At 31.4% G+C, this 72,089-nt stretch overlaps 2 protein-coding genes across 8 annotated transcripts; one reads left to right on the forward strand and one right to left on the reverse strand.

Annotated features, from left to right (window-relative positions):
- Window positions 1-1,726: 1,726 nt before the first annotated feature.
- Window positions 1,727-4,834, reverse strand: LOC117923420 (receptor-like protein EIX2). The gene has a single exon (XM_034841690.1). It carries the CDS (start codon window positions 4,824-4,826, stop codon window positions 1,854-1,856), a length of 2,973 nt encoding a protein of 990 aa, XP_034697581.1. The 5' UTR covers window positions 4,827-4,834; the 3' UTR covers window positions 1,727-1,853.
- Window positions 4,835-28,838: 24,004 nt separating this feature from the next.
- LOC117923422 (myosin-1) lies at window positions 28,839-58,117 on the forward strand. 7 transcript variants are annotated; one of them, XM_034841693.1, is made up of 25 exons: window positions 28,839-29,166; window positions 29,375-29,440; window positions 29,551-30,359; window positions 33,170-33,271; window positions 33,362-33,505; window positions 33,612-33,762; window positions 33,840-33,867; window positions 35,288-35,453; window positions 35,636-35,699; window positions 35,834-35,847; window positions 35,933-36,017; window positions 37,809-37,912; window positions 38,033-38,171; window positions 40,415-40,533; window positions 43,026-43,178; window positions 43,284-43,373; window positions 50,575-50,652; window positions 51,745-51,903; window positions 52,334-52,540; window positions 54,242-54,447; window positions 54,570-54,705; window positions 55,335-55,464; window positions 55,569-55,715; window positions 56,058-56,125; window positions 57,096-58,117. In XM_034841693.1, the coding sequence occupies exons 3-25, from the start codon at window positions 29,916-29,918 to the stop codon at window positions 57,753-57,755; spliced, it is 3,594 nt and encodes a 1,197-aa protein (XP_034697584.1). In that variant the 5' UTR covers window positions 28,839-29,166; window positions 29,375-29,440; window positions 29,551-29,915; the 3' UTR covers window positions 57,756-58,117. The 7 variants fall into 7 exon arrangements, with proteins under 7 accessions (XP_034697584.1, XP_034697587.1, XP_034697585.1 ...); XM_034841696.1 differs by having other exon boundaries at window positions 29,751-30,359; XM_034841694.1 differs by having other exon boundaries at window positions 28,839-29,440; window positions 29,525-30,359.
- Window positions 58,118-72,089: the final 13,972 nt, after the last annotated feature.

Consider the following 72,089-nt stretch of genomic DNA (forward strand, 5'->3'; position numbering starts at 1 on the left):
TTCATGTTGTTGGTACCAAGTAGTTGGGGCTTGAGGTTTTTGAATTGACCCCAATATGAACAATACATGAATCTAATGGCCCATGGCAAAATCATAAGTGATCTTGTATTTGTCTGATCTAATTGTATTCTATGTCTATAAATACCAAAAGCATGAAAAGACATAGAACATTGTAAAGATTGTTTGTTTGCAACTTCAGTGTAGATAGTTATGTTTCAAGACTTGTGATTTTTGTTGTTATTTGATAGGTATATTGGTCATGTTAACAAAAAGGTTTTAATTAGTGAAAGTGTTCAATTGATGATATGTAGGAGATTGGTGGACTCCAGTTAACTTGGGTGTGACATAAAATAGATATGATGAAAACAAATCAATTTTTTTGTCAGTGGGAACCTCTAATGTTCCCATTGACCATTTATGTTACTCCTTTAAAGGGGTTGTAAAAGTCCAACAATGCAATACTTTTATGACTAAAAGTTCTAGATTTTCTTAAATCAAAATCTATTCCATGCTACATACCCAAAGCCGATTGTCAGTTTCTGTATATTTTAATTGCCTTCAATATGAATATAGCCTTATGAAGTGTACTTATTGACTGGTGGAATATCTCCTATACGATTATTCTGCAATTATAATGTGATTATTTGATAATTCAGTGCTTTTAAGAGGAAGCCTCCTATGGCTCTTGTTTCAATTTCCAGGGAAATAATATTATGTTTAACTTTGCAGTTGTTTTCGAAAATGGTAAGTTGAATGAGAATGCAACCATTTCATGACTTTCATTTTGCTTTTGTAGCTACATTTATAGTTGCCCCACCCTACCAATGGTGAGCAACTCCATCATGGCTGAACAGGTATGGAATCTATGTTTTATCCTTCCAATGGCAGTGGCATAAGGTTGGGGAAAATCATCAATTTGCAAATATAGTAAGAAAAATGTACGAAACCCCACACTCTTTGTACCTTCCCAAATATGCACTTCTTTTAATTTAAAAAAAATAATTTAAAAAAAAATTAAAAATTGAACCTCATATGGCTTAGATATTGATTAAATAGGTCATTTACACTTCGGTGATATGAAATTGATGCCCGAAAAAATCGAAACCCATAAATACTAAAAAATTAGTAAGGGTACGAAAAATGTGAGGTCACATTTTCGTACTCTCCTGAATCTTCACGTTTAAAAAAAAAATGGATCTCATATGGCTTGGATAATAATTAAATAGGGTAACTACACTTACGGGGTTGTGAAATTGATATTCAAAAAAATCAAAATCCAAAAATAGTAAAAAATAAAATAAAATTAGCAAGGGTACGAATCCTCACATTCTTTATAACCTCTCAAATCTCCGCTTCTTTGAGTTTTTAAAAGCCTGAACAGAAACAGCAAACCAGCAACATATAAGTAAGATTTCTCTCAAGGAACATAAGATAGAATCAGACATCTTATGTTAGTGAGCTGCAGCTGTGCCCTGTGTGATGCAGGAACACAAAAAGGAACACGGAACTTGGGTGCCCAAACAAGAGCCAAATAAAACCGGAGGCTCCAGCCCCAACAATTCCATCCATTAATTGTATCAAAAAAAGGAATTGTACGTTCTCAAGGATTTGATGTCCCTCAGATCCTGAAATGAATTATAATTTAATGGTGATTGATAAATAAGATAGAATAGGTTTGGCTGATTATTCGTGCTGCTAACACAATATTTAAAAGCAATCAAGATCATAAGAAATAATTCCCAAACATGAATTTATTTGTGTCAATGGCAGGTTTACAATTTCTGAGAAATGATGTTTTCATCTTAAAGAATGTTCCCATATTTTCTTCAGCTGCCACAGTTTATTTCAAACACCTACACCTCTCTTGTCCGACGGGCAACATTCAGTGCCACAGCCAGAAGGAGCCTATCTTTCATTTTCTCGACAAAACGAAAATAAGCATACCGCCATGAATTCTTGATTATCAAAGTGCCACAAACTCCCCAGAATCCTATGATGAATCCCAGTCCCATGCTAACAAAGAACCATGGCAATTCAGAGTCATCTCCCTCTTCATCATCTTTGTCTTCTCCTTTCCCGGTTGGAATTGTTCCATTGTTGTCATGGCACTCTGTCGTTAGAGGAAATCCACAAAGTGCGAGGTTGCCCTGGTAAATAGACGAATCAAAGGTTTGAAACTGGTTGCCTGTTGGGATTTTCCCAGACAAGTTATTGTGTGCCAGATTCAGGTGAGCCAAAAAGGTCATGGAAACCATGGTCATTGGAATTCGACCAGAAAGTTTGTTTCTTGATAGGTCTAGAGTCTCCAACCACTGCAAGTTTCCAATATTTTCTGGTATAGTTCCCCCCAAATTATTGCTGGACAAATTCAAGGTTCCCAGTTTCAGAAGGCTTGTTAGTTCTATAGGAATCTCTCCTGATAAGCTATTATTGGACAGATCCAGACTATTCACAAGGTAGAGAATGTCATAGTATTCCAGTGCTCTTCCTTTTGCAACAAGTTTCAAGCTTCCCTCATACCGTGCTAGATCATCATCCGAAAGTTCAGATTTGAAGCCACTCAAGTTCCCAAAACAAGGAGGAATGAATCCTGACACATTGTTGTGTGAGAGGTCCAGTATGTGAAGCGCGGAAAGGGCACATATTTCTGAAGGAATTTTACCGCTGAAGAAGTTGGACCGCAAGGCTAAAATCAATAGGGATGACATGCTTTCTCCTATCCAGGATGGAATGTTTCCAGAAAATTTGTTATCACCAAGATCAAGGCTTTCCAAGGCACTGCAGTTTTGCAGCTGGGAAGGAAGTTCACCAGAGAGATTGTTATCGGATAGCACCAAGAATCTGAGTGCCGTGAGGGAACCCAGTGATCTTGGTATTGTACCTGAGAGGCTGTTGTTTGACATATCTACAATATACAGGGAAGGCATCTTGTTCCAGAACTGAGGAATTTCTCCAGATAAATTATTATTAGAGATAACCAAGGTGATCAAAGCCTGTAGATTACCTATGGACAAAGGAATGCTACCATTCAGAGAGTTCCGAGAGATATCTAAATCTGTCAAAATGGGCATTACTTGACCGAAGTTCTGAGGAATCGGTCCAGAAAATAAATTATCCCTCAGATACAGTGTGCTTACATTAGACGACCACAGTGGGAGAGGACCATCAAAGAGGTTTGAACTCAAATCAACATTGGCTAAGTAGCTGAACACTAATGAGTTTGGAACTCTGCCACTTAATTGATTATAAGCAATGTCGAGTTCACGGAGCTGCAAATCCAACTTCCATAACCAATCCGGTATAGTGCCTGAAATTCTAGCATTATTAAGCACTACAGTGGTCAACTCATTTTGACTTCTGAGCCAGGTAGGAAATTTGGGACCCAATTTACAAGATCTAAGGTTGATGTATGTGAGTTTGAAAGGAGGAGCCCAGTCAGAGGAGATGTTGAAAACCAAAGAAACATTTGGAGAACTTCTAGTAATCGACAGCTGCTTTAAGCTTGAGAGGTTGGCAAAATGAGCTTCTGTTATGACACCTTCCCATGAGTTCCCATTGAGCTCTAGCACGACCAGTGATGAGAGTTGTCCAAGGCTGTCTGGGATGATCCCACCCATTTGATTCTGCGAGAGGTACAATTCCTGTAAAGAGGATAACCTCCCAATGGATTCTGGAATTGAACCGCTGAATGAATTAGACCGTAATTGAAGGTATCTTAAATTCTTAAGATGCCCCAATGAATCTGGCAGGTTTCCAGTCAGTTCATTGAATCCCAAATCCAGATTCTCTAAGGTGCTGTAAGAGCATGCAGATAAGCCATCGAGGAACTCAGTTATCTCACCAGAAAGTTTGTTAACAGAAAGAATCAATGTCCGCAAATAGCACAAATTTCCCAGTGTTCTCGGAAACTCTCCTTCAATGTTCGAATTCTGGGACAAATCAAGTAGCTGGAGAGAAGTGAAGTTTTGGAATGCATCTGGGAGTCCACCTTGGAGGTTGTTGGAGTTGAGATCAAGGTACACAAGGCTACTGAGATTAAATAACCAGTGAGGAATGGTGGAGTCAAACTCATTGTTTGAGAGATCAAGAATGGAAAGAGAAGTAAAATTGAGAAATGGAAGAGAAAGAGAAAGGTTGGAAAGTTGACAGTTGGGCATGTGCAACTCCAGAAGAGAAGGTAAAGTATTAATGGTCTCAAGCCAGTAGGCTGCAGCCTCGCTGAGATCAATACCTCCCAAGTTAAGGTACTTCAAAGAAGAAAGGCCTGACAGCCATTCCAGGCCATTCTTGTTTGGTTCGATAGAGTATGTGTTCAGATCAAGGTAGCGCAAGTTTGAGAGGTTTGCAATATTTGGAGGGATCATACCACCAAAGGATGCTCCAGAAAGATTGAGATATCTCAACTTCCCAAGTGATCCAATGAATTTAGGAATTTCCATTCCCCCAAAATTATTCATGCTGAGGTCTAGATAATTCAGATATTTCAAACTGAGCAAAGAATGATTGATCTCACCACCCAACTCGCTAGCTGTTCCATCGCCCTCCAAACTGTTTGGGAATGGGTTGCCAAGTTTGAGCTTGATGACGCGTCCAGTCCTGTTATTGCAGCTAACTCCTCTCCATTTACAACAATCTTCTCCGACCCAAGATGACAGCCGACCGGAAGGATCTGCGAGGCCTTGTTTGAACTTGAGAAGTGCTTCCTTCTCAACTTCTAGGCAATCCATGTTCTGATTGGCATCACATGAGCTGAGTTTAATTGTTCCTTGGGACAAAAACCCAGATAGTAGGACGAGGGAAAGAAATTGAGTAATGATATTGCACATGATTATGTTATGATCAAAGTGTATGTAAGAGGAAAAGTTTCTCTTCTATGCAACAGAATGCTGAATTAATCTACTTATAGAACAAATTAGGTGCCTGAGGGGAAGATTTAGTTGGTTGATGTGGTTAGGACATTTGACCCCCACATGGTGGGTGCGAGCAGTCAATATGGAAATGCTTTGCCCTTTTTGAGACGCTAGAATGTGAACATCTTTATAGGTTACGATGTGAACATTAGAAACTCTACGAGGAAGTGTCGACATTCAATACCTTGTTCCAAAAAGAGGAAGAAGTTTCTGATATCCTCACCAGCTCCTAACTTGAGAACTCTATTCCCATTTGACATTATCCTGATTCCTGACTGCTATAGCCTAAATTCGCTATCAGTGATAATGTTAGCTTCTTTATACACATTTATGACTTATGATCTTGTCAAATAACAAACTACGACAGCCCGACTCCTGGTGGGGGTTGTTAGCAGCCACAATAGAAAAATTGAACGGGGTAGGGAATTTCAGCTGTTCAGCCTTCCTGTCCTTAATGAAAATGTCTTGTCTTCTTTGTTTTGCAGTGTGCCCTCTTTGACACGCTAAAGTCTGAACATATTCTTTAATAGGTCCAGATGTGGACGTGAAAACTCTACTAGAATATGTAACAATGTCATGTTCTAAGAGGAAGAAAATTTCAGACTTTAGGCATCTGGAGCTGCCGGCCTTGGTTTCGGTTGCTAAAGTCTTGCTCCTATTTTGGTTTAGAAAAAGACGCATAAGTTTAATAATTCAAATGAAATTAAATATGTGAAGAAAAAAACATCCTTTCATATCTTCATTTGCTATTCTAAACTATTGACTTGTTTTACTCTATATTCCCCTTTAACACAATTCTTACAATTATAGCCAAAATTTGCTATAGAATAAGAGGAAATGTGTTTGTTTATCAAAATGCTTACCTATCATCTTGTTGAAAGATTTATTAATGTCATAAATATTTTGCATGCCATTAGAATTATTTATTCAAGACCCTGTATTTTCATTAGTAGGAACATTTCTGAATCACTTTCAATCTTCATCTGCCTTATATCGCCTCCTCTTGGCGGTCAGAGACCATCTCTCAAACCGATACTTCCCTCGAAATCAAACCTAGTATACGTCAAAAAAATAAAATAAAATAAAATAAAAATTACATAGAATGCATAGTGACATTGAAACACATGTTGCATTTGGATGGTACTTGGAAAAATCAAATGGATATTTTCAAATTGATCTATAGACATGAATTTACAAAGTCATGTAGAAAATGAACAATAGACAAATGCACTAGTACCATTAATCATAAAAAAAAAAAAAAAAAAAAAAAAAAGGTAGAGATGAACATGCACAATAACAACAATTAGTGTATAGTTGTTTTGACTACACTGGTCTTGGAGATTGTCTTGTGTTTATGTACCCTATATAGAGCAAAAAAGCATAGGAACCCATAGGAGAAGAGAATAACAAGTTGGAACAAGTGTTCAAGGTGGCTAAGACATAGAAGGCAAAGAGGGTAATTCTAGAGAAATTGGAGAGGAAATACGACAACCCAAATGGGGGAAATGAAGACAATGAAAATGAGGGAGTTTCAACCGTATAATAATAAATACATGATACATGAACAATTTATTAAATTTTTTCTATAAAAAAACTTATATCATCTTCAAATATTAATTTAAAAAAAAAATAAAATAACCATTAAAAAATGACATATTATTGTCAATTGAATACACATTAAAAAAAAATCATGTTTAAAATTTAGATTCAAAAAACAAATTAATTCAAACCAATTTTTTTGTATTTATTTGATTTTAATTTAAATCTTTTTTATTGAATAAATTAAGAATGAAAAATTAAATAACGATAAGTTGTTAAAAGAGAATCATTATCTAAATCAAGTTTTTTTATTTTTAAAAAAAATAATGATAATTTTTTAAAAAGAGAAACATTATATTAATTAAGTTTTTAAAATAAAATCATTGTCTCGATCAAGTTTTTTTTTAAATAATAATAATTTTTGAGAAAAACATTATTTAAATTAATTTATAGGTTGTCAAGAAACATTATCTGAATTAATTACATATAATAATTATAATATAAGCGCATATAATACAAATGATAAGACTATATATTTTTGGGGGAAAAATGTGTTTAACTACTTCATATTTTTATATATAATATAGATTTAATATAGATAAGCAACTCTCATCCATTTAAATTAATAAAGAAATAAAATATAAATATCTAAACTTTTTAACCGATAAACTTTACCAAAGTCACTTTTTTTAATAATAGATAATGTTTTCGTTTTCTTTCTTTCTTTCTTTTTTTCTTTTTTTTTTTTCTTTTTTTTTTTTTTTTTTTTTTTGGTTATCTTTGAATTTTTCTACCTAATACTCCTATTATAAGACATACATTTTTATAATAATTTAATTTTCTTCCAAAAATTTTTTATGGACAGTCAAATGTAAAAGGGAAAAAATTATAATTTTTCTTTAATTTTATTTTCTTATATTTTTTTCTCTTTATTATTAATATTTCAAACTTGAAAACTCTAGCGAAGTAATTTTAAATCTACTAGACAAGATAAGATGATTAAACATACACCATCATTGCAAATTATCCCTTCTTAGAAACTCATTTTCTTTTACCGTGTCATCTATAACTTGTAATATAATCACTAACTAAACTAATCTTGTTTTAAGCTACAATTATATAGTCTAGAGTGCGATCCTTCAGTCATTAAACAGAGCATGGGATGTCAACTTTTTGAAGGTATGTTTTATATATTATGTAACTTAATAATTTAACTATGGTAAAACTTGTTAATTTCTAATCCTTTAGTAGATTTTGTTTATAAATTAAATTGAAAATTTTCTAAATACTCTACATCCTACTATTAGTCCTTTCTTCCAATTGAAATAATGATATATATTTTTAAAAATTGTTTTTTTATTAACTTAATAGCTTTTTTCATATATGTAACTTTTTTGCAAGAGAAAAAAAAAATAATTCAAATCATCGCAAACATAAACAACTAGTTGGAATAACCTTTTGTAGACCCCAAAAATTGTCCAAATTTCATTTTTACATTAATTTTGAGCTCAATTTTATCCTTAAATTTAAATCCCAATTACATATAATATATTTTAGTTTACTTACACCCTTTAATTCTTAATTTTTATTATTATTATTATTATTATTATATCTTATATTTCTTTTTCTTCTTTTTTTCTTTTTCTTTTTTCTTTTTTCTTTTTTCTTCATTTTTTTTTTCCTTTTTTTCTCTCTCCTCTCTCTTCTCCTCCTACCCCCAAGTCATGGAGACACACCCCTCTCCTCTCTTCCTTTTTCTTTTTGCCTTTTTTCTTTTTCCCTTTTCTTTCCCATTTTTTTTTCTCCGTTTTTCCTCCCCAAACTTCCACACAATGCCGAGAACCCATTTTCTCCATTTGTGCTTCTCTTCCACTTTTTTTCCCCACTAAAAACCTTTCCCACAAGCTCTCCACTGCCACACGCTCCCCACCTTCTTTTCCCCATTTTCTCATATTTTCTTCTTTTCCTTTTCTTCTCTCATTCTTCTTCCATTTTCATTCTCTCTCACTACCACTCACCGAAACACCTCACAGAGACACGACCTTCTCTCCCTCCCCTCTTCCCCCATTTTTTTTCCTTCCATTTCTTCTTTGTTTGGCTACTCTTCCTTCCACCGGGAAGACTACCGACGAGTCGTCGTGGGCGAGGCTCTACCGACCAGTGACCCCTTCCCCTTTTCTCCAATTCCTTCACATTCCCATCACACCCATTTTCCATTATTATTATTTTTCTTTACTTTTCTTGATCTGATTCTAATAGTAATTGTTGTGTGTAAGATTTGAATTATTATATTAATATAAAATTTTTGAGTTTTGTTAATCAATATGGAATTTAGGATAATTTGTTGGTGGTAAATTAATATGAAATTTTGAATAATTTATCGTCAATGAATTAATTTGAAATTTGCTAAGTTGGGTTAGATTAGTTGATAATTTATATGATTGTGCTAATTTGGACATGGTATAATATTATGATATATTTTGGATGTGGGTTTGCATATTAAATTAGGTTGATTTTGGTTGTGGATTTAGGTTTGTATATTAAATTAGGATTGAATTATAGGATATTAAGTTTAGGTCTAATGGAATTTATTTTAATTTATCATGTTTGGGGTTTAATTAATTGAGTTTATATTTTAGTTATTAATTTGAAAATTTTGGATTGGGCCCTATGACATGTGAGATATTTTTGTTGAGTTATATTTGCTAATTTGGGTCCATCTTGATTGACAAAATTTGTTATACTAATTTGAAATTTGAATTTGGGTTTGAATATCTATTGTGTATTTTATACATTTATAAATATTTATATTTGGGTTATTTTTGTTTTCACATGGGCCCATTCTGCAATTATGTTGGTTAAGTATGAATTTATGATATATGGAGTATAGAATTTCACGCAAAAAAGTGAAACTCAAAAAACTGTAGGAAGACATTGAGCTTGTTGTAAGCTTATTTTGGTACATATTTGATTTCAAACTTATATTTGGTTTTATTTCTATTGGTTTTTGTAAATATTTGTTTGTGTATATTTACTTGTTATGTACAAAATTGAATATCGAACAAACCGCAAATTTTGTTTAAATAAGATGAATAATTCAATAAATATATTTTAATAAAATAATAATTTTAAAATATTCTTCTTAATAAAAGAAAGTTTTTTATTAATTAAAATTCAGAAAAATGCTTTTAGAAAAATCCCAAAAAATTGTTTTTAATAGAATTTGAAATTTTGTTTTTAATAGTAATTGTCCAAAAATTTCTTTGTTTGATAAAAATTGTCCAAAAATTGTTTTGTAAATAAAGTTGTCCCAAAAATTAATTTTTAATTAAAAATTCTTTTGCAAATAAAGTCATATTTTTTTAATAATTTGTATAAGTCACTTTTCTTAAATGAAAATAAATCAAAATACTATTTTTAATAAAATTGTAAAAATTCGTTCCTTTATGGTAAAAGTAAGTAAAAATAATTTTTACTCCCAAATTAAAATTTTGTAATAAATTCTTTTGATATAAAAAGTGTAAATAACTTGTTTTGAAAATTAAATACAAATGAAATTGAATCAAATCATTAATTGAAAATAAATTAAACTTCTTTTTTTGTAAATACATAAATTGAAATCACTAATTCAAAATTGTTTTTAATAAAATCATTTAAAATTTCTTGAAAACTAATTCTTTAAAATATCTTTTTTTCTAATTAGTCCAATAAATCAATTTGCATAATTTTATTGTCATTTGTTTTATACATTCTTGTAATTTTATTTTGTCATCATCTTTGTGTATATTGTTTCGTTCCTTTAATCTTAGTATTCATAGTTAATTAATTAATTGTCACAATTCTCTTAATTCGTTTAATAGAGACCATACGTATACGGGCTTAGAGGGGTGTTACGACTCACCATCATAGCTTTCCAATAAGTAACTTGACCCCCGAATCTAAATTCGATTTTTGCAGACATATCTTTTCCAAATAAGGAGTCTTTCTTTCTTATTTTGTTTTTCCTTTTAAAACCAAAATAAGTGGCGACTCCAAGTATTTTTCAAAAAATCAAATTTTCACCAAATAAAAAACGAGTATCGTCGTCGAGTGGGAACACACGCAAAAAACGCGGGTCCACACCCTTAATAGTAATTATAATGATAATTGCTCAGAATGTATGCAAGAAAGCAACTAAATTAATTTATTAAAAGAATACACTACAACAATGTTAGAATAGAAAACTTATAAATTATGGCACAATTGTGTTTGTTGTAATTTTACATAAATGGTGACTATAACAACATATTTTGTATGTTCTATCTATTTTTCTACGAGTCCATCCACATCTAATATTATAACATAACCTTACAAAAATAAAAACTTAGGTGGTGTTTGTTTTTTTTACTTAACTCTAAATATTAAAAAGTAAAAAAAAATCAACCTATTATTTTTTCCATTTAAAAAAAACCAAATATTTTGATTTTTTTTTATTCAGTAAAAAATTTATACTAAGTTATGAAAAAGTAGAAAAATAAATGATCTAAGCAAATTACTTTCAACAAAAAGATAAAAAAAACAAACGCCTTCTTGCATATTTTCCCAAATTGAACATTAACACGGAGTGTTTACATATTTCTATTCTTATATTCAATGCATCCAACAAAATTGTGCATTGCCTTTTCCTTTTAACTTAAAAACAGTAATGCAAATTTGATTGAAAAAAATAATCATTGGAATAACATTGTATAATTTTAAGTATCTCAAAAGGGGATAATTTGCTTTGATAGCAATTGATATCAAATTTTATAAAATAATAATTTATTTTTATTTATTTAAGAGTTTTAAAAAAATTTTAAAAATCAAAAATATAAGTTTACCACTAACAAACTAATTTTGTACATGAAAAAAAATAGAAAGAATAAAAATTAGATAAGTATGAATTTTAAATACATTTTATAAAATATTTGCAGGTTTTTTATTTAATTTTATGTCATGTTTATAAAATTAAATTTATTTAAATTCTAATATATAATAATAATAATAATAATAATAATAATAATAATAATAGAATGATTTTTTTTTTTTTTTTTTTGCATAATTTTGCATTTGAGATTTTATTAAATATTTTTTTGGTGATGGGTTTGTGTTTGAGTTGATTTTGAGATGGCATTATGACCTTTTACCACAACCACGTTGTCCAAATATCAAATCCTTTCATCGATTGGATTTCACATAATTGTCTATAGCTCTATTGTGTGAGTGGATAGGCAATGCAAATGAAAAAAACCACGATCTAAATGCTAGGTGTGGCCTCCCTACTTACACAAATGTTATATACAGACTAAATAGGAAGACATGGATTATTTGGTGATGGGTTATCTTGGTTTGATTTGGAGATTTTTTTAAAAAAAAAATATTTGAATTAGGATTTTTATGTTTAATAATGTAGTTACTAATTTACAAATAACTATACAATTATTGAAATTATATATGTTATTTAATTATTGATAAAACTACTTTTTTATTTAATATATCATTTGGGCCTGGTATGATTTGGGCTTTGAATAGATTTGGATTTTCACACCTGGTATGATTTGGGCTTTGACCCATATTTGGATTTTGACAGAGATTGAGATTTAGTTTGAGCTTAATAACATGGGGACGTGGATATTGAAACAAATTGACGATATATTAAATATTGAAGAAGATGCTTCAGACTTGATTTTGAAAAGCTCAGAACTCATTTTTGAAATTTTCTATTTATCCATCTCTTAATTTTTAGGATAATGATTATTATTATTATTATTATTATTATTATGAGAATTATTTCCGACTTCAGGATAGAGAGTGTTGGTGCATGGTCAACAATGTCCTTTCCGACTAGCTTCCTTCAGCTTACCATTTACTCGAAGGAAGCTAACCAAAAAGGAAATCGGTGGCCATGCACCAACAGATGGGTCAAAGAAACAAGGAAAGCTGAGGAAGGCACTTAAAAGCAGTATCGTAGGAAGCCCATGGGATGAGAATGCATGCGAACTGAGGATTATGTCCCACTTTCTATGGTTCATTCCAAGGGCCTATGGTGATCTGGATATGTCTCATCCATGGCCCATGAGCTATTGTCTTTAAGAATCTCCAGCAATACGATAAGGAGAATTTAGAGTATTTATCAAAAGTCAAAACGTTTTTTAAAATATATCTTAAAAAATAGTTTTTAATTATTCACAAGAATAAAATGCTATTTGGGAGTCAAATATGATAAGCAGTTTTGTCCATTTGTTCTCTATCAAGGTACTATGCACTTATATTTATATATAGTAAAAAGGTTTCCAAAGTATCATTTATATCTTCAATTATTACTTAAAATACTTTTAAAAAACAATTGAAATACTTCAATTTTTTTCCAAAAAATAATCCTTTTGTAGAAGAAATTTGAAATGATGAATCAAAAAATTTTATAGAATCATGAAAAAATGAAAGATCCATCAAATCTAGCCATACCATTACATTATATTAACAATTTTAAAAAACTATTAATACTATATCATCTTAGCATGATGGCAATCGGAAAACTATGTCCCCATCATCTAGTGATTCATGGCATCTCTCTTTCAAGAAGGTAATGGGGATTCGACTTTCTCAGGGCGTAGGAAGAAAGGAAGTTGATCATGGATTATCAATAAGCCTAAAATTGATTCTTTTTAGGTCAATGCCTGAGTAATGGGAATAATAAAATGTAAATCTGTTGGCAATTGTTTGCACTAGTTCAAATCCAACTCAACCCAATAATTCGTTAATCCAACAAGAAATGCTATAATTCATTTGTTAGAATTGAGAATCCAAGTTGTAAGTACATGCACATCAGTTGCAATGTGTCCCCATAGTAAGAGGCATAAGAGAACCAATTAATAATAATCACCATGCCCCCTAAGGGACCCACCATGTTGCAGAGTATTAAATAAAACTAGAGCTACATTATCATCACTTCAAGGCATGATCTAGCTTCGAACAACTAATAGGAAACCTAACCTATGGAACTGACAAAAGCGCAATGGCCTAACCCCATATTCCATGGTTTCCCATTGTGAATGCACCGATGTGCATGGTTACACATTAGACAAGACTTATGTTGAATCATGGCATTAGCTATTGGTTAGTCATAATTCACTAAGCTACTATGTTGTATAAGCTTTCAATCTTAAGAGAATATTAAGCTTATGCTAAAAACATCAATGGCTTTAACCTACAAATGAGACCCTAAGGTGGTTATATATTCCCTATGGATTGGGGTCACTGTTAATGGAGGTTGAAAACAATAAATATACCTAAGTTAGGTACCATCTCATGGGTTTGAGACAACATATTCTTTTGGGTGATGTTAAGGACATGTAACCATAAAATCCATGGTCGCAATAATTCCTTAAGTGAAATTTGACATATGACCTTTGTGAGTTAGAGTATGTCAGTTGACACATAATAGGAGAATTTGAGACTCAATGATTATAAAGGTAATCTTGATAAGATTATAACATCTACCTCATTAGATTATAAACACCAATTCATTGAGAGTCTATATGCAATGGATAGTAGGTTACAAACTCAATAATTTTAATCTATTTATATATCATTTTAATATCATAAGATACTAGAGTGAAATTGATTCTCTATAATGGGATATTAAATCAATTTTAGAATTATATTTTAAGGTAGTCAACATTTTTCTATAGATCTCAATGTTCCCTAATTGAGCTCATATTCCATGGTAATACTTTTATTGACCGTTTAGGATTCCTAATTCATATGTGTGCATAAGAACATTTTAGTAAGTACATAAAATTACACAAAAACTTATGAATGATTTTTTTGGATAAGGCTAATCACTTAATTTAAGCCCAATATGACTAGTTAACCAATTAGGACCCAATGGATTAGATTAAGTGACTCAAACCCAATATGGGTCTAAGTCACTTAAGCTTATAAGAAACTCTATATAAACCCCATTAGGGATTTAAGATTAGACACTTCAACCATTCTATCTTCCAGAAGGAGAGAACTTAGCCTCCATTCCCAAGTGAGAATCTCACCCTTCTAAAGTGTCAAGATCAAGGAGAGTGTTATTGGGCAAAAAATTGCAAGGTTTTCAAGATTTGTACAATCCTCTTCTTTGATTGGAACTCATCTAGGAACATTTAGATCAAATGTGTAATTTTAAAGTCCTTAGATCTATAGTTTTGCCTTATCTATCGCTTCTATTACATAGATCTAACATCCCTATAGGATTGGAGATCATGCACCTATGATCCAAGGGTATCCTAACATTTGCTTATCCCACAACTCTCCCCGTAACTTTCATTTCTTATCCCTCGTGTTATGCATTACTTCATTCGCATTTGTTGAAGCTCTCATCATACTTCACAACAATGAAATCTTCTTTTAAGCCTATTTGTCTCCTTCTCTAACGTGGTTGAAACCGACTCTTTGCAACTTGCATCTTTCTCATCTTTAAACTTGAAATTTAACTTAAAATATATCTAAGATCCATGATTGGGGTCTTAGCAACAATTTGAGTTAAGTTAGGTGAGTTGTGCTTTTATATTGCATAATTCATTCTCTAAATATGCCCCTAGAGCACATATTTTGGCTTCAATCAAAACCTCACCAAAACTAAGGTACACACAATAACAAACTAATTAGTCTATCATTATTTGTTTGTCTTCTGTTTTCATCAACTAACTTGACTGTTAAAGAGGAGTTGGTCTAAGTGACTCGACCCTATCCTTTGTTGTCTTTTTATGTTGTGTTGATTAATAGATGGTGCTTAGTCAACATTATTAAGAGGAGGACTAAACAAGGGTATCCAAAGCTATAATGCTTGGTTTGAAGCCTTCAAGATATTGAAACCTTGGCTTAGAATAAACTTGAAGATAGGAGACGTGGTCCAACATTGAGTCAAACCTCTATAAAATCAAAGTTTAAAAATTAGTTGCATTACTATAAAATCATACAAAATTTCATATAAAACAAAGAAAAATGCAAATAATTTTTTTTTATCACAACGTATAGGAATTGATGAAAATAGTTATATTTTTAATGTTGACTTTATTTCATGATCTCAATGTCGGTGTATGCTTTTTTATTGTTTGATATTTTTATACAGTTTTTATATTGTTTTCTTAGAATATGGAGTTTAATATGTGTATTATTAATTGTTTTATTATTTATTCATGTTTCATACAAAATTTTTCATAATTTTTGTGATTTTTTATTTTGACAAAAATTTCCATCGATATCAATATTTACCTAGATGTTTCAGTAAAATCAAACTACTAACATTGCCATCAAATTATAAATTTATCTAGGTAAACCTACAACTTCAAGTTATAAACTTAAAGTTAAAATCACAATTTCATGAAAATTACCAAAAAAAAAAAAAATGTTACTTAAATTTGCAATTTTATATGAAAATTTTTATATTTTTCATCCTTTTTTTATTTCCTGTCCATGCTTGATTTAGATAAGTACCAATGAAAGAAAAAAAATGTCAAAAATTGATTTTTTTTTTTTCATGTTTAATTTTAATATAGAAAATATAAAATAAAATCAAATATGATTATAATTAGTTAAAAAATAATACATATTTAAATTATTTAATCCTAATATAAAAGAGACAAAATAAATAAAAATGAATTTGATATAAAAATAGTTTATAAATTTTATTTTATTTTTTTCTTTCATTTTCTACTTCCTTTTACTTTTTGTACATTTTTTTTGCAATTTTTTTGAAACTAAACATAGGGTTGGTATAGTATTTTGAAAGAAAGCTCTACTAAATTAAAGAAGCATATAGGTAACCAAAACTTCCATGTCACTAAGAAAGTGAGAAATTTGGTGAAGGGCTGCTAATGGAAAGAACCGAGTGGAGAGAGTTATAGCACATGAGAGGAGTAGCCACAAATTTAGTAATAGATTGGGTTCAAGTCCAATAATGTGAGTGAGAAGGAGACCTTACCCATTGAGGAATAGCTTTTACCTAAAGTTGTAATCCCTCACTTTTCGAAAGGTCAAAAGGTCGGAACCCCAGGGGACCTAACCCAGGCTTTTGCCATTTCTAAGTAAAACAGCTAGAGTACTATGGCCCCATTGCCCATGTTGTTTCTCATCAAGGTCTCTTGTTCAAAAGTATTAATAATAATATTAGAAAATCCTAAGTCATTGAATGGGTAACTTGTAATCTCACTTTTGGGTGTATATAACAAAATCTACACCATTGAATAAAGGTTTCGTGTAGCTTCTTTTCAAAGTTTTTGTTCAACAATAATAATAATGAAAAATTTTAAGCTATATATGTTTGGTTTCTAAAAAATACTAGAGAAAATGCGATGAACAAAAAAATAGAAAGGAAAATAAATAAATAAAATTAAAAATTAATAAATTATTTTATATACATTTTAAATTCATTTCACTTATTTTTCCTCTTCAATGAAAAAATTAGTTAATTTAAAATTATATAATTTTTTATTTAATTTTAATTATATTTGATTAATTTTCTTTCCTATTTTCCATGTTGAAAGCAAATATGGGAAAATCATTTTCCTTAATTTTTATTTTTTATTTTTTTAGGCTATGTTTAGCTCCTGAAAATTTTGAGGGAAAATATAAAGGAAAGAAAATAGAGGAAAAAAGTATAAAAAAATAAAATAAAATATAGATTTAAAGTCAATAAATTATTTTTATTTATTACTTCAAACTCATTTACTATTTTAACTCATCGATATAAAAATTAAATAATTTGAAAATGTGTAAGTATTTTACTAGTTTTTATTATATTTTATTTTTATTTTATTTTTCATAGGACAACAAAGCATAAGAAAATCATTTTGCTTAATATTTTTTTTTACTTTTCCTTAATATCTTCCCAGAACCAAACATAACTTTAATATTTTGGGAACCAAACATAGATTGAAAGTGTCAAATGGGTATTTGACAAAATTCCTTAAAAGAGAGGTGCATATAAGTTCACTTTAAAGTGCCCAATTCAAAAAATAAAATAATTTATTATTATTATTTAATATATCAAACGGATATAATATGAAACCTATGATCTTAATTCTTAATTTGTATGATAAAATCTAGATAATTAATTAAAAAAAAGGGAAATCTAGCTGAAAAAGAAGTATATGAAGGTAGAAAAAAGGTAGAACTTTTTATCAATGACACTTTTTATTGGCCAACCAAAACGTATAGTTTCCCTTTACCATAATATAATAACAATAAATAAAAGACATGGTGATTGTGAGATGTGTTCAAAGACAGGCAAACTCTTCTGGTCTCCTTCCAAAAACCAGAAAGGGCACGCACTATGGCTCATGAATCTTGAAGGCGCTTTAATTATTGAAGGCAGTTTGGTCTACCATCCAAAACAGCTTTCTTTAAGCTTACTTTTGCTGTCACGGGTACTACGCACACATGGGGCATTCATGTTGGTCACATCACTTCATTCTTCGTAGCCATATGTGTTTGCGTTCACTTGCAATCCATTTTGGTTTCAACCCAATCCTTGTTTGGGTTTCAAGAGGAGGAGGGTTTATTTGAGTTCTTCGGAATGAAGGGAAAAAAATGATACATATTTATTCATAATTTGGTATGATACCTATTCGCTATCTTAGAAATTTTTTTTTAGTGTAATATCTCACTAACTTTAGTTTTTAGGTTAAAATCAAAGAGTTTAAATTTAAATTTTTTAGTCATTTACAGGGTAATGGTAATAAATTTAATTTATTACTTAATGATTTAAATTGAATTTAAATTAAATTATTAATTTAAAACTTATTACTTAATTCTTTTTTTAAATATTAAGGTTGTTTGATGAAATTAATTTAAAATTTATTCCAAATTATCAAATTAACATATTTATCCTCATAAATTATAACTGGTACAAAAGAGGTCGAGTAACATTGGAGATTATGAAGTAGTAAAGGAGATTATGGAAGTAATTAGGGTAAATAAAAGTAAAAATGTAAAATAAAAATATAGACTAAATAATACATTAATTGTTTTTACTTATTACTTAAATTTGTTTTTTATTTTAAATTATATCATTAAGTTATTTGATCAAATATACTTAATTTACTTAATGATTTAAATCAAGTTATTAAGTCACTTTAAATTATTAAGTTGATTTTATTGATGAACTTTCGTTTGCATATTTAAAACAAGGTTAATTTTAGAATTGACAAGTTAATGATAATGTTTTTATGTTTTCAAAAATTATAAACTCGTTAATAATTAAAAATAATTTCAAAATGATCATAATCATTATTTTTATTTGTTCATGGCATATAGTTAATTTTCATGTACAAAGCTATTATTATTATTATTATTATTATTTTAAAAAGGTGGGACCACGATAGGGAAAGAGAAAAATGTGAAGCAACAATGGCATATTGAGTAAATCTTCCAAATGAAAATGTTTAATATTGAGAATGTACCCTTAGAGTGTGTTTGATACTAATTTTAAAAAACACTTTCAAATGTTAGAAATGTTAACAATACTTTTTATAATTATTGTCAAACATACTTTTACAGTATGTTTAACGATAATTTTAGAAAACGTTTCTGATATTTATAATATTTAAATGTTAAAACTTTTTAAAAGTTAAAAATATTGGAAGTGTTTTTTAAAATTACAGTAAAACAAGTTATTAAAATTTATAAATAAGCATGGTTAAAAATGAAATTTTCCTTAAATTTTCAATTCTTAATCAATTAGGTAATGTTTGGGTTGAATATTTTATATGTTATTATTTTATTAAGTCGGTGTGATAATAATTATTGTTATGGTTAAAGATAGGAACGATGGAGATATTATTTTAAATCCAAATCAAATTTAGATTATCTAATGGCACTGAAAGCAATGAGACAAAACCCTTGATAGAATACAAAGGAAGTGGAGACAAACATTAGTCTGTTTTTGTGTGTGAGTTATTATCAAATCAATCTTAAGAAAGATGTGGTTTGACCAATAATTGGTTTGACTGATCTTTGCCCATTATTATATTTGAATTTTCAATATCTTTCAAATTCTACACATGGGATCAAATCATTTTAGAGAAATTTGCATAGGATTCATAAAAATCTAACTTTTAAGGGGAACAAAAAATGATGTTTTCACGGGATTTAATCCTAGCATTTATATATATATATATATATATATTAAATAATTTAATTTATGCATAGTTTGTTTTTTAACTAAATAAAAAATATCAAAATATTTAACTTTTTATATTAAGTTAAAAATGATCTATTGACATTAACTAACATTATTAAATTAAACTTATTTATAACAAGTTTACTTCAATTATATTGATTGGTATGGATAGATTACTTTTAACTGAATAAAAAATGTTAAATATTTTGATTTTTTATATTTAACCAAAAAATAAACATCACCTTAATTTTATTAAAATCCTATTTTATTATTTGAAATTAGATACATAAATCACAGGTCTAATTGAAAACTTCAATAAAATTGTTTTTCATTTTTTTAAATAAAAAATCATAAATGAAATTTGAGTTGATCATAAATGATAATTAGATAAAATATGAATATAGTACCTATATAAAAGGTGATTGTGATATTTCATATGAATTAGGGAGAAAAGTTTTTAACATTGTAGATATAGTCGGTTTCTTCTAACCCTATAAATACATTTGAAACTATAGTAATCTTGGGTTTATAGCAAAGAACCAATGTGAAAGAAAGAAATATCTAAAAATTTAATTATTAAAATAAAACTAAATTATTTTCGTTCACAACACCAAACAAACCCCATCACTCAAATCAAAACCTCCATTATAAACATAAGTGATTTAATTTTAATTGCAATCAACATACTTTTTCCTTTTCCCCTTTTGTAGCGAACTCTTTTCATGGAAGATGTCATGGGGCATCCTCTTGGATATATTCAAATGAGAATCATGCAACATGGTCCTAGTAAAAAAGAAAGGCTACTTAGCAGCGACCAGCATGCATGTGGTAGCTTGGAATTAAAGAAGGCACAGCAACCTTTTGCATAGGTCCACTTGAAGAGGAAGAGTCAGTGACAGCTGAAAAGGAGTTATTCTTCAATTAATCTTGTAATCTATCAAGATTGGACTTTGTTGTAGTAGTGGTACCAAATAAAGCAACAGACCACCTTCTTTTTCTTCTCTTTAATCAATTATAAAAAAATACCCATATGGCATCTAGATAAGTTATATTTTAATGAATGATGATATTTCTTTTTTCAAGCACTCCTCTATGTTAATTTGGTGCTATAAAGAGATATAATTTTGGTTCAATTATGTGCTAATTAAGATCCAACTACTTTTTAGGGCGTGTATATTGGGGATTTTTGATAATTGTACCGTGAATTTAAAATTATTATTTTTTAAATACAGTATATAGAAAAATATTTTCAAATCTACGATATTTTTTTGTCACTTTGAAAGGTGTCCCTTTAAAAGACATTTTCTATTATTTTTATATCAATGATACATGTTCAAAAAAATTGAATTTACATTGAAGTTGTGTATTCAAGAAACACCTTCTATAATTTTTATATCAATGACACACGTTAAAAAAATTTAAATTTACATTAAAAATGTTTCTTCAAGAGACATCTTTTACTATTTTACAAAATTGAATTTATATTAAAAGTGTCTCTTAAATAGATGTTTTTCACAATTTTCATATCAATTGTATAGTAAAAAAATTGAATTTTTACTAAAAATGTCTCCATAATAAACAATTTCTATAATTTCATAAAATTAAATTTAAATTAAAGGTGTCTCTTGAAGAGACATATTCAACAATTCTCATATCAATCATCCATTGAAATAATTAAATTTATACTAAAGGTGTCTCTTCAAAAGACATATTCTACAATTCTACAAAATTAAATTTAAAATAAAAGATTTTCATTCAAAAGACACTTTTAATATAAATTTAATTTTTTCGATAGGTGACTAATATAAAATTTGTGAAAGGTGTTTATTCAAAAGATACATATAGTATAAATTCAATTTTGTGGAATTGTAGAGATGTCTTCAATATAAATTCAATGTTTTTTTCACTGTGAGGCTTATATGAAAATTATGGAAGATGTCTTTTTAAGAAACACTTTTAGTATAAAATTGATTTTATGGTATTGTGGAAAATATATTTATTTAGTATAAATTCAATTTTTTTTAACATGTATGATTAATAAAAAAAAATGATGGAAAAATGTCTTTTGAAAAGACACCTTTAATATAAATCTAATTTATGGAATTATAGAAGGTATGAAAAATATGGAAGGTGTTTCTTCAAGAAACACTTCTCAAAGTGGTAAAAAGTGTCATAGATTTATCAATAGTTTTGTAACTACAATATTTTAAGATTTTTTTTTTCCAAATTACCATTTTTTAAGAATTATTTTTTAGGCTATGTTTGGTTCCCATAAAATATGAGGGAAAATGCAGGGGAAAAAAACTATAAAAGAAAAGTATAAGAAAAATAAAAAACATATTTTAAATCAATAAATTATTTTATATGCTACTCCAAACTTATTTGTCTTATTTTTCCTCTTCTATGTAAAAGTTAAATAATTTTAAAATATATAAATTTCTATCTAATTTTAATTATATTTGATTTTCGTTCTTATTTTTCATGTCGAAAACGAATATGAGAATATTATTTTTCTTAACATTTTTTTCTTTCCTTAATATTTTTCGCGAATCAAATATAGCCTTAAACTAGTTGTAGAAGTTAAAAAAGCTGGACGGGGAGGTCAACCAAGTTAATGATGAGGGTCCTCATTTGAGAAAATAGCATAAAAATCTCTCTAGAGTCAAAATCCATTTCTATATGTTTTTTTTAAATAATTAGTTTCTAGCTTTATCATTAAACATAACATATTTTAGATAGCACAACAAATGAAATGATGTCACGTGTGCATAAAGTAATTAGACATGGTCATATGTATATGAACCAATGAACCAATCATAGTGTCATGTTTGCACACGGGTGATTTATAGTACAAATATATGGCACCTGTAATTTGTGTATGATTAAGTAATCCCTCATACCTAACATCAATAAAATATCACTTCGATCATCGTATAAACTTGATGGCACTAAGCTAAATTATACTCCTTGAATGCCATTCATAACTTAAGTAGATGTAAAGCATTTGAACACTTAGCCACCAAAGACTTTATTTAAAAGTGTTCATTTAATAGATTGAGAATGAGTGGGTGCAGCTAACAATTAAAGATGGAGAAGGGGCATCTTATGGAGAATAAAGTCCAATTTGCTGACTTTATAAGGATGACAAAATTACTTTTGCTATTTTTCTGTATATTTTTTTAAAAAAATAAAAAATACAGGGATTTTAAGTTGGTCTCTCATGATTTTTGTGGGGTCATGTGTTGTTGAAGTTTTGCTTGTCTTGGTACTTCCTAAAGTCTACCAATTAAAATTTTAATACAACAGCCCACATGCTACATCTTCCATACTAAAAATATTTTGGAATTGTTGGTCCACTTAGAAAATTATTGCAAAGAGACTTCAAAAAGAGAAACAAAATAACAATCATGGTATCTTTTGATGTTCTAATGATTTTTTTAATTTTATATTCATAAGTTGCATTGTATGCAACTTTTGAAAACAAAAAAAAAATAGAAATGTATACTTGATTGATTTGAAGCTAGGTCAAGACCTTGTTTTCAATCTTATTTTTTATTTTTTAATTTTTAGCTTTAATTAGAAGTTTGAATTTCCCAAGTGTTTTTGGTCTCATTTGGATCTTTTTGTTTTTGGCTTCAACTACAAACCAAGAAACCAACATCATAACCTTAAAAAGAAAATATTATGTAGTGAATGTTTTATTAAATATTAATTAATTTTTTATATAAAAAAAAAATGACTCCTACCACAAACAATATTTTCTTTACTATTCATCTCAATTATTTTTAAGCCAAAAAAAATATTCTTATAAAATTACCCATAAAGCTTTTACTAAGTCAGGAGAGCTTTTGGCTTTAAAAGGAAATAATCAAAATTAAGGATGGTAACAAGAGGAGTTTACAATGGGTTACCCATATCCCAACCCCACCCTATTTATTTAAAATAATTACTATTCTCATTCCATTAAAAAAATTAAATGAGGTAGGATAAACATTTAACTTTCTTTTTATTTTTTTTGAAAATTTTTCAATTTTTTTTTAAATATTTTAATTTTTTGATTACATTTAAATAAATATATTTTATAAATAATTAAAGTATTATAATTTTTATAACTTATTTTATTAAAAAAATATTTATTATTATTATTATTATTATTATATATATTAAAAATAAAAAAAATGTTAAATTAAATTAATTTTATATAATAATTGAGGCACTCTGGGACAAGGTAATCATCATGAGTTTTTAAAAAATCTTAAATTTATCCCACTTATTTAAATTTCAAATTCATTCCATTAAGAATAAGATAAAAATGGCAGAATAAAAAACCCCTCATTCTTTATATTTGCTTTTGCCTCATTATTTTATCATATTTACATCACAAAAAGATCAACAAGAAATTGATATTAAGAGGATTTCTCTTTTAAATAAGATGATATTATCAAAGAATGTAAAAAAAAAACTATATTATATATAAAAAAATTAATTGCTAATCTTTACGAATTCAAAATCAGTGACAGTCCATAGTGTTCACCAATGAAGATAAATAAATAAAAACCCTAATAATCATTAATATAGTAAAATCACACAATATAATTCAATAAATGTAGTAATATTGGCTTGGGGGATGGTGAGATTTGATCCCAAGTCAATGTCCAATCATCCAGCAATAATTAGTCAAATTTTGATCAAAACTATCTTTGAAAAAAACAAACAAAACAATCATAACTAAATTTATTATAAATTAACTATTATAATAAACATATTATACAATCATTAATAAATTTTCAAAAATTACTTCATTACTCAATCATGTCCGTTCATAATTTTTTTTAGAATGTCAATATAACATTACTTGATGTGATGAAATTTTATGGTCTGAATTATATTTTAAAAATATTTTTATTAACAATATTCACATTGTTTGAAGAAATTTTGATTTTAAAATTGGGTTTGATATTCAAATGTTAACGCCATGTTTGACCCGAAAGTGCTAAGGAAAAAATGTTAATACTAAAATTATGTTTAGTTCCAACAAGTGTTATATGGGGAAAAAATATTAAAAAACATAATTTTTTTTATATTTAGTTATCCTATGAAAAAAATAAAAATTAAATAAATAAAATAAATTTATTTTCAAATTTACATATTTTCAAATTAATTATCTCATATATGGATTGAATTAATTAAAATGAATTTAGAATAATAAATAAAAATAATTTATTGATTTTATTTATAATTTTCACATTTGCTTCTCTTTTTTTCTTTTTCTTTTTTTACATTTTTCCTTGATTTTTCTCAAACCAAACATAACCTTAAAAACCCTACAAACATCCGATGAGAAAGCAATGTCCCGTAAACCTAACCATTCCTTCACAAGATTCATCCACGAGGAGTGAGTCGGGTCTAAAAGTTTTAAATATTCGTAAGCCTATATTAAATAATTTTTTTAAAATTATTCTTTATAAAGAACTAAAGTTAAATCCACAAGTACTCGAGCATAAATCTTTATATCTTATGTTAAAAAATATCAAATTAGTTTACATGCTTTTCCTAATGGACCGTTAGTCTGTTAATCTAAATTAACGCAAAATTTTGGATAAAATAATCCATTTAAAAACCAGAGAGAGTAATGTAAAGTCAAGACTACTTTAAATGTTTGAGGACCAAAATTAAGACACGAGTGAAAATATTAAATATAAACAGATTTTTATAATTTATTCTTATTATTTTGATTTTGTGTAATTAGTCAACACTTTTTAACATTTGAAAGAAAATATCTGGCTGACAAAAAATCCATGAATGAGGGCATCCACTTTATTGTGGCATGATTAAAGCATGAATGTGAAGAGACATGGCGTAAGTCCCGGTATCTAGGGGCCAATTTGTGGTCCTACTTTTTAATTTTGACTTGAACCTCACATTTCTTCCAGATATTTTTTTTCTTTTCCCTTTTGAAATATATGGTCACCTTCCCCAAATTTTTTGGTAAATATATCTACTCCCATAGGATTCAAATTTTATCGGATACTTGAGTGAAAATTAAAAGTAAGAATGATAGGAGAATGAAATTAACTATTTTTAATGAAGTGAATGAAATTAACTCTAAAAAAAATTAGGATTGTTTGTGATTGTTCAAATAAGAAATTGTTTAAAAAGATTGATTAAACTTAATTACTTAATTTTAAAGTTTTTTTTTAAATTAAAAATTAAAATTTATATTAAATTTTTTTACAAATGGGTATACATTAGGTGGTAAATTTCAAATTACTTTCATAATTATTATTTTATGGAAATATTTTATCAAAAAATCTCTAGGCACGCTTGTGACAAGGTAATGCATTTTTTTTTTTTATGGTATCCCTTTTTATAAGAAATTTAAATAGAAAATTATATTCTAAAAATGTTTTTTTAATAAATACCTAACATAAAATGAATTGACTTTTGATAGGTCAACAACATTTTTTAAATTCAATAAAAGCTTTTATATTAGTTTGGTTAATTTTGTTGAAAAAGGTTTTCAAATTTAAAAAAACTTGACATAGAAGTTTTTTTTAAAAAGTTTTTTTTTTTGTAATAAAAGTTCATTTTAAAACTTCTACAAGAAGATATTATCTAATAAGATTTTTATAATATCAATATTATGATGACTTTTTAATTTTCAACTTTTAAATAGAGAAGTGTTTGAATGAAATGGCCAAGCGATTTTCTAAAGTAATTTATTTGGAAAGGGTAGTGTGAATGAAATTTTTAAAATTTGGAAAAAAAAAAAAAGTGAATGTAAATTTTTTCCCAACCTTTTCAAATCTTACCTTTTTTTTTTAATGATTTTTAAAATCTTGTCAAAGCCCTAGCCTTGTTTGATAATTAATTTTTAAAACATTTTTTAAAACTATTTTTTGATATTTTGTAAAACAAAAATTTGTGTGAAAAATTGAAATATTTTTAAATATATTTTTACAATAATTTTAATATCTAAAGTTTTATTTTTAATAATTATACATGTTTGTATAATTATTTTTCAAAACAACTTTAAAAAAACAAGTAAAAACAATAAAAAAACAACTAAAAAAATGTTATTTGAAAACACTGTATTTTCTGTTCTAAAAAAACAAATTTTTTGTTGTTAAACGTGTTTTCTATTTTTTTTATTCTTAAAAGTATAAAATTATTCTTTATTAGACCCCTAATTTTTCTTTAGAAGAACTTTTAAGCATTAAGGAGGTGTTTGGTACAAAGAGGAGTGGAAATAGACATCTGATTCCTTCCCTCCCTCGGTCCCATATTTGGATAAATTTTGTGAAGATAATAATGAAATAAAAAATGATTCCAACAAAAATCAAATCACACTTATAAATGAAATTTCAATTCATTATAAGCATGTGATATTGTAATTCATTCATCTCATAAGAAAATATAAAATAGTTTAAAATTATTATTTTACCCTTAACATGACTTTTTTTTAGTCTTGTTATTTAGTAACAAAAAAACTCTTAAAATTTATAAATGAAAAAAATTATTTAAAATTGTGTAAGGTATTACTGTCAATTTATTTATTATTCTTATTCTTATTATTACAAAACATTAGAATATAAAACAAATAATCATTTAAATTTTAAATTCTTAAATTCATCCCAATATTATAAATGAAATTACCAAATCTATTCTCATTCACCAAAAAATAGGAATGAAAACAAAATATTCATTTTCATTATTTGTCCCGTGTATCAAACATCCCAAAAAACATGTCTAATCCTTCAATACCCACTTTTAGATGAATTTTAATTATACTAAATTGAATACTTATGTATTAAAATTTTTATTCATTTGATAAAAATTTTATATCTTGTATTATTGATTTTTCCAATGAAGATAAATGGATAAAGCCAATTGACAAATGGAATATTTTTTATTGGATAAACCTAATCAACAAATTAAATAATTCTTATTTCCACATATACATAAAAAATGAACAAATTATTGTTTGTTTTTAAGGCAAATTAATAATATTTTGAAAAGGTAATAATATTATTAAATTAGGTTAGGTTATTACAAGATTTTTTCTATTAAATAGAAAAGATTAAAAAAAAAAAATTAATTCCCTCCAAAAAGGCAAAAACCCACATCATTTATATCCCCTAAAGTTTCGGGCTCTCCTCCTTGAAAATTTATAAAGTCAAAATTTAAGAAATTAGTGAAGTAAAACATTTTATTTTAATGACAAAGATGACGTGGCACACTCCGAAGGATTTTGATTGGCTGGCCCAGGGAAGTTACTGCGGGACGCCATGCACCTGGTCCCAAACACCTATTCAAAAAGCAACGTTGATACGACACCGTTCAACGGTCGCCCATGGCCGGCTTTCCACAAAGGTTGCTAGTGATCTTCTCTCCTCCACGCGACTACATCTTAGACCTCATCCTGCCATCGGACGGTCGAGTTTTGAAATGGTCCAAACTGGTAACGTACGCTTGACTCCCTCCTCATTCTCGCTTCCCTCTCTTTGTCAAACCAAAAATTTAAAACAGTTTGGATTTTGAAATGACGGAATTGCCCCTGACGGTGAGTGGCTTCCTCAAAAGTCAAAATTTCGAAATAATGGGCTGTTGAAAATTGTTTTTTTTTTCAATAATATTTTAAAATGAATTTCAAAATAAATAATTCAAGAAATTTTATTAAAAAATTAATGCAAATTATTAATACAAGGTAAAATAAGCCTAAAGATCGTTTTATTTTTAATGCAAAATTATAAATAATTCTCAAAAATTAATTTTCATGAAGAATTCTTAAAATTGATTTATTTTTTTTTTATAAATCTAATATAAAAAATGGTTTTCTTAACTATTTGTGAATTCGTATTTTTACCATGTTTGGCTTTTTATTTGTAAAAATTGATTTTTTGAAAATTTAATTTTAGAATTGTCACTTATTTTTATAATACATTTGAATTTTAAATATAAATATTTTAAAATTATTTATTTATTTTGGAATTATTTTTGAAAATGGTGTGAATGGCAACCATCATCTCGTATTAATTGTTTTTAAAAAAAGGGGTATAATGGTCATCTGAATTCGAAATACTAAAACGTTTAAAAGGAATATTTGAAAATTTGGTAGGTATAGAAAGAAGAAAGATAATAACAGCCGCGAAGAATTTAATTCACAATATATTCGAAGGGAAAAAATATCCTTCTTTTTTTTATTCTGTGAAGGAGAGGGAAAAAGGAAAGCAAAAGCTGCTTCGTCTCCACACGCCTTGGATTTTCTATTTGATTTTCTCTCATTTTCTCATACACCAAACATCATAGCGACACCTCATCCCTCTCCACAAACATCTCTCCTTCCCAGGGTTTTAGCCCCATCTCAGACCCTACTCCACCGATATTCTATTTCGTTTTTTTCTCTTTTCCGCTTGGTTTTCTCTCATTTTCTCAGACTCCGAGCAAGCATCGTAGTGGCGGCTGGGAGGCTTCTTTCTTCTTCGTGAACCTCTCGTCATTTCTAGGGTTTTATCCGAATCTCACACCGTAAACATCATTTTTTCTGTTTGATTTTCTCTTCTTGAGATTTTCTGTTTGTTTTTTTTGGCATTTCCTCGGACGCTGGACGCCTTTGTGACGCCAGGCCAGCTTCTTTCTTCTTCTTAAACCTTTCGTCATGTCTAGGGTTTAAGCCGAATCTCGTACATTACACGTCGTTTTTCTGGTTGATTTTCTCTTCTTTTCCGTTTTCTAGGGCTTTTCCGGTGTAGATCGACCGGAGTTTCGAAGAATTTCTCTGAAAATCTCAAGTTTCGGAAAGGTAAAAGACTCTTTTTACTAAAGCATTGTTGCTTCAGGTTTAGTATTACGGATCGGATTTCGCGATAGATCGGTTGAAATTCAGTTTGTTTTGTGTTTTTCTATGTTAAGGGTAAGATCTGATAGTGGCAAAGTGATTTATTGAGTAATTTCGGGTCAGAAGATTTTCCTGCCGTTTCGACATCATTGTTTTTGGATCAGTATAGTGCTTAAGTTTTGAAGTGTTTGGTGTATTTTGTCCGAATCAATTTGGATTGGAGTTGTATTTTTTAGGAGATGTTTGATGATTGCAACGGTTTTTGATGTTGAAGTACTTAATAGTGACTGAAGACTGAAGAGCACTAGAGTCTGCATCGAAAATTATGGTCCCCGCCAATAGGCTAAGCTGATAAGCTGCCTTGTGGGGCCTTGTTAAAGCTTGATAAACCTTTTGGAGGAGAAAAGCAAGGCTTTTTGATCTAAATCTTTGATCATAAATGGCATCATCCAAGACTAGTTCGCCAGGATCCCAAAACTCTTCAGAGAAAATGCCGAAGAGCTTTGCCTCAGAGTCACGGTCTCCACCTTCCCTCCAGTCCATCAAATCACTGCCTGTTGGTTTTAGGTTTACAGGTTCACCTACTTCTGGTGTCTCTGGACAATCTGATGATGTAAATACAGAAAATAGTAATGTGATCTGTGACAGTATTCCTGAAAATGGTGATTTAAGTGGTGAGGTGGTTGGGGCAATTGAGGATGGTGCTGGAGAGATGGACCAGGCTAGTGATGATACACCCTATGATAGGAAAACCATAGCCATTGATGAAAGACCTTCGGTGGGTGATGAAGACTTGGGTTTTGTGGCTCCTCATTTGCGTTCAGTGGCACCATCTCGATCTGAATTCAGGTGGGCCGATACCACATCCTATGCTGCAAAAAAGGTATTTGGTCTCCGGTTTAATTTTACTCTGCTGTAATGTCAATAATTTCTTCTTATTGCTTTAAACTTTCATAGAAGAGTCCGTTATATTTCTTGTTTGACTGATTCAGTATCTGCATTTTTCTTGCCTTTTTCATTTGTTTATGACATATGTTCACCGTATTATATTAAACAATCAGTTGTATCTTATTCAAGTTTGTATTTGGGCACTTGTTCCCTTTCCTTTTATCTATTTGAGCTGTAATGCCTGTGAGAATTGCATTTTGGCATTGTCACAAGGGGGAATAAATGAAGTAGCATATGAAAACATAATGTATTTTTTCAGCTTGCTGCATATGTGACTCAAAGTAGTAGGCTTTTTGTGCATTAACACTTGTTGGCATTCTATGGGAAGCCCATATCTGCTTTAATAAGCAATCCATTGACGCAAGAAATACTAGAAGTGGTTAATTTGGTATTAAGAATGGTCTATACTTATATTTTTGCAAAGCAAGTGGAAAACTACCCATAAACTTTGGTGTAAGTTTCTTAGATTCTTTGCATGCATGGTCTAATGCCATTTGATTCATAGCAAACAAAATGATGTATGACTTTTAATATTTTGTGTGGAAAGAATTTGGTTTTATGTTTGTAATAGCTGTATTGATGATGCTCTAGCAAATAATAGAATGTGTTCCCCCCAAGTTAACTAATTCTGAGAGGGGCTATTGCATATGCAAACTGATGTGGTCAAGTGTGCTTTCAAGGGATATTAAACATGATTTTGGGAGGGATTAGTTTTTTTTTGTAATGTGTTTGTGTTGTACTTACAGTCTTACAATATTCTTGGTGTTTGACACATGTGCTTGTTGTCTGGAATAACTTGAGAGAAGATGAGCTGCAATAGGTGGCAGAGCCTAAAGTATGTCAGTCACCTGTAACTGTGTGTAATCTGTCATGACAGTTTTAAAATAGGCTTGTAATCCTTTCCACAGAACCCTTGGAAAGTTATGCTTAATGGTTGTAGATGTTTCTCTTTTTCCTTGCAATTTCGATATTGCAAAGAGGCATGAGAGGAGCCATATAGGGGATGTACGATCTCTTCTTTTCTGCCCAAGCAAGATTTGTTCTTTCTCTTGCTATTTATTGCCAATGATATGTGACCACTTTCAATGTCATACAGGTTATATCAACTCATTTTCACTGAACATGGACCATTAGTATTGAGTATTGCCTTGATCAGGCTTATAAACTGATTTTAAGATATCTACCTCAAGATATTATATAGATATATTAAGAGAACTTCATATCTGTTTTATTTGAATAAACTGGTGCCTATTTCTGTGAATTTTCTTTTCATGGAATGGAAGGTTTGAACATGAAAATATACCACTGCCAAGAATATTATATGGAGGAAAATAACACAGTGGAAAACAACCTCGATAACATCCTTAAAACATGGGAATTGTGGACACGGGAAGTCATCATTGCAATTAAATGATTCTATAGAAGTTTGCATATGTTTTTCTTGAGTTCTATAAGATCTTTCGATATAAGGTACTTATCAAGTTTTCTTGATATCTCTATTGGATCCCCTAACTTCTTGCCTCCACTGGCATCATAATATTGTCATATGTAGATCTTTGCTCAAACCTTGGGTTTAAAGTTTAGTGAAAATCCTCCACTGAATGTATATATCTTAGTGAGTGAAGGCAAGTAAACATTGAATGTGGAAAAGTCCTCTACCCTAACAAAATTTGACAACATCTCTTAAATGTTTACAAGTTAATTTCTTTTAAATTTTGAAGTTTGAGGAACTTTTTCATGATGGCTAGGATGTCACATTCTATGCAAGCATGGCATTCATTATATAGTGAGAATTTCTCTAACTGTATACATATTTAGAGATTGAACATCATTAGGACATAGCTTTACAAACTAAGACATTTTGGTTGAAAAATTTGAATGGTTTACCTTACATCTCATGATTGTGACAATGTTAAAATGACATTCACAAATGCCATAGCCTAAGAATTGAATAATAGCAGTCCTATTCTGCTGAATTTGACAATGTATGAATTTTACAACTGGAGCTGCATTACCTTTTCTCTTTCCTTTGATCCTAGGTGCCATCAGTTCTTGTATTATATGCATTGTTGCCATTAACACATAAGATTCAAGTGCTTTGGGAAGGGATAAATTCATAAAAAATATTCATTTTAATTTTTTTATTTTTTTTATTTCTATATACCTCTGTCTTTTTAGGCTCTTCAAATTTTACTTCACCTCACCTAGTTCAATCCTGTCTGCCAGTGTGCCTTGTGCTTCTTCATGGGGAGTTGTTATTTGTACTCCTGACCTTTAGGATAACATCCTTTTGATACCAAGTTAGAGCTCCATGATTTGTGATTTTTGTTATGGTATTGCTTCCAGAGTCATTTCTTTTGACATACCCCATCTGGTAGCAGCATGTTTTGATGGACTTCATACCCCTAATTTTTTTCTTGTTCTTTCTTTTGATGAGTTTGAAAGTTCTGCCCATGGTTTTTCATTTGAAGCAGAATTTTATTAATAGTTGGAAATTCACCATTAGAGATAAGTTTTGTACTTGCACTGTTCAGTGTACACATATGCTTCTCTTCTGCTGCTAATGGCACTTTCTTGCAGTTATTGGCATATGAGATGTAAATTGTAGCAGTGGCTTAGATACTTTTAACTCATGACTTTTATGCCTTTTCCAAATTATAGAAAAGTGATGATGGTTTTAATTGAAATGACTAAGACACTATCTATTGATTTTATTACCTACTTGTTAAAAGTTTATTGTTTCAGAAGCTTCAATCTTGGTTTCTACTTCCAAATGGAAACTGGGAGCTGGGCAAGATATTGTCTACTTCAGGGACTGAGACTGTTATTTCACTGCCTGAGGGAAAAGTAAGTAAACTAATGCAAACTTGGATGATTGATTGTATGTCAATGAATCTGTTGTTTACCTTTTTATTTTGCACTGGTTTTCAATTTTAGGTTTTAAAGGTGAATGCTGACAGCCTGTTACCTGCAAACCCCGATATACTTGACGGTGTAGATGACCTTATGCAACTTAGTTACTTAAATGAGCCATCGGTGTTGTACAATCTTCAACATAGATACAATCAAGATATGATTTATGTAAGTGTTTATTTTTCTTCTAAACATATTTTTTAATTTGCTTCTGAAATGTGCCAGTTTCTCTAATGTTTTTATTGGTGGTGTGCCTCTTATATGCTTGTTGTAGACCAAAGCAGGACCAGTTCTGGTTGCCATCAATCCCTTTAAGGAAGTTCCGTTGTATGGAAATGATTATATTGATGCGTATAAGCGTAAATCAATTGAGAGCCCACATGTCTATGCCATCACTGACACAGCCATCCGTGAAATGATACGAGGTTGTTTAAGTTTTTGTTAATGAGATTGAGTTTCTAGCGTTCTAAACTCTTATTCTGCTTATTTTTTTTTCTTCCAGATGAAGTAAATCAATCTATTATTATCAGGTTAGTATATTATTGCTGACTTGAGCTAATTTTGTTTCCTGTTCTCCATTCTTGTTCTGCTTCATTCTGTTCACAAAATTTCCATAAATAATGTCAGCCTTTGAATTATCTTCCTATTTGTCTCGAGCTTGCAATTTCTGGTGGGGAGAATGTTTACTTTAAAATCAATGGGTGTTTTCTGATATTGTTCTCTCAAATACTTACACTAATTTGGTCTTTGGCCCACCCAGTTATCTTTTGTTTTTCATAGGCCTGTTGCCCATCAAGTTATTGAGAAGGCATGTTTCTAAACAGTTGGATACTGGAGTGCTGATGAGAAAATTGATTTTTATATTTGAGTTTCCAAATAATTATTTTTTCTCAAAACAACTGAGAACTGTTCTCAAATACTGTTTTTTTTTTTTTTTTTTTTTTTTTTTGACAATTGTTTTTTTTGAAAACATTTCCAAATAGACCCTTAGATTTTTTTTTCTCTCTCATAGTAATCTGCTATACTTTTGGATATGTTTGAATGTTAAATTTTTTATAGGCTGTTATCATTGCTGCCAATATGAGTATCTTATATTTAGAATCTTGGCAAGAGGTGCTAACTAGTGATTATGTGTTTTAAGCAAGTTAGTAGTTGAAAACTATCATATGTTTATATTCACATATGAGTTAAAATGCATTGGAGTTGCTTTGTACTACAAGAGCAATGGTAATGAGGATACTAGTGGTTAAAATTCTTGAAAATAAACTGTACTTTGTTGCAATTTGTGAATGCTTGCTGAAAGCTGCCATTATGTCATGCAATTGATACTGCATTTTTGACCTTATAAATTTCTTGGCAATAAAGGCACAATTGGTCCTGAAATTGACAGTTACTAGGGATAGTGGCTGATTCTGTACAATTTTTCTTTGTAACAACGACCAATATTGAAGAATTATAGATTGTTTAGGAATCTGCTGTAAACCGCCTTTATGTCATGCAATTGATACTGTATGTTTGACATTATAATTTTCTTCATAATATAGGCGCAATATCACCTGAACTTGACATTTACTATGGATAGTGGCTGATTCTGTAAAGTTTTTCTTTGTAACAACAACCAATCTTGAAGGATTCTAGATTGTTTATCAATATTGATCATCTCTCCCTAAAGATTAGTTGAACTTCCGCTTGGTTTATTACTATTCTGAAATAAGAATCTCCTTTGTCATATTTCATATAATTCTTAAAATATAACGTAAAATCATGTAGAGCATGAAGACATATGGTTGATTGGGAGTTACTCCAGTAAGTGCTGATAAAAACTATAAAGATAGATATTTATTTTCTGTCTTAAAGTCGGGTTATATCAAGTTGAGAACCCTGAATTGGTTAGTAAAACTATTGTATTGAATCCTTGATAAATCTAAATCAATTCTTTTGTTCTTCCAGTGGTGAAAGTGGAGCAGGGAAAACTGAGACAGCAAAGATAGCAATGCAATATTTGGCTGCCCTTGGTGGCGGTAGCGGAATAGAATATGAGATATTGAAAACAAATCCTATCTTGGAGGCCTTTGGTAATGCAAAAACATCCAGAAATGACAACTCAAGTCGCTTTGTAAGCTACATTTTCTTTTTCAATAGCCTGATTTATCCTTATGTTAATAGTTCTATGTTGAAGATTGGCACCAGCAATTCTTTTCAGAATTAAAGTTTTGTGTTTTAGGCTTTTCCCCAGTGGTAGTATTTTTTTTTTGATAGGAAGTGGTAGTATTAGTAATCTAAGTGAACATTTTGCAGGGAAAGCTGATTGAGATTCACTTTAGTGAAACTGGGAAAATATCGGGTGCGAAGATTCAAACCTGTAAGGTTTCCTTGTATTATTGAGGTCCCACTATGAAATCCTATTTACTATTTTTCTTTTTGTAGAACTAAAGCTGACTTCAGTTTTTTGATTGTGTTGTTTTTCCTGTCAAAATGGATCATAATTCTATACAGTTTTACTTGAAAAGGTAATTCTTTCTTTACCTGTATCTATTGTTTGGTCTGTTTGATTTTCTCATAATGGGTTGTTAATTGTGTCTCTTTTATGAACAGTCTAGAGTGGTCCAATGTGCAGAAGGAGAGAGGTCATATCATATATTTTATCAACTCTGTGCTGGAGCTCCACCAGCTCTTAGAGGTTCTCATTTTTTTTTCCTTTTTTTATTCATTTTTATGTTGTTTTTCTTCTATATCATGGAAAGTCATAGAAACATCTAATAACTGAATAAGGGAGTTGAAGATAATATGCTCAATTATTAATTTTTTTTAATAAAAAACTAATTAGTCATTGATATCAATTTTAGATACAATGGAAGGATGAGAAATCCTTCCAAAATACTGAGGTAACAAGAGCAACAAAATAATTATACTAAGTACAAGACAAGAACATATACAAAATGTGCAACAATATACAATCTCTAGGGGTTAAAAATCTCCTACTAAATAAACTATCCACTTAGCTCCGTGTTTAGTTAAATGATCAACAATCTTGTTTGTTGAATGAGGGGACCAAGAGAAGGAACAATCCAAGATTTGAAGGAGCCACATATTATATCTCGAAGGACCTCTCCCCAACTCAGCCATCGATGAGATCACCATACAATGTCTCCCTCCACCAAAAAATTAGAAAGATCCAAAGCATTGGCTTGCAAAAGAGCTAAGATCTTTGTCTTAATTGCCGTTGCTATTCCTGCCAATTTAGAGAAAGCTCTCAGCGCTGTATCATTGTGATCCCTATTCAGATCTCCAATTCTCAATTGGCTTAGGTTATCTAGAGCATATCCATAAAGTTTAAGTTAATCAACCCCAATGGAGGTGGAGAGTCCATAGCGAGAGCATCTTACAACTCTTTGACTTGCAAACCATATTCTGATTGAATTCTGACTTAATTCAAAGCAGTGCCCTCAAAAGTTGAAGAAAAGAAGCCCAAAATCTATCATACTCTTGGGTGAAATCCAATCTATCCTGGCATTGCCAAATAGCTTATTCCATAGGCTCAAAATCATTGGGTAATGCAAAGCCCATTGAGGCTTAGCTTGAGTCCCAATATGATCAAAAAAAGAAAACTGAAAAAAAAAAAAATACCTATCACAAGAAAAGTCATTTGGCAATGCAAGAAATAAATGATCAATTGGCTAAAGTTTTGTATGTGGAGACTGATGCCAAAACACCAATCTTGTAGTTTTGCATGTTGCACTAAAATTCATGTTTTTTTTTCTTTCTGTTTGTATAATCCCTTTCATTATTTAATGTTGTGGTGTGCTGGGTTGATAGTTGATACTGCTGGTGGTTGGGGCAGAGTGGGTAATGTGCCAATTAGTTGGGTTACTGCATGTGAGTTCTGTCATTATCTAGGCAACACTCTAATTCCTCCCACTTGATAGAGCATCTCCTTGATAAGAAATTCAACAGAAATGTGGCTATCAACATTCTCTTAATCCATATAAAATTTGTTATTTGCATCCAAGTAGAAGAAGTTATATTGAAGGCTCGATTTTGTTTTGCTCCAAAATTTCTTTTCATACAAAGAGCACAAGGAAATTTTTATCTCTGTAGTTCCCATTATTTGGAACTTAAAGTCACTCCCCTGCAGGAAAAACTTCATATCAACATTGTACATGTGGAGCTTCCATCCTTCACTGTAAAAAAGAATGCATGCTTTGAGATGATCTTTTTTAATAACTATAGCATGTCGTATCATCAATTTCTAGACATTTAATTTTTCCATCCTATATGCAATAGAAAGGAAATCTCACATTTGTACTGGATACAAACACAGCAGTCATATAAACTTTTGCCATGTTAGTTGTCTTGAGATAATCTCCTATTGGAATTGAATTTATTTTTATATTCTCATGTTATGTTTTGCTTGTCATAATACATTCCTTGTCCATATTTTCATTTTAATTTTATATCTTTTGAAACACAGAGAAATTGGATTTGAAGAGTGCATATGAGTATAAGTATTTGAAGCAGAGCAATTGCTATTCAATTACTGGGGTTGATGATGCTGAGCAATTTCGCATTGTTGTGGTATTTTTTCCCTTCTTGATGACTAAACCCAATATTAATCATTTTTGTACCTATTTTCTTCTCTATGATATGGATAAAGGGTGGTGATGTGTGCATGTACTTGATTTTAAATTTTTTCAGGAAGCTTTGGATATTGTTCATGTCAGCAAAGAGGACCAAGAGAGTGTATTTGCCATGCTTGCTGCAGTTTTGTGGATGGGAAATGTCTCGTTTACTGTGACTGATAATGAAAACCATGTTGAAGCTGTGGCAGATGAAGGTATCAATCTTCTAGAGGTTAAATGAATCATCCAATAATGATGGAAGTTATCCCATTTTTAGGTGTTAATGTTCATTATTTGCCCTTTTGTGTTTGCAAGCCATTCATGCTGGTTTGAAAGTAGTAACTAAAAGGACCACTTCCAGTATAATAACTAAGATAACAATCTGATATAACTGAAAAAAGCCAACTTCACAAGTGTGTCAAAGATGCATGGTACTTCTTATAGTTGTTAGATTGTTTGTTTGTTTTACACTTGGCAGCATTTCTTACTTTCTATGCAAAATATAATCATAGATTGAACAGTTTGAGGTCATTGATCACTCTGAACTTTTGCGTTTAAGTCTATGGACAGATGATTCAATTGTCTCAATAATGTTTTTCTGAGTGATCTGGTTGATCTTCTATATCTGGTGTAGAAATAGATGCAGTTTTGCTTCCAGTGTTTCTAAATGTGTGCCATCATTTTTGGTTCTTTCATTCTGTTTTCTAAATTTTTTGATCTAAATTGTGATCATTCTCTGGCTCAAAGCTAAAACCCATCTTATGTTACTGGCATGTGATTTTTATTATAATCTTTTTAATTTTAATTTATAATTTTTTATCTTCTGCTATTACATTATATCAAATGGGGTGCAGAATTAGGATGGTGTTCTAATACTTTATGTCTACTGAGTGATGATGGAGGTCTATTGATTCAGCCTTTGTAACTGATAATATGGCAGAACCAGAAACATCACTAGTAATGGTGGGCTTTATGAATTGAAATGTGATCCCTGAAGGTTTGAGATTATTTATGACTGCTACCAATTTGCAAAATGGAAAATACTGAAGATAAGGAAGCCTTGGAAAAATGCCTTCGCACCTGATTGATTGATTATTAATGAACTGCTGTCTGATAAAACTTCGGAGAATTGGTGATGGACCAAAAATGATTTGGAGTCTCTTATATTTTTTGTTTATTGATGAAACATTACTAAAAAAGAGAAAGAAAGGATACACACTAAAGATGTGGGGAGGAAATCTGAGTATATAGAAGTTTGTGGTAATTAGTAACTGCTATGAAGTATTGGAAAGCTGATGGTGTTCCCGATAAGCAGTTTCATCCCTTTGCTATGGGTTATGGAAGAGAATCTTGAAAGGTGGTGTACTATCATCTGCTTCAGGAAAATGGGTTGAAGTTTTGGGGATCAACTGGATTCTATATAAGGATCATTAATAAGTAATGAGTTAGAGAGGGACTATCTTTGGCAATGACTACATGCCACTGATCAAGTTTATGGAAGAATATATTTTATTTAGGGAAAATCTAGAACTTAGCATGCTATAATGATGGGGTGAGGCTTTGGTTGTGCCTTTGCTGCATTTGAACTCCTCTGGAAGTTTTTTCCACTCTGTTATGTGATTGCATTGAAATAAAATACTTCAGTTGAAGACTTGTCTTGAGTTGTAATATATCGAATGTGGTGTATTTGTGGTTCTCTAAATCCTGCCATGTCAACTAGATTGGGAGAAATAGCTGCTAATTCATCTGATGAGCTTTCTCCTGTCAATTCTCTATTTAGTTCATATCAGACAGAGACTATGTACTGTGCAGTTAAAGTCATCTGGACATCTGAAGTTCTAACAATGGCATCTTTTGGTGATGGTTGTCTTCACTGGGGAAAATTTTCAACTCCAAATCAATGTGGTTGCTAACTTGCAATAGATAGCTAGTTTCTGGTTCATAGACATTTTTTTTGCACAGAAAATTGAAGATATATCAATCAATTGTCTGTATGCTGGGTTTTCCTATCATCAATCCTTTATACGTTGATCTGTTGGTGGGTTAAAGCAAGATGCTGAAAAGGGATACATCTTGTTTCCAGTTAATATTTTAAAAATTTTGGATAGTTTGAAATGAAAGAATTTGTGGATTTTAACAAAAACTGAGAGCTCTGGATGCAGCTCTCAAAAGTGCTGATAAGATTTCATCATGGTCGTGAGTAATTGAGACTTTTGGGCTCAAAATTTTTCCTTCTGGAGCAATTGTTTTTCCATTTACTTCTTGCTTTCTTTTCTATCCTTCCTTTTTGATGATAATGCTAATATATGTCATCTAATTGCATTTTACCCATTCACATGATATGTTACAGTGTACTTTTGAAATATAAAACAATCTATTATTTTGTTAATTTCATTTTTATATTTATCTTTTCTTGAACTCTGGATGATATCCTTTAAGTTACATTATCAATTTTCAGGTCTGACCAATGTTGCTAAGTTGATTGGATGTGATGTTGGGGATCTAAAGCAAGCTTTATCTACTCGCAAGATGAGAGTTGGAAATGATAATATTATTCAAAAGCTAACTCTATCGCAGGTAAAGATTGATTTTATGAAGAAACCTGGTTTCCATATTTTAGATTGTAAATAATCTCTAAAACAAAAAAATATGGCGGACCAAATCTGTCTGTTGAGCCTTCACATTATGCATCCTTCTTTTTGATATACTTCCACTCCATATTTTATGTGATTGAATTATTTTAATAATTAGTTTAAGAAACTTATTCTTTATTTAAAGATTGCATGAAATTGATTGTCCAATAACCTTATGAGGCTGATCATAAAGGTATTAGGTGAACATCATTTGTTGGATCCAATTTCAAATTATTTATGTGATATGAGATAATATTGGAGCATGATTCTCAAATTATTTAGTAAGCCAATACTGAATGGAGCTTGAGAGCTTGTATTATTTGGTAGCCCTGACCCTTGAGTCTGTCTTTAAGGCAAAACTCTTCAGCTGTTAAGATCACCATTTGAGGGTTAACCTCTGAGTGTATGCTTTCATGTCTCTTAACTTGCATCACTTAGGCTTATGTCAAATATTGTACCCAATATAAAGACAGTTGTACCAAGTTGTTTTGTTCAATTCCTAGAGAGAGGAAGGTCCATTAGGTTCCATGCTACATGGATACGTGCAAGTACCTTTGTCAGACAAAAACATAACATTTGAAAAGGCATGGACTGAATCTTAGACATGCGTAGTATCCATTACATGTTTAGGTATGTTGTATTGATGAAGACATGATTCATGGGTGCCAATAAAAGTAGGATTCTTTGTATAGGAAGCAGCTTGGGAGAGAATTTTGATTTTAGATCGTTAAAGAAAAGGATGAACTTTGATTGATAGATGCAATATTTGTAAAGTAGAGGAGGAATCAGTTGATCATGTCTTTCTTCATTGTGCTGAAATGAGAATATTGTGGAACTTATTATTCTCATTGTGATGAACTTGGTTTTACTGTGGTGGAGGCTGGTGGTAGCTGTATACTTTTTTTATACCTTGGGCTGCTTTTTTGGCAGCCCTTTCTAATATATTTCCCTATTTATCTATCAAAAAAAAAAGAAAAGAAAAAATTCTCATTGTTTAAAATTGAGTGGGTGATGCCTGCTACTGTTGGAGAAATGTTATTAAGTTGATGAGACTTTTGGGGGGAAGAGGCGCATGAAGGTGTGAAGAGCAGCTCTTTATGCATATTCTAGACCATTTGGAAGGAGAGAAATTGTAGAGATTTTGTCAATGAAGAACAATTGGATCAAGCTCTCAATAACTCTTTCATGTGCTCTTCTTGGCTTTAGGTTAGAAAGTCTTTAGAAAGGTGTCTCTATGTCCATTTTAGATTTTGTTGATTGGTTGAGGTATTGTTGATGTGAGAGAGTTGTTTTTTGTTAATCTCTACATCTGTTTGCCAATTTGGCACCTTTGTATACTCCCTATGTATTTTGTTGAACCCTTGTTTGATTAGGTGCTGTTAATAATATTATACTTCTGCCTATTAAAAAAAGTGATGACTCTGTTTGTGGCACTTAGGGTATTTCCTTAATTTGTTTGTCATTTACACGAATTTTCAAAACGAGTTAAGTATCCATGTTGATCATGTTTTACATAGATAATATGTATTACCTGAAGGTTTTGGAAAAGGGAGTGTGGACTTCCATTTCAGCTGTATACTTATTTGACATCCAGACACATGTTTGGATGTGATACATGTACCTAATCCTTATAGACATAGATTAAATGTTGGCAAAAACTTACGTCAAAAGCGTTTAAAAATAAACATGGATTCCTAATCTTCACATTTCACATTTCACATTTCTCATTTCAATAGTGGAGTATGAGGCTTATGCTCCAGAACTGAGGCTTATGCTTTTCAGGAGTTGGGTTCTATCTACATCAGAAATAGGATTTGCTTACAGGTTTGATAAAAAATGTTGGGGATGGCTTCTTTGTATGTATTCTGGTGTACGTGTGGAAAGAGATGAATACAAAATGCTGCTTCCTCAAAACATTTTTATTCAATGGAATGGAAAGGAGGAGCTTTGTGTCACAAACTTAGGCCTTTCCCATTTGAGCTGGTTGTGACAGTAGTCATCATATTTAGCTTTCATTGATTGTTTGAGGATGAGTAAGCTGTGTTTGCTTTTTGTATTTATTCTTCTCTTTTTGGTGCCTCATGGTGGGATTTTTATATTTTTGCATATTTGGGTTATGCCTCCATTTATGTTAGGCGCTTCTTTATATAATATTTTAATTTGCTTATCCAGAGAGAGAGAAAGAGAGAGAGAGAGAGAGAGAGAGAGAGAGAGAGAGAGAGAGAGAGAGAGAGAGAGAGAGAAGGATTCTAAAATTCTTCTTTGGATCCTAATCCTGCCAATCTTGCACTGCAGTTAATTTTAGTTCATAAAAATTTTAAGTTTTCTTTCCGTGTGTCTAATTTTTGAATTTGGAGTAACTTGGATAAAATTCCACGGATATTTGTAAGATATTTTCCCCTATGATTATTATCAAATTTTGTTTTCGTCTTCCAGGCCATTGACACAAGAGATGCTTTGGCGAAATCAATTTATGCTTGTTTATTTGACTGGCTGGTAGAACAAATCAACAAGTCACTTGCTGTAGGAAAACGGCGTACTGGCAGATCCATTAGCATTCTTGATATCTATGGATTTGAATCATTCGATGTATGATATTATTTAGTTTCTGCTGTAAATAATTTTTCATTCCCCCCATTCCCCATTGTCCCCCTAAATTTATAAATATTCATGTTACATATTCTGTTTTTCCAGAGAAATAGCTTTGAGCAGTTCTGCATAAATTATGCAAATGAGAGGTTGCAGCAGCACTTTAACCGTCATTTATTCAAGTTAGAGCAAGAGGTAACTGTCCAATATTCCTTCTCTTATCAATATAAACAAATATAGTGATATAAACTCACATATAACAAATTCTAGATGATCCGATTACTTCAGTTCTGAATAGAAAGTTGATAAGTTATTTAAATTTTATGCATGGGTAGAAGGTAATTTGGCTTGGCTGAGAACCAAGGGTACACAAAGAACCCAATCCATGTATTCCAGACCAACCCAAATGAACCTCTTAACCAAGTTATTTATGATTAATCAGGTTTCTATTCAAATAATCTTTTGGGATGGCCCTATAGAGTAAACAAAAATAGCATAAGCTCTATAATTAAATTCCTGTTGTAGGACCAAATGGCTGATGTATCTCCATGAGAAACCTTGGTGTTTCTATTAAACCACTTCATGAGCCTGAACCCACTAAAAAATGTAAACAAAGCAACTTATTGATGGTTGCCAAAGAATTATAAGGGAAAAGATTTTATAGCATTTACCATAAAGTAATGACCTTATACCAGCCCTAAAGCTGACACTGTTGGAGCCATGACAAGTATTAAACATAAGATATGGTAAGCAAGAAAATTCTAACATCACTGCTGGACAGTTATAAGCAAAAACAATCAGGAAATTTTTAGTAAGCATACAACTTGCATCTGTTCTTGAAGAAATTTCAACCATCCTGCTTCAAAATACTCTTAAGACTAAAATATGTGTGAATGATCAAATCTTTTACATCCTAATGCCCATCTTACTTCATCTATGCAATCCTTGCATAGGAGTGAATTTTCTTCTATATCAGCTGAAATACAAATAAGGATAACTAATGATGAGTAGTCTGATGTTTGGGTAAGAGGAGTTAAGAACTAATTATTAATTATTAAAGAGAACTTGTCGGTCTCGAAACTTCAGAATTGATGAATAACTGATTCATGCCTAATTGGTGTCTCAGCTGATGTATGTCCAGCTGGTGCTCCTTGGTGGCAGGTGTAATCAACAAAATTTTTAACCTATAACACCATGAACTAGGGTAGCAAATACAAAGCTACTATAGTATAGTGGCTCTAGGATCGTTCCACTGGGAAGGGTACTCAAGTTGAAAATGATACCAATTCAAAGTGAATTGGTGTTGTTTCATTTCAAGGTTAGCTTAAGAAATAAAACACAAACTTTAGTTGAAAAAGGTATGGACTTAAATTAACAACACAACAAGTGATGAAAATAACTTAAGAAGAAAAGCATTCCTTGGAGATTCAGGTATACAGGGGAGGTTCCTCATGCAAAAGCATAGCTCCGGTCACTTGGTTCAATTCCTCACATTAGAGAATTAACATAAAGTCAATTCTCTAATAGGTGCTGCATAAATGCATCCCTCAATTGGATTTCAACTTTAATTCTCTCACTGATACAACTTGCAATGGTTTGAGCCTCTCACTAGCCTTTACCATTCAAGGTGATCTTTAACCTTGGATTACCCGTCAAAAGCTCGCAAGAGGTAACTAATGGATGTCTCCTAAGAGTCCAAAAGCTTACCAAGTGTTGGCTATTCTAGAAAATCCTACCTTCAAGTCACCTACCAAAGGCTCGCAAGGGGTAAACTAGTGCATCTCCACGGTTAGAGATCACTTGCCTTACCAAGTGTTGGCCCAGGTGACTCCAAGGTGTTTTAAGTTAACTAAAAACATTAGAAACCATTCACGAGACACACTTACTCTTCATTCATAGCTGAAACCACAAAGCTTCTGATTGAAGCACTTGGAACCTTTCCCGGCAACCTTAACTCCAAGGAACTAAAAAGCTTAGCTACTCATTCTCTGGGGAAAGCTCCTTAGAGAGTGCATAACTTGGTAAAAATATTAAAATACGAAGTGAGAAGGTAAGGTAGTGAAGAGCTAAAGCTCCCTGTATTTCTTTCTTGTTAACTTACAAAAGGTTCAACAACCAGAACCCACAGAACAGGCCCCTCGGGCTCTCTTTTAAATCAAAATTACAATGACAGCTATTCCATGATATTTTGCCAAATTCCTAGCTTAAAAACTAAGGAAACTTATCATTGGTGACTTACAAGGAGAATTTGGGCATTTGGGCAACAAAAATCTAATGAAAAATATCTCCAAGTGTCGGTTACAAATATCGGGAAGCACTCAGGACCACTTCGCAGGTGAAAGGTGAGGTCTGCGAAATTTCGCAGGTGCACAAGAGGAGCTGCGAAATTTCTTCATAGCAGCCAGCTGCTTCATCACCTTCACAAAGTTGACTTCCCTCTTGTGGTGCTTGGCTTCCATCGCGGCGTGAAGCTTCAGGGGAACTCCATAGCACTGTGCAAAAAGGTTGCGAAACCATTCCGCAACAAGAATGGTGATTTCGCAGCACTTTTCTGAAGCCTTTCTTCCTTCAGCTTGGAGCAGTTATCTTCCAAAGGCTGTAACTTCCTCATTTCAGCTCCAAATTGCACACGGCTTGAGGCATTGGATTGTTGACTTCCCAAGCTTTCAAATGACATATTGTATGCATAATTTGGACTCCAGGAAGTGCTCCAAAAATGGCTGCAGTGACTGTCATCAAGAGAGCTCCACGGCTGGATCCTCTTTGCTTCCCCTTTTGCATTCCCACTTTGCTTATGGCAAAAGAGCTTCAAAGCTTTGATTCTTCATGCCTCTGAGCTTCCTATTGCTTGCCAATGATTCCAAATAACTCTCCTCAATCTCATAATGCTTTGGTGATCAAAATACTAACAAAAACACCAAAACTTACACAATTTGATTAGTATTGATTGAAAGGGGCCTTAACATGTTAATTGGGTTAAAATGCACTAACTACTACTCAAAAGTGCTTAAAAGGATTAATTAGAAGCTAGCAAATAACACTTTTTGAGTAGTAATCAATAACCTGTCCTCCAGTTAGGATTGCCATTGGAATGCTGAAGACATTGCCTAATGGCAATCTATAAAAATTTGCTGAAGTATTACATGCTCTTATGGAGAGCTCAAGATATTTAATCCATTAGCTTTCCAAGAACAACCTCCAGTTGGATGATAACCTGACGACAACAGAAGTTGTGGGGAATGTTTAATATTGTCTATCAATAGTGCTGGTTATGAGAAAACAAGTATGACATGTTGTCATAAAGAGCAACCTGAAGACAACAATGGTTGTGGGGAGTGTTTAATATTGTCTATCAATAGTGATGATTACCAGAAAACTACAGGTATCATAAGGCGTATTGAAGAGCACAAGCTTTTGGATCAATTTGCTTTCTAAGTAGTAAAGTTCCAGATGTAAATGTCAATTTGGTTAACTTTATGTTCTTGGTAGTATGAATCTAGTTCTGGCTTGTTTGCTTGTGTGCCATAATGTCTGCTCTTGAACGTGTGATGTTTTGTCAAACTATGACAAGTTCTCTCACAAGAAACATCCTGTATTTATTTATCAATAATGAAGCCTTATATCTGAGCTACTTGGGGTTAGCCTCATGATTCCTTTCTTGCCATACAGCTCTACCTATAGCTATATCCTCCATTGAATAAAGACCATCATGTTTTTCTACTCTTTTGATCCAGTTTGTTCTTGTAAAATAATTGCTAACTAGAATGCCCCTAGTGACTCAAGCTTGGTGCACCGACATCACAATCGGAATTCCTTTCTTATGAATGAAACCCCCATGCCAAGCCTTTTCCTGATCCATGGCCATGCTAGGTAATTTGAATGCAACATGTAGTCAATGTGATGATCTTCTTGTAGAGCACAAACTCAAAAACCTCCCTAAAGCCATATAAAGCTAAGACTTTGTTTGAGAAGTGTTTTTGAAAATAAGTTTCAATAACAATTTTTGAAAGCTGTTCTTTGATGTTTTGTAGAACAAAAGTTTGTTTGGGAACTTAAAACGTTCTTAACCTATTTTTTATGTTTTTAAATATGTTTATGTTTAAAAATTTTAATTATTCTCCATGTTTTCATAATTATATTTTAAAATAGCCTTCATAAAACAAGTGAAAACAACTAAAAGATGTTATCTGAAAACACCTTTTTTTTTAAAGAACAGAAAATTGTTTTTTGGTTGCCACACATGTTTTTCTGTTTTTTTTTTTTTTTTTGCTTTGGAGAACAAAAAACCGTTTTAAAAGACAGTTATCAAACATGGCCTAAACTTTTGTTTTCTCTTGTCCTTGTCGTGCCTTCAACTTCAATGAGATAATCCTTTATTGCTGAATCAATTTCATCGGACATGGTTGAACCATGTTAAACAATCCCCTTTCATTTTATCCTTTGTTATCCTTCCTTCAGTAGGTGCCAAGGATGAAAATATCGGTTTTATAGATATGTCAGTAACTCAATTTTATGAATATATAGGGAAATATTAGTGGATATTCTACATAAAATATCGGTTAGACAAAAATTAATCAAAACTCATGAAAATGTAGACAAAAATTCTAAAGAATAATATAAGCAATAATGGACATTTTGAGATTGTTTTGTTAAAAAAATTAATACATGTATGAAATAGTTTGTGACATCCAATAATAATATTTAGAATTTAAAAGTACATTTTGTAGAGATTTATCTTATTTTAATGTATTCAATAAAATAAAAGAAATTATGATGCATGTATAAGTATTTTTTATCTTAAAATGTTGATAATTTTATTTATAAATTTATATTTATTTTTTATCTAATTATTATATAAAATACATGATAATTAAAATTAATTAATTTAAATTAATTTATAATATATAAATATATATATTAATTTATGTATATAGAATTTTAATATATATATATATATATATATATATATATAATTATAGGATATTTACATTTATGAGTCTTATATATAATGCTCATTTATAATTTAAATATATATAAATAGATGTACACATTATTACTAAGAACAAAGCTGGCTTAGTGGCATAGTTGCTAACTCTTATACCTAAGGTCATGGGTTCAATCCCATCCCTCTACAAATGCGAGTTATTTTTCATTTCATCCTTTAATGCAGTCCCACATCGGCTAGGAAGCAACTTATAACACCAGTACTGAAGTCAAAGAGCTCTTACAAGCTATTGAGCCACAGTGAGCATTCTGGGCTAGGCCCAAAGCAAGGGGAGTTACTGTAGCATATTTGGGCTCCATTTTGAGAGCCCAATTCTAGATTTTGAAAGTCAAAATTCAAAATAAATCGATGATGTGGCATAAAAATTGCTGATAAATCGGTGATAATTGACAAAATATTGATATATGGCCACTGGAGGTTTACCCGGTCGTTAACTTTAGGGCCTCATGGGATTAGTTGAGGTGCACGTAAGCTGGCCCAGACATCCACGGTTATAAAAAAAAAAATATTGATATATGGCCAAAAAATCGGCGAAAAAGGTGAAACTAAGGAAATATTGGACGCTCGAGATTTCGGAGGAGATTATCCAATACACGATATTTTGGTGATATATCACCGATTCGTGACATTTTAATCCTTGTTTGGTGCTACCCTCCACTTATGTAAATATTAGGAAAGAAAACCAGCACTTATCCTCAAGATGTTGGGTTTTCTCCCCTATGCTATTCAAATTCTTATTGTTAAAGACCATGAAGTATTAGTCCACAAAGAACCTAAATAACAAAATAAGTAAGTGCCCTTATGACTTCTCTTTACTCTATGTTACATAGGTTCAGGTACAGGAGCGTGTCTAGGTGTTTCATCTTTCATCTTTCAAATTTTAGCTTATGGGAGCTTGACTAAAAAAAGGGATCTTGAATGGTGCTTAGGTATGACATAATAAAAGGAAAGAATCAATGAGAAGTTAGTCAAAATCAAGAAATAACATATCCCTGATCTTAATGGTACTTGACTAAAAGAGCACATTTTTTAATCCTTATTTAAAAAAAAAAAAAACTCAAAATAATCAAATCTAGAGCAAAATAGGAGTATCTACAAGTATCCCTCTCCCACACTATTGTTGTTTTGTGTTGACATGGGTATGTTGGGTGAAATTGGAGTGTCCAGGTATCATATTCTATATTTGGATACAGGTTTTCAGTTCTGTTCTTAGCTCTCACAGAGGTTGGCTATAAACAGAAAATGTAGATAGAACTATGAATGAAGAAAATACCTAAAATTCAAATATACCTCTTTGAACCCTGTGGTATTCCATCTTAATGCAAATGTACTAATATTTTACTTTATTTTATTTTGAAAAAAAAAGCTAATTTGAATGCTATTTAAAAGTTCAATTTCTGTTTATGTAGCATCAGCGATATCAAGTTTATAATGTTGATATAGAAGTGAGGAATTAACTAGTTTATAATTCTTTACAAAGAAAAACAATAAGAACTTTTAACTCTAATGCTAAATCTATGCCACAGTGAACAGTCTAAACCAACTCAAGAAAACTAGAGATATTGTGAAACATTGTCTTTCCTAATATTTTTTCCTCTTTCTGTTTTCCTTCTTGAATCTACAAGATGAAGTTTTGAAAGCTGTCTAATTCACAAAAAGGAAAAAGTTCACCTTAACCAAGCTCATTAAGTTGGTTCTTTAGTTTTTAAGTCATGTAGACTAGAAGTTTGAAAGAAGACTAATACATAAAAGGAAAAGGATTTGGGAAACCTCAATAACCTGTCATATAAGACATTTTAACCCGATCTATTCATTTCTGGTGGATTCAGTTCGATTTTAGTGTTCTATGCAAAATTTCTGTATTTCTACAATTATGAGTGACAGCTCTTTTGCAAAGATCTAAATTGCACCTATTCACAATCATGTTCGATTTGGTTGCTCCTAATTTAAGCCATTTGCAAAATTGCTGTCAAAACGAGCTTATTTTGGGAAGGCTAGTGGATCTGGATCTAACTTGGCCATCTCTATGAAAATTTGTGTATTTCTAACTACTGTGAGTACACCTTACAGTGCTTTTGCAAAATTCAGAATCATTTGCCACAAGATAATGCATTACATATTGCAGTAAAAGGATGCAATTATATAGGGAAAAAAAAAGAAGAAGAATTGGTTGCTTTTGTCATGATAAGATCCTGTTTTTGATATTGGTTTTTCCATTTGTAAATTCTGATCTGATCATGGTATTAGGCATTTGTCAACTTCTTCATTTCTGTGCCAACTTGGGTTAGATTGGTGCATTTTAATCTCCTTATTCCTATCTAGTGAAGAACTATCTTTGCTAGATATGACAACCCTTGTTTTAATATATTGATATCAAAATTTCTTTTTCAGGAATATATCCAAGATGGAATTGACTGGAATAGAGTTGATTTTGAGGACAATCAAGACTGTCTAAATCTTTTTGAGAAGGTACAAAGGTCATTGATGTGTCCATTTATGCACACTACATCATATTGCTTCTGTATTATCTTACTGATTCTTGTTAGTTATTTATTTTAATATTGTTATTTTTAGGCATGGCTGCATGATATAAATTTTCTTGTTGTGTTTCAAATTTGGGATGGTTATATGAAACCTTGTGATGACTCCTGTGTTATGATTCTAGATCACATTTGGCCTTAATGACTTCATATCAGGGTCTTGATGGGAGAACTATTGCAGCTAAACAAACCTAGAGGCTGCATTATTTTGATCATGCCTTGGTGGCAATGTTGGCAGTGGTGATAATTATGTTATCTCCATCTCTTAAACATGCAGTTATGGGGACTTAGGTATAACATTGCCCACATTATTTTGAAATTCTCAAATCTAAGTATTTCAAGACCCCCCCCCTGCCCTTTTAAAATTCCTCCAAAGTCAGAAACACAATGTGATTTTAAAAAAAGGAACTCTGAAATCCCTTTCTTCCCCAAACCCCTCCTACAAATCTTTCAGCTAGATACAGCCTAATGGTTTTGCGCAATAAAGCTTTTAATAAGTTCTTTTTCTCTTCTGAGGAGTGATCTTGTTCTGCTGTTTCAAGTCAAGGTCTTTGGTTTGTAATTATTCTCTGAACTGAGCTTTAGCATGGCTGCCTGACCCTTTTTCTAGTTCAATTTAGGCTCAATTTTTCCTTAAATTGATCCTTTGGACAGTTGACATCCAGATTTATGAACAATTTCAAGTCAAGGTGTTTGGACTGTGACTGTTCTATGAACTGGGCATAAGCATGGCTCGCCCAGCTTTTTCTGTATCTGAGTTGAGATCAAGTTTTCTTGAATTCAACTTTTTACCTTGCTAGTTTTTGAAGTATCTGTATCCATTCTTTTCCTTCTTCTTATGGTATATGACATGGTTCTGGTGGAAAGTGAGAGAATGATATAAAAAAGCTGCCTCATTGATCTTGATGTTGAAATCAAAAAACAATTTTAATTCTTTCTTTTAACCTTAAAACTAATGGCATTTCCTTTTGATGCATGGAATATATGTAATGTACTTCCTTTAACCTTGTCTTTTATGCAGAAACCATTAGGTCTATTGTCTCTGTTAGACGAGGAGTCCACCTTCCCTAATGGCACAGACTTGACCTTTGCAAACAAGCTTAAGCAGCATCTGAATTCTAATTCTTGTTTCAGAGGAGAACGAGGAAAAGCTTTTAGTGTCTGTCATTATGCAGGAGAGGTATTTACACTAGTTTTAATAATTTTTACATCATTCTCCCCTCTTATGCTGCATCCAAAGTGTTTGTCAGGTAGGTAGTAAGATCTTGTTTTTCATATGCTAATGGGGACATCTGTACATGCCAGTATAAAACATATGATGGGGCTGAACAGGCACTGCCTACTGATTTAGAGGAACTTTTATATTATGCTGTTGTCTAATATTAGATCGATTCCTACCTATCAAAAAAGAATATTGGATCCATTGCTGTGCCAATTGGTGCCATCATGCTATTTACTAAATAGTCTTGAGTTTCAATCAGCCAATACTACTAGCTTTTCTTCTCCACTAAAAAGGGGAAAATAACATGTTTGTTTTTTTTTTTTTTTGTAAAAAAATTTGTATCTGGTTGGATGCCTTACATTTTGATTGTTCCACTTTCTCCATTCAGGTCATGTATGACACCACTGGGTTTCTAGAGAAGAACAGAGATTTGTTACACTTGGATTCCATTCAACTTCTATCTTCTTGCACATGCCATCTGCCCCAAATCTTTGCATCCAATATGCTTACTCAATCTGAGAAGCCTGTTGTTGGCCCTTTATATAAGTCAGGTGGAGCGGATTCCCAGAAGCTAAGTGTTGCAACAAAATTTAAGGTACATTCGCATCTCAGTTTCACCAACATACATCTTGAGATCCTTAATGGTTACATGTTCCCTTTCTTTGTACCCAAACTTTATAGGTGAGCACAATATTTGCCATACAGGGTCTTTCTGCCAATTTATATGGTTTTGATGTTTCCCTTATGGCCCTACAGGGTTTTCATTTTAAAATTAAAATTACTAACAATTAAAAAGTTGGGTTCCCAGCTTTCATTTTAATAAATTGACATAATCATCTCTTGGCAATGTTGTTGCTCCATAGATTTAACACATTCAATCTAAAGAAATCCTAGTTTTTGTTTTGTTTTTTTTTTTTTTAAATGTAAACGTTGTTTATTACAAAACCAAATGAGATAAGAACCTTTGTAGGGCAAATAGGCTTTGGATGATTTGGTTAAGCAGGTGCAATAACTTCTGAAATTTGCAGTTGGAATCATACTCCACAATTTTGTGGTGTGTGCTGGAACCACCTGTATTTTGAGATTTTCTTTTCTGCTTGAAGGTCATCTCAGTGTTTAAGATTTTGTAGTAACTTCATTCTTCTAAATTTTTCGCCATTTATAGTAGAAAAAGAAAACAAGAAAGCAAAATGAAAATCCAATACAAATCTTCATGGGCCATTTATTTTTATGAATTTAAATAATTTTTTTGACACTTGTGTATTAGTTGTTGATTCTTGATCAAGAATACAAGTGGTATGTATGTGTGTCTTTTTGTGCTTGTAATCATTTATTTCTCTTTATTTTTATTTTGAGAAATTTTATCCATGAGTGTCTTGATGCTACACCTCTGCACAGTCAATAGGACAGTATATTTTCTTGTAATAAAAAGTGAACATTTTCCATTTAACATTCATGTCTTCTATTGTAGGGTGAGTATATATATCAAAGAGTTTAATTCTTAGATTTGTCTTTGATATAAAAACTTATGAATTTGATGCATCATATTGGCTTGTTTGATGATCAAATCTTTCAACCAAAATAAATGATAGTTCTATTTGCCTTACCTGAGGAAAATGGATATAAAGAAAGGCATGTTTTGATACAAAAGAGAACCAAATACATTGAAAGAGAAAAAGGAAAAGGGTTGTTATTTCTAGATTTTGTAGAAGTAGATATGATGATTCTGATCCAGATTGTCTAAATCACTGACATTTTCTTTTTCTAGTTCTGGTGATAAATTTAACTTTACTCTGTATGGATACAGTTGGGGAATGCCAATATATCATAGCCTTGAAACCCACAACTGGTTAGAAGTTCTTGGCAGATGTATGTGTTACTTGTGCATGCCAGAGATATTGTTGTTTTTCCAAATTGCCTGGGGTCAATCTCTTGCTAGGAATAAAATATCAATGTTTAAAATATGTCAATGGTTATAAACAAATCTGGACTTACAGACTAGTTTTGATATTGAAAGATTTTTCAAAATCTTTTATAGTTATAAATCTGGAACTATTTATTGATAATACAGACATAGGGGATATGGATGGAGACATCTACATATCATTAGATATTTAATACTATGGATTTGACGCTAATGGCTGCAATAGCATGACAAAGTATTTGATAAGCAATGAGGAAAATCTAGAACATGTAGTTTGTAAATTAGAGTTATACTATCAAAAAATATCTCAGTAATTGAGTTGGTTTCTGTGCCTTGATATGTTGCTTACTAATTTCTTGTGTTGGTTTTTAGGGTCAACTGTTCCAACTGATGCAACGTCTTGAGACCACAACACCACATTTCATTCGTTGCATTAAGCCCAACAATTTTCAGTCTCCTGGAAACTATGACCAAGGACTTGTACTGCAGCAACTAAGATGTTGTGGAGTCCTAGAAGTAGTTAGAATATCAAGGTCGGGCTTTCCGACTCGGATGTCTCATCAGAAGTTTGCTAGAAGGTACACATAGATGACAAGGTTTTGTTATCTAGTTGTATTGCACTTATAAATTTTGTATTCTTTTCTTAAGAATCTGTTTTTATTTTATTTTATTTTTCCTTGTTTGGTTGTTAATTGACCAGGTATGGTTTTCTTCTACTGGAGAGTGTTGCATCTCAAGATCCACTTAGTGTTTCAGTTGCAATCCTTCATCAGTTCAATATTCTGCCTGAGATGTATCAAGTTGGCTACACAAAATTGTTTTTCCGAACTGGACAGGTGAGATGAAGTGATTATCATCTGAACTTGCATTCAGTAGGTGATTGACCCTAATGAGTTGTGGCTGGAAAACAATGTCACTTTGTTAATAAATGCTCTAAGTCCTTTGAGACTTATTTTTTGGATCTTGAAACTAAAAAGTTAGTTTATTCTTGAAACAAATAGAGAGGAAAAAGGAAAGAAAAAATGAAGGAGAAAATAAAAAGTTAGTTTATACTCGTTAAATTTTTCACACACTTTAGATTTATTCTTCTGTCATCTTTCATATAAAAAATTAAGAATTTGAGTTTCCCTTCTACTTTTTTTTTACTTTCTTTAGTACTTTTATTAGAGCTTCAAGGACAAGAAAAAAAAAGAGGAATTCCCATAGTAATACTTCGTATTAGTCATCATGTTCTGATGGGTTGAAATGTACTTACAAAATGAAACTTCTGCTTGGATTATCAGTCTATCAGGAGTTTTTTCTTTCCAAATCCAATATATTGGATCTGTTGGGTGATTAAATGTCTTATATTCACATTTCATTTTTAGTTTCTTCCAGCTTGGTTCATGATCATGGCTGTTAGCAGCAATCAAAATGAATAACATAAATCAGATATTCACGAGTCCTATTCCATGTCATTATACAGATTGGTGTCCTTGAGGATACAAGAAACCACACTCTCCATGGCATTTTACGTGTTCAAAGTTGCTTCAGAGGTCACCAAGCTCGTTGTCATCTCAGGGATCTTAGGAGAGGAATTGCAACTCTTCAGTCATGTATTGTCTTTTTTATCTTGTACTTACAACTTTTCTCAATATTTTTATGAGGAAATCTAGCTCTTCCTTAAAAAGCTTGAGATAATGAATTCTATATTTTGCAGTTGTTCGTGGTGAAAAAACCAGAAAGGAATTTGCAATCTTACTGCAGAGACACAGAGCTGCTGTGGTTATACAAAAGCAGATTAGAAGCAGGATTGGCCGGAAAAAATTCATGAGCATTTATGATGCATCCATAGTGATACAATCAGGTGAAAAATTTATATTGTTCGTGTAGATGGACTAATTCGTGTAAAACATAGAAGTTCTCTGCTCATTTTCATGTTTGTGATATGAGTTCATACAAGAAATTTGGCCTTGGCATCAACCAGAGCCTAGCTTCCAATATGCCTAAATAAAATCTTCAACACAATATGTAGAAATTTACTTTTTAAAATATCTAAAAAATAATGAGTGGGTAAGGTTTGGGACTATTTGCTCTGCTTTCCAAATCCAAAGAGTATGAGTAAGGCTAAGGTACTTTGCCTGCTCTGAGATCATGATATTTGGCTATTTATGGTATATTGTAAATGACATTGTCTTGCATTTTGCAGTTATTCGTGGCTGGTTAGTCCGAAGGTGCTCAGGAGATCTTGGGTTACTCACTGTTGGCGGCAGAAAGGTACTATCTGATTGTTACATCTAATATTAATTATTGTTTCCTTCAACCATTCTATGTGCTTATGTTTTTCATGGAATGATATATATTGGAGGAGAAAATACTACATAAAATTGTATGCCATGAATGAAAATATGGTATATAAATATGTAAGCTGTACATTTGTTCTAGGATGGTTGACTAACTTTTGGTAATACATAAATAGGTAAGCTGTACACTAGTAGGATAATTGACTAAATTACCCTAATTTGTAGTAACTAGTTTTTAGGGTTGACTATATAAAAAAGACAAAAAGACAACTAGTTACAAAATCACCATATGATCTGGAAATTAAAAAATAATCGACAAAGTCAAAACAATTAATTAGGGCAGCCATTTTAAACAAAAATCTTTCCCAGTTCAAAGTTATGCTTATTTAGAGATTTCCATGTGACTTAAAAGTTCATATGGCACATAGTTCATAGATTATAGCAAAGAAAAACGAAGAAAAAATCTGAGAGTTTTATTTTGTGCCAAAATTTGAATGTCATTAGAATTATCAGAGTTTTCATTGATTAGAATTATTGGAATTGTTCTACATTTTTTGTTTGTTCAGGCTTGTCTAAGATGAGAGAAAACAGGACATTTGTGCCCATTTAACCATGAGACATCCCCCAATAGTTTTAGGGTATTGTTAAATGCACCGACCTTTTCTCTCTCTACACCTGTCTCAATAAAAAAAATTACAAAGAGGTGGGCGTGTGGAGGAAGAAAAGATGGGTGTATTTAACATCATGCTTGTTTTAAAGTTGTCTTCATGCTCAACCAGACCAAAACTGGCCTGTTTGATTAAATATAAGATATCTGGTAACATTTATATTGTGGTGATATATATTTGTTTGAGAGGGGGGTCTTGCCTAGTCCTGAATTTCAAAGTTTCCGTGTGAATGTTCTTAGCATCTGACATGCCAAACAACTACGAATTTTCCAACAGGATAAAGAGTCAGATGAAGTGCTGGTAAAGTCATCATTCCTTGCTGAACTACAGCGCCGAGTTCTGAAAGCTGAGGCTGCTCTGAGAGAGAAAGAAGAGGAGAACGACATCCTCCACCAACGCCTGCAACAGTATGAGAATCGCTGGTCCGAATATGAGCTGAAAATGAAGTCCATGGAAGAAGTGTGGCAGAAACAAATGAGGTCTCTACAATCCAGCCTCTCCATTGCAAAGAAGAGCCTAGCCATGGATGATTCCAGGAGAAACTCTGATGCGTCAGTCAATCTAACCGACGACAGGGACTCCAGCTGGGACACAGGCAGCAACTTCAGGGGCCAGGAGAGCAATGGGATGAGACCAATGAGTGCAGGCCTGACGGTCATAAGCCGGATGGCTGAAGAATTTGAGCAGCGGAGTCAAGTGTTTGGGGACGATGCCAAGTTCCTGGTGGAGGTAAAATCCGGTCAAACTGAGGCAAGCCTCAACCCAGACCGGGAACTCAGACGGTTGAAGCAGATGTTTGAAGCTTGGAAGAAGGATTACGGGTCAAGGCTCCGGGAAACAAAGGTGATATTGCAGAAGCTGGGAAACGAAGAAGGGAGTGGTGATAAAGCAAGAAAGAAATGGTGGGTGAGGAGGAACAGCTCCAGGTTCAATTAAAACTACATTTTAGGCAATTGGATTATTACAAATTGTCTTATTGTTTGTGGTAAGGAGGTTGTTAGTTATTTGTGGTGGTATAGAGGTATTGTGAGAGAGAGTTTTGTCATTACAAGCGATATGGTGAAATGCAAAGCCCAGTAATTCCATTATGTATATCATTTTTTTCTTTTGTTTATTGAAAGTGGAAGCTGTAAATTATGCCTTTTCAAGTCACTCGGAAAGTTGAGATATGGTTGGTGAATGGCTAGGAAAATTGTTGTTTTGGATGTCACTTCAAAGGCATGGATCCAATTCTGTGGAACCGGAATGCCTTACTCTAGGGGTATTAATACCAAAAGAGAAACTACATATATTTCATCCATACTCTTCTACCAATGTTTGGAGGAAGTCAGAATATTTATGCTTGGTTATACAAATGTTATGGGGATATTTGGTTAAAAGGATTAAAATGACAAAAATGACCCTCATGACCATTTGAGACAACTTTTACTTTCTTTTATTTCCTTAAAAAATGTCACATCTTTCTCATACCTAATCCATTTTCATCAATTTTCCCTTTTTGGTTTTTATTTTTTTTATTTTTTTTTAAATGAAGTCAAACCCCATAAAGAGATTATTGGGAAAAGGAAAATAAGGGCTTCACCAATTTCAAAAGTCATAAAGTTCTATCTGAGTAAAGTTCTTCCATCTTTTTTGCCTTTTTAACATCCTTTGTATTCTCCATTTTTCTCTTTGTTTTATGTGAAAGATGAGAACACAAATAGCTGTCATTGGTTAAAGTCTTACATCCAACTTTGTTCTCATCGATTTTGCGATTTAGTATTTAAGTCTAGATGAAATTCCAATAGAAAACTTCTTGATCAAAAATTGTTCGTTGATGAAACAAAAATTTAACCTTAGTTAAGTTATTTTTAAATGAAATTAAGCTATATATTATTCAAGTGATTATAGTCAAGTTCTTAGTGGATGAAACAAAGTCTTGATTTTAAGAATAAACAATCTTTCACTATAATGTCTAAAAATCCTTACTTTTGAGAAAAGATTCCAAGAATTATAGAGATCAGTGGCTTTGATAATGTCTAACTTGTTTTTCTTAAAACTTGTTAGCTGAGCATCGATGTCTACGACATCTTCAATTTTTACTTCTTCACTTTCTTTTCGAGAAAGTATTTTATTTAAATGACTATTCTTCTCCATTGAAGATACTACGGTAGAAAGTGTCATTTTAGTAGTACTTCCCCTTTTCTCTTTTTGGAAGAGCTAAGGGATTCTTGGTCGAACTATTAAGACTCAAATTGTTGAGTTTGGCTATAATATCATCAACTTTTGTTCCATTACTGTTTGATACTGCATTCTTTCTTTCTAATTGCCTTATCTATGTAGAAATATTTTGTATTTCTCTTCTCAAATTTCTTACTTCTTTTGCTAACCGAAGTAACATAATTATTTCAAAATTTTGTTGTCTCACGGTTATCTTATCAAATTGTCCTTTAGGATTTAGCTTACTTAGCCCTATTGGATCGGTATGAATCTTCTTTGCTTCATCTAAAGCCTTTTTATATGCTATATCATTTTCCATAGCCTATCAATTAGATTCCATTGACCAATCCTTTAAGGTCCTCTAATTGCTTTTGAAGAATTTCTTGAAATTCTCCAAGTATAGTCACATTCTTTTGGATTTTTTCTAAGGTTTCTTTTATTTCAAGTTCTATAGCTTTTGGCTAAAGAATGTCAATTTGTTTGATTAAAGTCTTGATTTCTTGTTTTGAAGGAAGACTTTCCAAATAGCTAAATCTTTGAAGATTTTTGATCTCTAGTTCAATTTGACTCAATTGATCATTGATGAAGTCAAAATTCAAACTTGAAATGGTTTTCCTATGATGATTTAAGAATTCCTCTATGATTCTATATATTTTTTCTTGCCCTATTTTGTTGTTCTTGATTAGGTTGATAAGCAGATCAACAATAGTGTTAAATTGCATATCTTCGTTATGCAAAGTCTGGCAATATTTTTCTTCTTGAGTCTTGAAATTGCTTTGAATTCGATGGAATTTTGATGCAATAATTTTCTTCTTTTGTGCATTTATGTCTAGATCCAAGAATTCTATTTGAGTATACTAGTTAGACATCTATTGTATATTGCTACAAAAATTATCCATACAATTATCACTACTATCACACATGTCTTAGTAATATCTATTTTTACTATAATGCTTCTAATTCTAAACATGCTATAACACAAAGTATTAACATGCACCAAGAACTTACTATAAACAAATATAAAATGCTAACAGTTATTCTAAACACCAATTCAATAACCATGGTGTGGCTTTGATTAACATGAGGAGGGCATTTTCCTCAGAGCAACTATCCAGAGAAAATAAATTAGTCTAGCTGATTGAGGCCAGACCTAGAAGATTCTCCTCAACCACCCGATTTTGAACAATTTTCAGAATTGCACAAAATACTACAACGGATTATACTTATTTTTTGGTTATAGAGAGCTATTTTTTTTGGAAATTTTCTTTATTTATGGTTAAACAAGCTTTTATACTAGCAATACAAGCAACATATTGATCTACATATTTTTGAAAAGATTCTAAACTACAATTATTTATACGATATATTTGCTCAGGAGTGAAGATCATACAATTATATAATCTAGCTCTAGCTTCAGATGCACGAAAAAATAATGTAAAGATATCAATGCTTAAAGATGTATATCTTCACATGCAAACATTAAACTTATTGTTAATAATAGACGAAGTTTTCAAGTATTGATTGTTTCACCTTCTCTTTCATCTTCTTCTAAGAAGTCCTTTGAATTCATCTTGATTTTCTTTAGCCTTAAAAGTGGATGAATGACACTTTTGTATTGTGTTTGATATTCTTCCATGAGCTTGTTGAAGAATATGCCAAGCTTGGACTTGATTTTAATCCAAGGGTGGTAAACACATGTTCTTGGAGCAAAATTTAAGCGAGGATTAATGATGATTTGATCTCAATTAAACTTATCAATAATTTCCCTAAGTGTTTAGAAAAACCCAACTTTGTCTTCTTTAGCTTTGAAGGTGGATGAATGACACTTTTGTTTGTGTTTGATGTTCTTCCACAACTTGTTGAAGAATGTTTGGAATTTGATTTTGGCTTTTAAAGCTTCGTTTTGGATTTAGCTTCTAGGTTACATCTCCCTTTTGAGAACGTCTCATGCTGAAAGAAAAGAACACTTGTATTTAGAAAAGTTGGAGATTTTAGTTTAGATTTGACCTCTTTAATACAAAGAGTTTGTTCACGATTTAAGAAGTTTGCCAAGAAATAATTTTTTTTTGACATGAGTTTGACATTTTTTTTGTTACTACAGTTTAAGTTCTTGTAGGATAGGAACAATATGCAGTTTAGGCTCATGCTTTAAGAATCATCATTGGAGTGTTGAGGTTTGAGAACAATTATGGTAAAATTTAATGTCATGCTCTCTTCATTGTCATTGGTGAAAGTGATAGTTGCACAACATGTCGCAAAATTGTGACCTTTGTCTTTCAATCGTTTTGTCTCCTTTATTTTTGTGGCATAGAGTGATGGATTCTTAAGTGCCTGGATCAATGCAATTCTTGTTTCCTCAAGAAGTTGTAGCATTTCATGGATATTGAAGAACGAGGGTAAACATTGTAGGTTTGCTATTACCTTATCATCTTCCTTGGTTTTGCTCGACTCTACATCAAGAGCACTTTCTTCATCTTCACTTGGCCTATTTTCTATTGAAGTTTCATGACAAGAGACCGTATGAGTTGATGTTATCATCCCTCTATTGAAGAACTCTGGAGTGAAGTATTCTCCTAAGGTGACAGGGGTGATAAGCTTCTGTCCCAAGAGGTCATCAACTTGTATAATTGTTTGTTTTCTTTTAGGTTTCTTTTCTTCTTTCTTCTTCACATGTCGATGAATATTTTGCTTACGTTGTTCCTTCTAAGGAAGACTTGGGTATGGATGAGATTCTTGCATCTTGCAAGGTCTTCTTTGTGTCACCATTGTCCAACCTTCTTCACTATACGACATTGATTCATTATCAGAGTAAATGTGAAGAAGGGTGTCCTGCCGTGACATTTGTGTTTGCTTTGACTTAGGTAACTCACATTGGACAGTACTGACGCATGCCCCTAGTGTCTTAGGTGGAACGTGTAACAGAACAGGATCGAAGGACCCAAATGTGGCTGTAGCATGATCTGACTCTACTACTTCATCTAGATCTAGATGAATTATTCCTTGTTTTGTAAGTTTCGTTATGAGATATTTTAAGATGAAATATTTCTCCATAGAGTGACTAACGATTCGATGGTAATGACAGTAGTTTGGACTTTTAACACGACCCATTTATTTTGGATGCTTGCACTTAGGTAGCTCAATAACCTTTTTCTGGAGTAGATCTTCCAACATGTTAGACACATCAAAGTTAGGAAAATGATACTTCTTTTCCTCTAATTCCTTCAAGGTGAACCAACGCCTCTCATTTTCCTAGGTTAGTCTGACCTCTTTTACTTCATTCTTTTTATCTCTTGCCAAGATTTTGATAGGAGACATATTTACCATCATTGACTCCTAGAAGGGTTTTATTGAGGTTTTATCACTTGTTTTCTTATCGTGTCTCTCTCTTTGCCGATCAATGATAAGATCCTTCTTAGTACCATGGTTGGCTATGCTGAGCTCCATGTCATGTGCTTGAGTAGCTAACTCTTCAAAGGTGTGAGGTCGTATCCCTTGGAGGATGTACAGAAAAACCTAATGCATTCCTTGAATGCACATCTCCACAGCTGACACCTCGGATAATCTATCTTTGCAGTCTAGTCTTAAGGAACACCAACGATTGATGTAGTCTATGACCGGCTCGTCTGGCCATTGCTTAGTATTAGTAAGCTCCATCATGCTTACAATTCGTCGGGTGCTATAGAAACGATTAAGGAATTCACGTTCCATTTGGTTCCAACTATCAATACACTAAAGTGCAAGGTCTATGTACTAATCGAAAGCAATCTCTTGAAGAGAACGAACAAATTGTTTGACTAACAAGTCACCATCTGTACCTGCATTGTTACAAGTTTCGACGAAATGGGCAACATGTTGTTTTGGATTTCCCTTTCCGTCAAATGATTGAAACTTTGGAGTTTGATAGCCCACAGACATACGTAGACTATGTGAGGCTCCATCGTATTGCGCTCTAATAGTGTTAGTTATCATATCTTGAAGTTGCTAGACAGATAATGACGCCACTAAGGTAGATTTTGTCGTTTGTCCCTTGACTTGCATTGCCTTAGACGCATGTGGTGCATCATCGGGAGGAGATGCAACATTCGGAAGGTGGTTGAGTCCTTGACTTGACTCACCTATATTTTGTACTTGTGCCTCAACGTTGTTTATGAGGGAGACTATCTGCATATCCTTCTCCTCAATTGTCTTGGTGAGTTTGGCGATGGCGCGAGCCATCTATGCTAATTGTTCTTCTACAGATGTAGTGCTAGTTGCCATTACCGACATAGTCATTAAGAAGGGAGAAGTAAAAGAGTTGGAACGATTGAAGTAATTTTTCTCCTTTGATGTTCCAATTGGTGATTTGGAGTGTAAGCTGGTGCTGGAGTTGGTATCAGTAACATAGCAAGGAGACTTATCCCGAAAGTCCTTTAGTGCTAAAGGGAGTTTTTCCTTGCTATAAGGACTATTCTTTACCTCGGAGAAGCCAAAGTGATGCATGGTTGGTGCTCATCACGTGTCCTTATGGTTTTAACAAACAAGTAGACTCACTTGTTTGTTTTGTTGAAGGTGAAGATATTGATTTTTCTTTGCTACAAGTTGTGGGGCCCATAGTGGTGTTGTGTGTCAATTGCGTAATGACGATCTTGTCATTGTCCTTGTTGACATGCACAACTTGAATTTTTTTGGATGCCATCAATGTAGTAATGATTACTTTTCTAACAAAAGAGATGAGAGGTCCAACTAGATGTGCCAAAAATTTGTATGCATAAATTTCATAAAAAACCCTACGATGTAAGCAAAACAATAACAAAAATAATGTAAACAAAATATTTATTTAAATTAAAAATATTGGTGTACAATCTCAAAAAAAAAAAAAAAAATTCTTTATAAAAGAATCTTTTCCCTCTGATTCCTTCGTTTTCACCACAACTTGAAGAACGATGACAAACTAGTTTCCTTAAATTTGAAGATCAATCAAGGGCCTAAATGGTTTTTTTCTGAATGAACTTGTTGAATGACAAAGAACACGTGTGTAGTCTTTTTTACCATTTATCGAACTTGTAGGGAGATTTGATGAAACCATTTTTTTTTTTTTTTTTTTTTTTTTTTGTGAAGCCTCTTTTCCCATACGAAGTTGCCTTTGGATTTTCTCCTTAGGATTTTTCTGATTTTTGATTTTTTTTTTTTCTGATTTCTAAATTTTCTCCTGCCTCAATTTATTTATTTATTTATTTTGAAAGAAGTCACTTCTATTTATAGGTGAAGGTAGGGAATTTGAATTTTGAATTCCCGAATTTTAGTTGTTTAATTCAAGGGATTTAGTTCATTGATTTTAACAACTTCTCTTCTTCTGAAAGGTTTTACCAATATAATAATAATAATAATATATTTTTCTTATTATTATTATTATTATTCTTTTTATAGTTGGAGATCAGTTTCCTTTTTCTTATGAAACTTATGATATTTATTTATTTTGAAGGCCAAATTAGTGGTAATTTAATCCACTAAAATTTTTATGTCTACAATTTCAAAACAAAATTTATAAAATTATTGCATATTTTAATTGAAATATAAGATAAATCAAAATTCTTAGAAAATGAATCTTTGAAAAAATGTAATAGTTATGTAAATTTTAAAAATAAAAGCAAAAAAAATTGTGTATGTTAAGAATGAGAAAATATTTTTTTTATTTTTTTTATTTTATTTAATCTAATTCATTATTATTTTTAATTAATAAATAGAGTTTTTACTATGACAATTTTAAAATAAAGGCTTCAAAATTTATATATTTTTATTAAATTTATAATTGTAAAAGTAGTACATTTATATCATTCTTATAATTTAAAACAATATTAAGTCTATGTTTTGTATCTCCTTGGCATCCAAGATACAATATCACTGTATTAATATTGTCCACTCAATGAATTAAAAGATGTAAAATATGAAAATAAATAGCAAAAAAAATACCAATATCAAGCAAAACAAATATGAAAAGAAAATATTTACGCAAAATTTTAATTATTTCATTACAAAAAAACTAAATTATCTGAAAATACATTTACCTTAAATAGTTTTTTTTTTCTTTTTAGAAAATGATATTGTTATAAAAATAATGAAAGGGGATTTCTAGTCTTTAAAATAAAAACTGAATCCAAGATCACTAAAAGCATCTTCCGTCTATAGAATAAATGAAAAATTTCTCAATTGAATGATAATAAATGATGAGGGCATCCATGTTGGTTTCAAATGGGATGATAATAATTCATCTAATGCTTCGGAAACTATAGGCTTTATGGAAGAGCATGAAGTTGTTTTATAACTGGATTTCTTGCTATGTTTTTTTCAAGGATACATACGACCCTTTTCCTTCTTCACTTCACGTTGAGGTCTCCACAACTTTATTTTCCTAGTTTTTTTGGGGTTGTTGAAGGGCATTTTTGACATTTTTTTACCATTATTTACACATGACCATTGGAGGAATTTTTGCACTTTCTCCATATCCTTCATAAGACTTATTAAAATGGGTGACCCTTCTTAGTAATTATCACGATTAGTCCACCCTATTATATAATTTTCCCTATAAATATATTAAAGGACGTTCCAAAGAAACATTTGGATGGGTTTAATATAACTCAGCTTTACTTAACTCAAATTTAAGTCACAAAGCAACCTAATAAATGTGATGAACACAACTAATTTAAGCACGTCTTTGAACTTGATCCAAGCTTTTAAAATATGAGATTGAGTTGGGTTTCGATTGAATAGTTTGAGTTACAACTTAGGTTGGATCAGACTTGTGTTGGACACCCGACTTGCCCAAGTTGGAGCCTTAATGAAATTGGACTCGTGCAACTTATTCCTATATAAAACGTGAATTATAAATAATTTATTCATGAGTGTAATATGAAATGATAAGTATATTAATCATCAATTCAAAAAAACATGTCAAACCTCTATGTTGATTTTGATGGTGGAAAATGAAAACACTTGCTCAAGCACCAATTACTAGTATTAGTAGACCATCACACATGTTTTTGTTTATTTTTCCCCCCTAATTTAAGTTTAAGATTATGGTACAAGGGACATGAAAAGAGTTTTGTTCATTGAAATTAAACAATAATATCATCAATTTCTCCACTTTAACCCAAAAAATAACAGTTGAAAATCCAAGTTCCTAAGAGTATGTTTGGTTCCTGAAAAAGGTTAAAAAGTGAAAAAAATGAGAAAATAATTTTCTCACATTTGGATACCATGAAATGAAGTAAGAAAAAAATGTTTAGCAAAAGAGGAAGCAAAATACTAAAGAATTTTCCTCTTTATTTTCCTTGAAAAAATGTTAAGAAAGTTTAAGGAAATTACATCCATCATAAATTTAATTTCCTTTCCTTCAATATTTTCATGGACAATCTTTTTTTTTTTTAATTTTTTTTTATTTGCATATGTTCATTATTTTTCTTTGTTTTTAATATTTAGATAAAATAAATAATATTAGTTAGAATAAATAAAATTGGCTACCTGTTCTAGGAAGGTGCTTGTAACTAATTAGGAATGACTTATTAATAGAAGGTGGAGAGTAGTACTTTTAATAGGATTTGATGCATCCTACATTTCCACAATTTCAATATCATTACAAGAAGTTGTAGTGTTCAAAGGAATTTGGTGTCAAAATAGTGTTTAGATGATGTATTCATTAAACTTTCAATAAAGAAAATGAAAGAGAAATAAAATTTGGGAAAGAATAGGAACAAAAGGAGCAAAAAAAAAAAAAAAAAAAAAAAAAAAAGGAATCTGAGAAAGAAAAGGAAAAAAGAAATCCAAATAAGATTTAAGAATTGGAAAAATCCAAGGTACAAACCGTTGCCTACCAAATTTCAAAGTGAAAGTACGTAAACGTAGAACATGAGATGATCATTTCCAAAAAAAGAGTTGAAAAGTAAAGTTCTAATAATAAGACTCTCCCAGGCTTAATTCCCAAAAGAAACTCCCCCAACTTAAATGACCAACATTCTCTTTTATTTTTGCTTGCATGAAAGTTGAATTAATTTATCCAAAAAAACTATAAAAAATATAAAATGGAGGAATGAGTCGGCTGGTCTTAAAAGAGGGCCAAATTGTTACGTTGGTTCTATCAAAGTAAAATTTGAAGTTTGGTTAGGGGATAGGTTGACCAGTCTTGGAGCGGCTAACCCTTTGTCTTTGTTATGTTTAAGTACATGCTTTGGTGAAATATGTAAATATTGTATAGGGACGGAAACATGGTGGGTTTGGGATGGGTCATCATCATCCCAATCCCAACCTAAATATTTAAACATATTCTTATTCTTATCCAAAAAAAAAAAAAAAAAAATTTAATTAGGGTGGTACGTTTATGACACTTTTCCATATTTGCCTTGTCTTGTCCCGTTGATTTTTTTTATTTATTTAATTTTTATGACATTCATTAATCCTTTTAGGTTATGAGATGAATAAAAAAACCATACAAAATAGAGTTAGCACACCCTAGAATGGATATAACATGCAAGAACCTAACCTAGGGCTTTAATACCGGTTGTTGGGAAACCTTGGATTGATCTATTCCCATGCCTTAGATCATTAGGGTGCATGAAAATCTATCATAGGCTCCCTAAATCTATTGTAGTGGAAAACTTGGTATTCAAAAAACAATATTGATGCCATAGAAAACATAGATTTAAAGATAATGCCACATACCTTTGATTTGAATGTTCTTGAATTGATTCTAATAAGTGTAGAATACTCCAAACTCATAGTAAATCTCGTAAACACCATGATTCTCTTCCTGATAACTCATCCTTGACTCTAGGCACTAAGATGGTGGAGATCTCAAGGTTGGAGGCTAGGGTTATTTCTTTAGATGGCAGGGAGAGAGTGGTAAGACATAGAAACACTAACCCTTATAGAGGTATTTATAGGTTTCATACTAGGTTTAAGTGATTTGAGCCCACCATGGGCTTGACTCACCTAATTTAGCTTTAAAAGATTATTTCTAATTGACTAATTAACCCAATGGAACTCTAATTAATCAATTACCCTAATCTGGAGATAATGTTCACTTACCCCTGTGCAACTTTACATAATCACTAAAACACCTTTATGTACAAAAATAAACTGAAAACCCATCCAACCCTCATAAACAGTGTCATCAAGGAATATGAGTTCAAGTGGGGACCATTGGGACCCATAAGATGTATCGACTCCCTCAGAATCCAATTCTAAAGTTGACTTAACATCTCACTACAAAGAGTCAACTACAATCTAGTGCCTTATGTATATATATTACAATGAGACACCAAGTGCTCGGATCCATGACTTGCTATCCACTATATACAATCTCGCTATGAACTGATCGTCTATAGTCTAACAAGGTGAAATTTATCAACCTTTCAAGATTACATCTACAATATTTGAGTTACATATCCTCCATTTATGTGATCAAATGACGTACTTCAACTCACTAAGAACATATGTCAAATTCCATTAAAGGAATTATTGGGGACCCACAAATTTCATGATCACACGTTCTTAGGATCAGACACATTGTCTTAAAGTCTATGAGATATCATGGTGCTTTTATTGAGAATACCTATTGCTATTGGCTTCCATCAATAGTGACCCAATTCATAGAGAATATATGATTAGCTTATGATATCACTCATGGGTCAAAGCCACTATAAACTTCTGCACAAGGTCAATATTCTCTTAAGGTTAAGAGACTATACACTATAACAACTTGGTGAAGTCATGATTACCTGATAGCCTTATGTCATGATTCACCATGGGTCTTGTCCAATGTGTAACCATACGCATTAGTGTACTTACCATGGGAACCCCATCCCGACGACTAAGACCAATCATTCCTTTAATTAGGAGGTGGTGCACTACATCCTTAAATGGATTGCCTAAGCCCATGAACTAGTTGTGAACAAATCATCTACTTGTAAGGAACCCATGATTGGATTTTCCATACAACTCTTAATGTACCCAAGTTATATACAGTGCAAGAGATGCTAAGCCAAAATGCTCATAAAGTATAATGCATGGATTAAGGATAAATAAATGTGAACTTAGAATATCATTAAATGAATAATGTATTCCAAATATGTTACATCTTGTCATGCTTTTAAGGGCTCTATCCTAACATTGCCTATGTTCACTCTCCTTAAACTCCTTTCGAGTGAGAGTTCCACTAAACTGAATCTTTTAACCCAAGCTTCCAAGTCTTTACACTTGAACTCAATGCCTCCAAGGGGCATGCAAAAATCTCTTCAAGTTCCACACCAACTTGGAGCTCCAACACTCAACCTATCACAATAAAAGCTTAAATATACAAGAAACTAAGATGAACACAAAGGGTGCACTAAGATGATTAACAAGTGAATGATTAATGCACCAAAAAGAAAGAGCTTTGAATAAGAGAAACTGTTAGGTAAAAGTTTAATGCAAGTGTTTTCATGATAATAAATGAAAGAAAGCTCTTAATTTATAGATTTGCAACCTTGGACACCTTAAATAAGCACAAACTATTTTCGATTGGTCAAGCTCTAGTTTGATTGGTTGACTAGCTGTTGGGCAATAAATGTATAGTAAGTGACCATTGGTCATTTTTGAGGTTTGATCGAGCCTCGACTAGACCTCAATTAGGAAAGAGGTTGCCTTGATTGAAAATGCAAGCTCTTTGGAAAAGAGAGATTTTTTTTATAACTTGGACTAGACCTTAACCGGGTAAGGGTAATCATTGAACCTAATGAACATCTCAACAATGGATTCATTATCTTTCATAACAAATAACTCATAACTATGAACAAGTATATTTATTTTTTATTCCTTTACTTGATTAGTTCCTTGATGAGTTACTTCAAGTAATTTCTAAATCTCTTTAGCCAATTTATATTGACATATACAATTATATTCATTTTTATCGATGATACGATGTAAAAAATAAATGGCTTTAGAATTCAATTAAACTTTTCTTCTATCATGTTCATCCCATTCTTGCTTAGTATTTGGAGCATCACTCTATTAACTGGTTTTGAAGGAATGTTGGGACCATCTTCAATGATATCGCTGAGGTCAAGATTAATAGCTTGTAAAAACTAAGTCAATTTTGTTTTCCAATAAGGATAATTGGTTCCTGTAAAGAATGAAGGTTGGTTAGTTGTAAAACCTTTCAAATGGGGTGAGCTTGACCAATTAGCCATATCCTCTTATATTGTTAAATCTTTAGCAAGAGGTTTAACTTTAATATTAATTGTGAAATAAGACTAATTTGATTAAGCAAAACACCCAGGGGGAGGGGGGAAATTGGGTTTTAAAATCTTTTTCAAAAACACCCCTAATTAGATAAGCAATAACACAATTTAAAGTAAATAGATAGGATTAGAGAGAACAAACTCAATTTTCATAGTGGTTCAACAATTCCTGCCTATGTCCACTCTCCTTAAACTCTTTTCGAGTGAGAGTTCCACTAACGAAGCTTTCAACCCAAGTTTCCAATTCTTTATACTTGGATTCAATGCCTATAAGGAGCACATACAAATCTCTTCATGTTCCACACCCCCGAAGCTCTTAACACTCAATCTTACTTAAATAAATGAGAATTTAAAAACACTCAACCTATCACAATAAAAGCTTGAATACAGAAGATGCCAAGGTGAACACAAATAGTGCACAAGATGATTAGTAAGTGAAGGATTAATGCACAAAAAAAAGAGAGCTTTGAAAGAGAGTAACTAGTAGGTAAAAAGTTTAATGCGGGCGTTCTCATGACAATAAATGAAAGGAAACTCTAAATTTATAGATTTGCAAGCTCAGACACCTTAAAAAAAGCATAAACTAGCCTTTATTGGTCGAGTTTTGGTTTGATCGGTTGACTAACCGTTTATTAATAAATGCATAACAGGTGACCGTTAGTATTTTTTGAGGTTCGATTAGACCTCAATTAGACCTCAACTAGGAAATGGGTTGCCTTGATCGAGAATGCAAACTCTTTAAAAATGAGAGAAATTTTTTTATAACTTGAACTGAACCTCAACTGGGAAAGGGTTGCTGGTTGAGTCTATTCAAGTCTCCCCTTGATCGGGACCTTTTTCAACTCAAAACTTATCTTTTTCTTTTTGAAAACCTTTTAATATTTAGGCAACATCTTTGAGTATCTCTATAGGTCAATTTAGGATATTTTTGTCTAAGGTTTTTGAATATGTACTCGAGTTTAAATAAAATATAATCTTTAAAACTTCATTTCAAGAAAACAGAGTATGAAAATAATGTATGAATAGGCAAAAATCCTAAGTGCACCCAAATTATTCATCTTACATTGAGTTCCTAAGCTTAAATGGTTTTTATGCACCCTTAACTTTGTTTTCCTTGGAGTCTCAAGGTGCTCTTGTCTTTTCTTTTGATTTTGTTGATTAATACTTGAAACTTAACTTGATTTAGACTATTAATACATTTAACCATAATTTGTTATTATTAAAATATACTTAGGAGAACTTTTGAGTTAACTAACTAACTAACTGACTACAGCAACAACAACAACAATAATAATAAAATTGATGAAATGAATTAATTTTCCATCTAATTTGCACAACTTTTATAATGGATGAAATGATTTTTTTTTTTTTTAGATTTTGCTAACTTTATCATACAAAGAAAAGGAAAAAGAAAAAAGAAAAAGGAAAAAAAAAAAGGAAACAAAAATTGATTTGATGTATGCAATTGCAAAATATACATATTTGTTATTTTATTAATTTAAATATACATAGAAATAAATAATAAAAATAATGATAATAATAATAATAATAATAATAATAATAATAAAATTCACCTAACAAAATTAGTTTATAAAATAATTTTCTTTACTAATTTTAACATGAGTAAATAAAAACGTTAATATACAACCCAAAATTTGATTATTTCAATGAGATTGCAAAATTAATCTATGAAACAATATTCGAACTTTACTAATATTAATATAAAGATTTAACTCATGAACTAAAAGAAAATTGAATGAATTCACATAATCTTACAATTTTTTTCTTTTTTTTTTAATTTAATTTTTTATTTTTAAAAAAT

The sequence above is a fragment of the Vitis riparia genome, chromosome 10 (genome assembly GCF_004353265.1).
Source record: "Vitis riparia cultivar Riparia Gloire de Montpellier isolate 1030 chromosome 10, EGFV_Vit.rip_1.0, whole genome shotgun sequence".
NCBI classification, from domain to species: domain Eukaryota; kingdom Viridiplantae; phylum Streptophyta; class Magnoliopsida; order Vitales; family Vitaceae; genus Vitis; species Vitis riparia.

Excerpts from the sequence above, each read along its gene's own strand:
- LOC117923420 (XM_034841690.1), bottom strand. The coding sequence starts at position 4,826 with ATGTGCAATATCATTACTCAATTTCTTTCCCTCGTCCTACTATCTGGG.
- LOC117923422 (XM_034841694.1), top strand. The coding sequence starts at position 29,916 with ATGGCATCATCCAAGACTAGTTCGCCAGGATCCCAAAACTCTTCAGAG. Across the intron at positions 38,172-40,414 it reads TGAAGCTGTGGCAGATGAAG|GTCTGACCAATGTTGCTAAG; the intron begins GTATCAATCTTC and ends ATCAATTTTCAG. Across the intron at positions 40,534-43,025 it reads AAAAGCTAACTCTATCGCAG|GCCATTGACACAAGAGATGC; the intron begins GTAAAGATTGAT and ends TTCGTCTTCCAG.